Source organism: Hyalella azteca, unplaced genomic scaffold (assembly GCF_000764305.2).
Source record: "Hyalella azteca isolate HAZT.00-mixed unplaced genomic scaffold, Hazt_2.0.2 contig2887, whole genome shotgun sequence".
Lineage (NCBI taxonomy): Eukaryota > Metazoa > Arthropoda > Malacostraca > Amphipoda > Hyalellidae > Hyalella > Hyalella azteca.
Genome location: NW_025933145.1, coordinates 183,252 through 255,340, shown reverse-complemented (window position 1 = coordinate 255,340; position 72,089 = coordinate 183,252). Strand labels below are relative to the sequence as shown.

Sequence of the window (72,089 nt, the reverse complement as noted above, 5' to 3'; positions counted from 1 at the left end):
ATTATTTTGATGAGAAATCTTAGCAAAAAAGGTTTATGTTTTTACAAAGGAGTAGAAATAGCACGCTGAATACGATGTGCAAACATTTGACCGTCGTATTTATTTTTATCGTATTTTTATTGTATTTTTATCGTATTTATTTTTGATGATCGATGAATTTTATGATGAAGTTATCAACCATTATAAAATAACGAAAATAATCATGCTCTATTATCTATGTGAATGTTGTAACTCATAAAATATTTACATTTTGAGGCCATGGTTAATATGGGTCGCAGAATTGAGTTCAAATTGTCAACATAAGAAATTATGATTCATAAAACTTAGTGTAAGTCGAGCGTTAAGAGTTGATGATGTTTAAGTGCACTCGCGCCACGCAGAGGGCACGAGGGACTATTAAAGTAGAACCGGTGACGAATGTGAGGGAGAGTGAAGAGGGAGAGTGAAGAGGGGAAGGAGAGTTGCGTATAGAAGCAAGATGCTTTTACTTGAAATAAAAAGCATTTATAAGGGGAGTGATGGATAGAGAAATAAATAATGTGCTTACGTTCAGTTGCAGGAAATTGCAATCTATAGTTATAGTTTACCGAATAGTTAAATCACGAGTATGTTACTGCAGGTCGCAATGAAAGGGCTAGTTGTACAGAGCGTGTTTTTAATACGTTCAATGCACACTCACATGCAAAACACACATAATTGTTTTCAGTGCATGCATTTTTAATAAATAACTAATGCACAGATATCTTACGTCACACAAGAACTTCGTTCGTTCATGGAGCATCTCCAGCACGTACGTCTTTCAGTCGTTGCAGAATTTTTTGCCTCTCCGAGCCCTCAGTTGTTATTTGTACTCCCCGAGGGTCGGCGAAAAGTGCCGGCATTCATGCCCTGAACTCGGGAGTTTTCCCACTCATTGACAGTTTCCCATTATAGTCAAGCAGGATTTTTTTCTTGTGGAGATGCGGTGGGAGATCCAGAAACAGGACCGTGGTCGTCCGCTCCAGCGTGATCGGGGCACTGGATGCGCAAAGCAATTATGGAGGGTCACCAAATTTGTATTTCTTGTTAATTGAATCAAATTTAAGTCATAAGAACATAAAAAAAATTGTTGAAGTTACGTAGGTGATGAAAATAGAAAATAATTTACAATATAGTTATAGAAAAATGATTTACAGGTAATGAACATCCGAATTCGCTGTTTTCAAATGCGAATATACCTACCGTAGTAATATTAATGCGTATTACTACTTACCGTTGTAATACGCAGTGAACTGACCTGAGGCGTGTCAGTTTAAATTAAAAAACAAACGCAAAAATATATCGTCATTACCTACGTCAAGAAAAAAAACTGATACAGAACAACAATTTTCTGCATGTATTTGAAGACTAATAGTACAATATCTTTTCAGACATTATCAAACTTTAATTTCATACAAGTTTTCGGAAAGTAATGATACATTTTTTCAGGAATTTCCATGTTGTGCGATCTATGGAGTGGAGTGGAGTCGCAAAAAAATGCGATCTAATTTGAAGGAATATTCTAGTCAACTTTCTAATTGAAAATTGAATTTCATAATTTATTACCATATTAAAATTAATACAGTTTTTCGCGTCAAAACAGCATTTTCAAATGTTACGATAATGCAGCATAGCAAAGTTGTGAACAGAATTTAATTTAGTAGTGAATTTTTTTAAATTTGAAAGTGAAAGGATCATTTTCGATCTTATATTTGAGGCTAATGATAAAATAGGCCCATAGTGACGTTCAAAAAGTCATTAAGAATTATTTGCTATTCACGTTCAATCAATAAATTTTAGGAAAATTAACCAAATTGAAAATTATGATATAAAAGAACTGTGGTATTTTTCTAATAGTCGTCACAAATTTATGTTCTTTCACAGTCTTCATTATACGGTAATTTACATGTTTAACTGTAATTGAATTTTTACGAAACAATAATAATAAAATATTTATATATCCCCATTTCTAGGTGAGTGGCACGCTGAACAACACAGGTCATGGGGTGGTGTTCACCCTAGATGGGGAAGGACCTCCCTTGTGGACCAGGCCGGTGGGGCAGAAACAAGTAACCCAAATGCGAGGGTACGGAGGCCAGGATGGGGGAAAGAGGAGGAAGAGAGGCACGGGTGAGAAAGGAAAACAAAGAAAAGGAACCAAAACACATAGGAAGTCTAAGAAGAAGACGAAAAAACTTTCAAAAAAGTCGTCGACGACTCGGAAGCAAAGTTCACAAAGAGCGGAAAATGTTAGGTTTGACGGCAGGACGCGCGAGCAATTTAATGATCAAAGCTCTAATAACAAAACCAAGATCAAAATTAATAATAATTCATCTGTCAAAAAAATTTCTATGAATTTAAATGCCGTTAACGACGTAAAAATAAAAGTTGGTGCTCCTGATAATTCTCTAACTTCGATGTCCTCACAGAATGAAATACACGCAAAGTTAATACGGAAAAGAGATGTAGGCAGTAATTTATATGGCAATGCAATTTATTCCAATACCTGGAATATAGATTCCTTCGGAGGCTTCAGTAATTTCGCAGACCAAAATCAGAATTTGAAAAATTCTGCGTCAAGAATGGAAATGCATTATAATAGCACTACATATGGGAGCCAAGAAGACAGTTATGACATAGATGGTTCTGAAGGTATTATTGCAGATGTTGATCAAAATAATGACCTTATTGATGTTATGCACAAGAGAAAACTAACAGAATGGCACAACCAAAAAGAATACGAGGGCACTTCCAAATCTAAGCGTTATTACCATATAAATAAAGGTATAAAATCAAAGAAAAATATTGAAGATGACTCGATAAAAAACCTGAATAAATTTGATAAATTTGAAAATACCGAAAACACCACCTCGAACATAGCAGCTATTACAGCTGAGCATGATCGTAATCATGGCTACGATGATAGTAATGATATCAACGAGCCTAATCAAATGATGGCCGACGATGGTCAACTTTTCGGTGGGATGTCTGACTTCAGCTCGCCCAAGCAGGCGGTCCTTAACATCACTGGCGGTCCGCTGTCATATCGATACCAGGTGAGTGGCACCTAGAAATATGATAATAACATAGCATAGCATAACATAGCATAGCATAGCATAGCATAGCATAGCTTAGCATAGCATAGCATAGCATAGTATAGCATAGCATAGCATAGCATAGCATAGCATAGCATAGCAAAGCATAGCATCTTTGGCGTTGCAGAAATAGGCCTGTTTAGGCCTGTAGTCGATTCATGTAGTTTTCGTGACTTGTTCACAGATCTAAAACTGGCCTTTTGACAGGAAAGATTTATTGATACTTGAATTATGCACTGTACTTACTGCTTGTTAATAGGTTTATAAAGATCATTAGTTTTCTATTAGGTTATCTCGCTTCTTATCTATTTTTCTTTTTATTATTTGCTATAACGAACTAAATGATGAATACGGATGCTAGCATAGCATAGCATAGCAAAGCATAGCATAGCATAGCATAACATAGCATAGCATAGCATAGCATGGCATAGCATAGCATAGCAAAGCATAGCATAACATAGCATAGCATAGTAAAGCATAGCATAGCATAGCATTGCCTAGCGTAGCAAAGCATAGCATCTTTGGCGTTGCAGAAATATAGGCCTGTTTAGGCCTGTAGTCGATTCATGTAGTTTTCGTGACTTGTTCACAGATAACAAAGCCTTTGACAGGAAAGATTTATTGATACTTGAATTACGAACTGTACTGCCTGTTAATAGGTTTATAAAGATCATAAGTTTTCTATTAGGTTAGCTCGCTCTTTATCTATTTTTCTATTTATTATTTGCTATAATGAACTAAATGATGAATACGGATGCGATGTGATTTACAAGTTTTTTCTATTTCTTGTGTTTTTCTATTTCTTGTTCTATCAAAAGCTTCGCTGACTAGATTTGAATAGAAATAATATTATATGAAATAAAGTTTAAAATGTTCATGAGTCAGGATGCATATTGTGGTCATGTTGCTCAAAGCTATTGGAATTACTCAGAATGAGAAGGCAATACTGCTTGCCAATTTTCGTTTCATTGTCGATTAGTAATAAAATAAAAAATCGCCAAATCATCAATGAAATAATACAACGAGTAATTTATATATGGACAGGTTGCGCAAGTCCAACTGCACTTCGGCGACCAGGATGACAAAGGCTCCGAGCACACCATCAACGGAACGCGCTTCCCAGCAGAGGTGAGAGTCCAGTCCCAGTAAAAATTTACAGACGCGTCAGCTTCTGATTTGGATTACCAGAAGCTGGGGCGACTCTAAATTTTGTTAGGGTTAGGGCAAATATATACATTTAGAGAAATTTACACTCTACGTGTAAGTTGAGACAGGAATGAAACTGTCTTTGAAGCATAATGACAATATTCTAGATCGATGACAGATTTGGTAGTAAATATTGTTACTTTGATGAAATAACACAGTAATCTGTTAAGTCTAGACTAGCTTCTAGCAGAAAATATACGATGTACTAAAAACATAAAAAATGTGAATAAAAATTTAAAAAATAAAAATAGATTATAACATTAACTTTAAAAATCTAAAACATTCAAGAGTAGATGAAAAAATTAACGACAAATCTGTAGATGAAACACAATTGTGGCACAAACATAAGTTAAAGTTATTTTTGGCCTAAAAAAGTGATTTCCTGTGTCAAGTTCGCTCGATGCAGCATGTCAAGAACCTGCCATATTTTTCGTCATCCCTTCCATGTTATTCATCCTAAAAACGAGACTAAAATCAATGTATTACACTGCTGGTCTAGCAACCGTGATCGTTTAAAATGAACGATTAGGTGCTTGGCACCCGCCGATTTGTACAGCGATCGTAAATTAGACGTGGGTTATAATTGATTGCTATCAAACAATGCATATACGGCACGCATGGTAAAATGTCGAGTGAATGTAAAGTAGTTTTTGATAGTATGTTTTTTTTCAGCATGTAACTTACTTCAAACAACACATGGATTCATATGTGTCATCTATTTTTTTTCCAAAGTAATAGCATGTTTTTCATTTAATGGATGGCTAACATAAATTATTAAGTGATATTGAAATTATGACATGCACATGCAGTTCGCTAACTTTTTAATAATAAATAGGTAAAAAAACCGTCATAATATTTCAGTTAATATTAGCTTGATTGACCACGTTAGTTTGTCGCAAATAATGGTCATAACACTTGTGCGGCAACCCTGCTTTTCACATATGTCACTCTGATGCAATAAATATTTCTCATATTTAACATCCACATACATGTATCTATATTACTCAGGTCTCATGCGCCTACGAGTTGTACGCACTGGATATTTATTAAACTGTGTCTCCAGTTCTCATAAAATTATAATTGTTTTAAAGGAAAAATATAAGAAAATAAGCAGAAATCTTTTAAAATTATCATAATAGAATACTATAACAAATGCGGCTCTCTGTGACTAAGACAAAGCCTGCATCACAATTTGAAAACATCTCTGGACAAGCATTGTTTTCCTCGAACAAAGCTCTCCTTTCCGTAATGAACGAACACTTATGAGTCACCATAACAGTAAATATTTCTAAACGATCGTTTACTGTCGGATTTAGTGGCAGTATTCTTGAATGCTAATTTAAACATATCACGCAGCTTATTTATGCATCAGGGTTAGGGTCGTAATGCAGTTGTTGAACAGGTCATGTTGGTGGTTTTTTGATGTAATTTTATAGTAAATTATATGGCATTTGATAGTTTCCACAAATAAAGAAAACAGATCTTTTTTGGGAAGGTTTCTATGAGTAATTTTCTACAAAGCTGAATCTTTGTGAAGTATTTAGCGGAGAGAAGTTGTAATCTAATTCAAATTCACAGCGAATAGGTATAGTTTCGACAATAGTAGTTAGATCTCCTTTTTAATTTTTCACTGTGGTAGAATTCGGGACTTGAAAGCTTTAAATTACATTTTTTTACAATATCTACCGTAAAAAAGTAGGAATATTTCGCAGTACAAGCTGAATTAGCCAATCCGTTAATCACGGTGGATATGAATCCGGACTCATGGGCGGATATGCACTCAGCCTGCAAGGCTAGCGTGATGTACAGTCACGGTATGAAGTGCAGTGCAGCAATTACAGCGCATCAGTAAGGGTGTTTTGCGACCATACCGTGTGCAGCAAACAAGTCGTTACCCCCTGACGGCAGCGAAGCCGGGCTGTCTGATGGATGGTGGGTCGGGTCCTCGTAAAACTGCCGCTCAAACAACGCTGTGCGCAGAGATACTGGATCAGACCTGGACTCAGTCGCATTTCACTGAGAATTGATTCCAAAATTCAACGGTTTACGCGAATGAATCCTAGCTTATGAATTTACTATTAATTTATGAATGGCATCAGTTAATTATTTTTGAGACAATTTATTGAATTTTTTGATAATTATGCAATTCAAATTGATTGCATGATTCAAGTATATTTTTCTTACGCAAGACAAAATTGTTAACAATGAAATGGCTTACGCGACTGGAGCGAGCCCGACATCTTGAGTTCAAATGAAGGAAGAAGACGTGATTGTTTGATCACGAACTGAAACAAAGCTCAAAATACTGTTGAATGTTGATGTTATAATCTGATGACAGAGCCAGTAAAAGGAAACAATGCGCCAAAAGCCAGCATGTGGGATTTACACCAGAAGAAAATTGAATTTTTCCTGCCCAGCAAATTGTCACTAAAATCCTTTTTACATTTTTAGATCCATGGCATGGTAGAAATACTACGAGTGAAGCACAAACACATTTAAATTTTTTATAACTATGGCTTGGACTGTAAAAATATTTTTAACAAAACTAAACGAGGGGACAATGCAACCAAATGACATGATGTTATGTAAAGTGTATGATGTGATGTGATTATAAAGTATTATCTTTGCAGTATTTTTAGTATACACGAAAATTTAATAAACAAATAAACCTTCGTAAATAATTTCTAAAATAGCTTCATTCTTTTAATTTCGTGGAGAGTGAAGGTAAAAAGTTTTATCCGGCACTCAAAGCAATCGGAACGCCTTTGCGGCGTCTATTACAAATCGACTCCAAACATCTATCGGCCACGCAGGTGAAGTTAATTGCTATTGAAAACCTTTCGCAGAGCTTACCCTGAACACCGATGGGAAATTCAAATGACCCGTGAAAAGGATACCGGATCTCCTTTTAGAAGCATTCCACGTAAAGGAATTGGATTGCCTTGGTTAAGTGCTGCAATAGATTCCTTAATGACATGAAAAAGACGTAATCTAAAGCTCGTGTAGGAAAATAATCCCAGCCGTGTTCTGTAACCAATCGAAGGATTCTACCTTCTCATTTGGTTCGAATTCATTGAATGTTTGATTTTAAATTATATTCTCAATTTGTAGGAGCTTTATTTTACTCATAAGCTTTGCAAACTTTATCGTATGGTGATATATATTTATTCAGTTTCTTGCCTCGGCCTGATCAGCTACTGTTTTTTAGCGCATTTTCTCATTTATGGAAAAAATGCGCTATTGTGCTCGCCATGTCCGTCTGTCTGTCCGTCTGTCCGTCCGTCCGTGACCTCAAGTTTTCGTCGACGAGAAAATGCGCTCTCTGTCACTCACTGCAGTGAGAACTGAGTTAAATTTTTTTTAAACTCTACTTGCAGAATGTGAAATGACAATCGACAAATTATACACTAGTTATCAATAAAACTTTTGTGATGATGCACATACGAAGTAGTCCTATCGACATTAGATAGCGCTAATTATAATTCTTTAATTGTACGAACTAAAACCAACTTGTTTCATTTCCCCTTGTATTTTTATAGCACCTAGTTTAATCGCATTAAGGCTCTGACAGAACTAGGTAGTTGCGGAATTTCAAAGCTGAAGAATTTCGAATGGATTCACTATTAAGTTAAACAACAAATACCATGAATTTTTTCATTGTAATTTTCTTTACTCACTTTTTATTTAAATTTCATTGTATTCAACGATGTTTTATTGTTCAGGTCCAGATCCTGGCTTTCAACTCTCAGCTCTTCAGGAACTCGAGCGACGCGGCGGCGCGAGCGCACGGCGTAGTCGTCGTGTCCGTCTTGGTGCAGGTGAATGTATCTTATTTAATACGCCTTGCAATTCATGTCCGGTGTATTGGGCTTCGAAGCGCCTTTTTTGAAATTTTTTTCTAAATTTTTTAGAAAATTAAAAAAAATATATTTTAATTTTTTTTAGTTTTTTGAAAATTTTTTACAAAATTTACAATATTTAACATAGGATGAATTTGCAAATGATTGATTTGTAATCGCGTATTTTTCGAACACAGGCTAGTTTTTCTCAAAATTAAATTAGTTGGTAATATTGAATTGTGTTTATGAGGTAGCTAGTTCGAAATTATTGTGAAATTTTTCATTCATGGAACGAGGGTGATTTTAAAGGCATTGTTCAAAAAATTTTCACATATATTCTATTTGTTTTTATCTCAGTTGACGTTTTAGTCTTTTTTAAATTTCGCGATTTTCATAACTGAAGATGATTGTCAAGTACTGTGGGTAAAAATAAATTAATGTTCACCTTCATTCTATTTTTGAAGCCCAATCCAGAATCAACTTCAATATATACGAAACTCAGAATTTGTTTAGAGTCAAACATCCGCTACAACACTGTTGAGTCTTATCGCTTTAGTTTTTTGCCCAATAATAGTCTCAGTTTTTTGGTCCAATAATTAATATATAAATTTTTAAAAAGCCAAATAGCAGATGAATTATCTATGAAACTATTTGTAATAAAACTGAGACTGAAAAGCTGATCAGGACCTTAAATNGGACCTTAGAGAACATGATAAACTTTTAAATCCAGAATGCAACAAAAATGTCATCAGCTTGAAACTTAAATGAGCTTCAACGTGATGCGCAATAAGCAACGTAGAATCATTTAATTTTTAGTTCCCAAAAATGGTTTTGTTGTGTAAGATTGTCTTTTACCGTTCTTGCCTAGAGCTCATTTTTTGAATTAGGAATTTACCAAAGCAGACTCAATTTCCTCTGAAATTCAAGTTACAAATTCCTAAATGACATTCGATGAGATCTCTACGCTCTATTGAAACTCTCTTCAAAATTCAAAAGAAGAATAACATATTTTTCTTCGTACTGGTGAAGTGAAAAATGATGATCACGAATATTAATTTGGAATCTACGACTATTGAGACTTGAATATTAATGCAATATATTGTGGTTAAATTCAGTAAATAGCTTGGCACGAGCACAAGCTCCGTCAAAGCTCTCACCAATGCAGCTTAGCATCAAACGTTACCGCATTTCTCCTATAAAATTAAAGGCTTTTTGGGACTCTGTATTCATGAGTTGGGCTTCACGGCCATTGGTTGGTTCTGGTCGCTTTAGAGGCATCTATAGTTTTTATATAAAGGGTGTTGGAGCCTTTATTGAAACCCGAGCTGCGGGCGAGTTTTTGCGAAACTTCATATTTTATTAAGCGATAGTGAAGTGAAATGTGCGCAAGACGAACTGCAGACCGAGTAACAAAAATAAAAAAATAAATAAGAGACAGCTTAAAAATTTCGTTCGGTATTTTACGTGTACATTCAAAGGTGATGAAATTTCTCCATTGCTTGATTAATTGTTTCAGATAAAAAACGTTTTTAAAATCAAGAATTTTTTTTTGCCAAATTCTTATTATTCAGAAGATATACATGCAATTAAGTAGGATTAGAAACACGCAATAAAGCTAAAATTTCTCGTTGATCTGTTTTTATTTGCGTTTCTCATCTGACAAATCTGTTGTCAACATCCAACTCCATTAAAACAAATTTTATTTAACACGTTTAATTAAGTAGAGGGTAACCATTCTAGACCGGCATTAGCAGCCGTTCGAAAACCCAAGAATTCGTTCGAAAAACGGATTCGTAAGCAAACGGTTCGTGTACGGAGGTCATTCGTTACGCGCAAATGACCAGGTCACTTTGCTAAGATGTCGCCGGGTTGCGTTCCCAAGGAAAACCCACGGCTTTTGGCGCTCAGGAATTTTGTCGCAGTTAGGCCGCGCTGAACGAAAATGACGCTGAAATTATTTTTCTGACTTGGCCGGAACTTTCACGCAGGAAATTAAAACAAATGAGCTCTGGGTCGGAAGGAGAAGAAGGCTTGAAATTCAATTTACAACAAAGAAAAAGCAGCTTTCCTCAGCGTAGTTAGACATTTAAAAAAAATAAAATGTGCTAAAATCATGAATGACTGGTAAATCCAAATTTATTTGTTGAGACTCTGTTCTCAGTTCTTAAGACAAGTAGACTACATGGTGACTCAAACTTGTCCATCATCATTGAAATTTTATTCACTAAAAAATTCAGAGACCATAACAAGGTGTTGCAAGATTCAGAAGCTATGGAATAGTTACTGAGCATTACGGTTATTTTGACGTTAATAAAAAGTTAAATAAAGCCAACTTAACACTAAGGAAAGAATAATATATTTTCTGTGATTTACTCTCAAAATCAGATCATAATTAAGCCCTCAGAACAACTGTGCTCACCACAGTTCTCTATTTATTCAAAATTCAGGTAGCGAATAATTTAATCTGTCTTTGAATGGCGTGGATTCATCAATAATTGTTTTGATATAACAGAAATTGGCCTCTTCCCCAAGAGAAAAGATGTTTATATAATTTATCAGCTGAGTTAAAGAAGACAAGAAGTGAGAGGAGCCGACGTGTCTTAGAGTTTTTCTTGTTAGCCCGCGCCCAAAGAGCCGTCGCTGGCACGGGTTGTTGGCTCCTAACCGGCGGTTTTAACACGCACTAACCCCGTAAGTTCAGAGCCGTAACCCACTGAGCATTTCGCCGTAACCTCGGGTGTTTCACTATGCGCAGCGTCATTTGCATGTCGTTTTAGTGCTGGTTTAATTAAGAGCTCTTAAAGAGGCGACGTTACTTTGCCGTGTCTGCACTTCATTACGTCGAGAAATAGATGTCTCGAGCCAAATTATCTTACAAAGCAAGCCTATAAAATTCATGATAAATCTCAGGGGTTAGAGGCAAATGGAGGTGGAAGCCGCCTCGTTTGTGGCTGATCGCTTCATTGACGTTTATTAAAGAGTATTTCCATCCTCAGACCTTGATTAAGAAAAGCCGCTACACAACCTGTTTGTTTTCTGAATTTGAAAGCATTTAGCTTCTGACTTCATATTTTGCTACTTTATAAATTTAAAAATTTCAACCGCAGTTTTGGATGAAGGAAAATCGCCCAATTTCGTGGATATTGGGTAAAGATGAATGCATCTAAATTGTTAGCTTTTAATCACAAGATCAATGTAACGATTTTTTATCACACATTCGAAGAAGTACTATGTTCTGCCAGTTGGTTATATGAGTGTGACCAAAATTTAGGCGAAGAGAACTTATAGTGACTTTTCAATTATGAACTTTTGCATTAGTCCTTAGCAGTAATAACTAAAATGTAGCATCTATGGTGGTATCTATCAGGATCTTTTTTATACCTTAACTATGCATACGAATAAATAATTACCATCCATTCTCGCGATCGAAAAGACCGCAATGCGGATTCGTCATTGAAGTTCTTTATCTGTCAAAAAACAAATTTGACAATCAAATCTAATAACAGAGGGACTAGTACTAGAACGTATTAGAAGCAAATCAAATTATGTAACTGTATTTTTGGAACAATTTATTATTTAATTCACTATGAGGTGAATATTGAATTCAAATAAATTGAAAATTACCCAAGTGCTTTCAGAATTCAAGACCAACGCAATCTGGTGTTGAGATCCGAAAATACTTAACGAATTGAACATCGCAGGTTGGCACGGAGAACATCAACCCTGAATTGCGGATTTTGACGGACGCGATCGAGAAGATCCGCTTTGCCGGATCGTACACGTGGATCAGCTCGCTGTCGGTGCAGGGGCTGTTGCCCCCCACCGACTTCTATTTCACCTATGAAGGTTCGCTGACACAGCCCCCCTGCCACGAGACCGTCACGTGGCTTGTTCTTAACAAGCCCATCTATGCTACGCCGGCACAGGTCAGACCAGGGACTTATTTGCACGTGGTTAATCACAGTGTGCACTTGATTGGTGATTCGATTCATAACCTTTAGGGATTAAAATGGTATTAAGAAAGGGAAACATTCCATCACATCTTATTACTTCATGTAAGTGTCTCCGCCACAGGTCTCAGTTATCAATTCATTCATCAGACTAACGACGATTTGATACTGTTTAAGTACAAGGCAATTATGAATGGTTAAATAACACTGCAATTTAGGGTTTTTAAAACTTTTACTCATTTTGCATGCAATTTGGAAGCTAAAATTTTCCGGTGAACAATTCAACATTTTTTAAGTTGACCGCACCTAAATTTGGTAATAAAAATTCATTACATGATCTGCGTTACGCATCAGTTCACCAACATCAACTTTACAATGATGGAGCAGACTGCGTAATTACAATGAGCTCGTCTCCTGCCTCAACTTCGAAAAATTAGTGATTCTGTCGACGCAATTAATTAACAGTTCATCAATGCACAACATCGATAGCTCTAAAAAACTATTTCAAACTAAAATATCAGCGCTGTATGATGTTTTAAATTTCCCGTGAAAAATTCAAAATTTTTCAGCAGTTACAGAATTATTCTTGTTTAAAATAGAGCTCATGGTTATTTACATGAAATCACACTTGTCGATTTCCAGTAGAAATTACAAACAGCTAAAAAACGCACAATTCTCTACACACCAATGTTGAGCTTCGCCTTGCCTGATCTAAAACCACCAAGGTCTCTGTTCCATCCAATGCAATTTATCCTTAAGAACGTATACGTACGAAGCAGAGGAAGGCCTCTTCCGGCGCATTAGGTTAACAGCTTTGGTTTGGAATTTTCTGGTCGATTGAAAATTCATGCGAGTGCGCCTGGCGCTCGAGTCTGCGGACCGCCTGCATCTCACTGAAGCTTTTATATACCGTCTGTTGTATGAATAAACTGTCGTCATGTGAATCTTTTAACGTTCAGATACCGACTGAACCAAATGACTTTTTACAAAACTGTAAATAGATCTTTACAAAATCTTCAACATTAAATTCTCTTTTCGACATGACCATAGCTTAGTAAAAATTCTCCGCGCATAGTAAATTTAATGGTTAAATAAAAAATGGAGGAGTTACGAGAATTTATCAATTTCTTTTAAGCAAATCCGTTTGACATTTAAACTGTTTTCAACTGCAGTTGAAAACGCTGCGGAAGCTGCATCAAGGCACGGCGCGCTCACCCAAGGCTAAGATGGTTAACAATTTCCGACCGACGCAGCTGCTCTACCACCGACCCTTGAGAACCAATATAGACTTCACTGGCCCGAGATCTAAGAGCGGAGCAAGAAAGATTGCGGGGCATAACTCCGGCCAGAGAGGAGAGTGTCCCGGCATGACTCGTCAAATGTATTACACAGGTCAGTAAATAGACCATTTTGTGTGAATAGCTATCCTTACTTTATTTATTACCATTATTATTTGGCCAAACTCTTGCTTGATCATTTAAATTTGAAATGATCCAATGACTTCCAATTTGAAAATATGATACAATGATTGAAGCATAATAACAAAAACATAGTAAATTTTAGAATATACAACATAATGATTGGTAAAAGAAGAAATGCTTATAATTCAATAATTCAATACTCGTTAAGCGACTGTTCTTGAAAATATTCTTTGAATAATAAAATTTTTTGTCATACATTTTTTATGTTTTGAGTGGATCAATAATCTACGTGCATCGTCTCGCAGCACACAGCTGGCGGTAGAAATCGAAGCTTGAGTGCAGCGTGTTATGCATTTAATTATAGTATATCCTCTTCTTCGTCTGGGTAAGTAAACAGAAAAGCCAAAAGCTTGTGGTTACTTTGATAATAAAGCAGAAAAAGTATAAACACATTTACTAAAATCAAAAATATGATCAGTTGGTAATTAAGAAATATCTCAATCAAAGCTTGGATATTCGCACTTATTTGTATTCAAATTTAGATAAATACAAGATGTAATATATTTAATATCCCGTACAACTAAATATTAATCATTAAGGTAGAACACAAGTAAACCAGTTGTGAAAACATTAAATTGAGTAAATCAAAGTTCAATTCCTGACATAGCAAGAGCATGGTATGGTAACGGTGAGAAATATTCTATATTGCTAATTCCGACACTTTTCATAGACACAGGTATGTGAATTTCACTCATAGAGCGATGTAGCAAGTATGCCCATAGTAGAAATATTGTATGCCTTTAATTCGTCTTTTAACGTAAGATATTTCAAGCAATTGCTGAGTGTCCTGCATTGTATTAAATTGAATGTGATTTCGAACAAATTCCAAATTTTCCAAAGTTGAAATGTAAAATATAAATAGCTACGAATTACCGGGCTACATTTAAGATATTCCGTGTTTGAACATGTAATTTTTACTCGATTCTATTTTAAATCAAGTGAAGTAAAGGGAAACGTCTTACTCAGGACTCAATTAATTAGAAATCAAATTTATTGGTCGATACTGAAATGTTTTATTGAGTTTTGTGACTAAGGAAAAAATAGATAAAATGGCTTTTGTGTAAGCTCCAAATTCAATTTTCATCCGATACAAAGATATATAAAAAATCGGGATTTTTTCCAAAACTCAACAAGCTTACAAAGCTGCCTTCGAAATTTGGAAGATCCTTGATTTCATATCAACTCACGATTTCTTTTATGTATCTTACGGACGGATGGAAATTGGGCTTGAAACTCATACAAAGGGCATTACTTCTATTGTTTTAGTGATATATTGCGGCATGAGATCCATGTTTGTTATTGTTAATATTGTATATATTTACTTTATGAACCTATCGTTAGTGACTGGAGCATTGAATGCTGCATTTATAACTTAGAAAAAATGCAATTGGAAAAATTAATATGCGTATTATTTATTAATTCTGACGTTTTTTAATAATTAACTTAATCCACCTTCTTTCCGTTATGAAGAATATCAAGATTACTCATTATTATTCAATGAAAACCCCAACGTTATTATTTTTTTATATCATCTATTCGAAGGAAAAAATTGTTCAATCTAATAACAAACTATCCATTTTTTAGAAGACTATAGTGAACGAGTAAGTTAACTATGCATGTTGGAACAATATAAAATAACTCTATGGCTTAAAATTTTCATAATGCCTATAACAATGTAGGTAATTTACCTATTTAAGATTCTCTGGAGTCATCAAAATATTATTGGAAGTTGAACAAAAATACGTGTGCATGTCAGAATTAAAATCATATAAATTTTAAGTAAAATTTGGAGTGTCCTTGCTACAGGAAATGTCGATTGTGTCAACAAAGGAGCTGAGTTGTTGCTCAAGAATGCGTAATCACACTAAAGATTTTAATTAAGCTTTGATTAATAGTTTATTTGTTATAAATGTGATTAAATCTTGCTGTTTTCTTGATGTTTTCTTTCTTAGCATCTTTTTATGAATAGGAAACACATGCTATTATTATATAATATGAAGTGCTTGAAAACTTCAACATCTCATTAATCTGAAGACATGGCAGAAGATATCCAAAGGACTTTACAAATCTATATATTTGACATTTGATCTTCATTACCTTTATGTAACATGACATTAATGATATCATCAAATGATGAGCACTAGCTATATTGCGGAACACAAGAAATATTCTACTGCATATATATCATATATGACGTTGAAAAGAGATACTTAAATGTCAGGAGCATTTCCCGTAGACTTAACATTCCAGGTTTTGATGTGTAATTTAATAAACGATTTCAAAATTCACTTGTAGAATTATTCTATAAACGTTTATGTCTGTAAATTAAATGATGCTTTCAAAATATCATAAAAAATAAATATATTTCAAGGGGAATCAATTTCATCTGTTCAAAATTTTTATTAAAGAAATCTAATGATCTTATCCATCTAATCAATTTGTATTATCTCAATCCAGATTTTACTAACTTTTTCAAATCAAAGTTTTGATATTGAACCAAAATTTACGAATTGATCTAAAAAATCATTGCAGGTATTCAAAAATCAAAATTAAAATATTTTAACTATTCTGATCACACAATAGATAAATAAAATAAATAAAAATCAAATCAATAAATAAAATTTAAGTTCCCTCACAAATACCCAATCTCACGCAAGCGCCATGAATGTCATAGCCCGCACGATGATTACAACCACACTTTCATGGTCACTGCCTTGTTCAAAAATCGAAAAAAACTCATTTTATAAGTCTGGCTTTCTTGGTACAGTCATATGTTTTAAGTTAATATTATTCAATAGTCTTTATTTCAATAATGTTTTCTCTTGCCATGTCTTTGTATAACTCATTTTCCATCTGATGTGAGGGGCGCTTTTTCGTGTATCTCATATAGTAATCAAACAAGTCTTTCTGTAATTTCTGAGTGTTTTTTTCAATTTTTATCTCCGGCCGAATCAAATTAGGGTAGTTAGTGTCATTAAATATTTTGTTAAGTGAAATTATGCTGTTGTCACCTTTATCAGCGTTAATGATGCCCAATTACCCATCATTTGATTATTATAGTTGTTATTATGAATGTTTGATAACCAGTGATCGAAGTGGAGAATCAGTTTTCCGACATCTTGTTTCGCAATGTATACATAAAAATGTTACTACTTAATCGTCTATTCATTCTAAACCTTTGCATTTATTAGATGATGGCTGTCGCTTGCGCTGTTGTTGCTTCTTTGGTTTCATGTTTTTTCGAGAATAAAAGGATACAGATGTAGAATTTTTGTATCACGAATGATGAGGAAAACACTCATTTTAACGTATGCCAATACAAACATTTTACGACGAAAATAACTCCAATCTTACAGTTATTGGAAAAACTTACAAAATGTGTGCACTTTGAACGCAAAAGCAATTTTGTTGTTGTGTTGTTAAAACTTCCAAATGATTTGACTTGAATAAATCCTAAAACACCGAATATTATCCCAGTAATCTCTAGAATACTAATTTAAGATTCTGCTTACATTGCTAATGAAATAATATCCGATGTTCTGAAAAATAATATAAGTTGGGGATTTAACTTGTTGCAACGCAAATCACACTCAAGTGTATGAGAAAACTCTTCAAGATTTGTTTCTAATGATATTCCATTAATTTGACAATTTTCTTCTTCATAACAACGATCCAGGCGTGATTTGTTGAACACGTCGACTTCACAAGGACGAAAATTTTTTTTATACAAAGAAGAGATGTACTAGGGAGAATTGACGAGAAACAGGGAAGCCAAGCCATACTCTTTGATTGTCTAATTTTTTAATAATTCCTGCAAGCCAATTCGATCAAAAATTGTTGGTAAATCTTTTTGGCTTAAAATTATTTACTCAACGCATTTTATTTTTGCATATGATGATTTATTATGTATATTGAGAGGTTCAGAAGTCAGGAGCGGAAGCCAGCTGACAAACAGGCTGTTATGTCGCCACGATGACCCCTGCACAATATTATTGGCATGGCTGTTGGACGCGGTACCGTCGCTCTGAAGCTCTTTCAAGTTTTTTTTAATGCCTGTAGCTCAGAAATTCGTCTTCGTAAATATCCTGGAGATTCTCGTCAACCAAAAATAAACGGACAGCTACTGCCTGCTGCTAGAGAAATGACTATTTCCAAATTCTAATGCTATCGCTATGCCAGCATAAAATCATCATATTCCCAAACAAACATGATACTTTTATCTTTAATCTGGAAATAAACTTGGTTGTCGCGATTCCTTCCAATTCCACGGCTGGAAAATCTTGTGCGTGTCGCAAACTTTTGCCTGTGCAATGAATGCTAAACTTGCTTCCTGGCAAGAATTGCTTGGAAGTTTGCCATTAACTTTCGTACTGCTTCTCCGGTATTGTTTCAGCTATGTTTCTTCATAAAGAAAATTATGTCAAATAAAGATAGAGCGCTAATTGTGTGTGCAAGAGCATGGGATTGACTGAGAAAACGCGGGTGTCAATATTTATCCTTGGGAATTGATAAGAGTATCGGGAAATATTTATTTCAAACGATTGTCTCTTGCCTTACTTATGCAAGACTCGTGGATGACAATTAATAAATTATTATGAATGATTTCGAAAACTTTTTTGCGATCGTCTCGGGTACGCCGAGTTGTAATTGCATTAGTTCCATCATTATATTTAACAGCCTTACTACAGGGGAGCACCAAAACCTTTTCTTATTTTCTAAATAACGTGGTTTTTTCTCAATCGCATTTCTTAATAACAGTTTTATTAACTTGAAGTTAATGGCTAAAAAATTTAGACTGATGATGTAACCAGCGGCCACCAATATGACCGCCAAGATCACGGTTTTTGATCCGGTATTTAATGAATAATTCTTCGTGTGAAATATAAAAAATCTCACATATCTAATGAAATGAATTCATATTTTGTGTGACGATATTTAATTTGAAAATTTACCTACATAATAAATTATACTTTACTGGTTCTTAAAAATCGATTAATTCACTTTTTTCCGTCTCAAAACCCGCATAGGTTATTTTCTATAAATAAAATAACATTTCGGGAAAAATAAGCTTCTCATTTAAATGATTCATCAATTTCAAATGGTACATTAACAAAAATTGTGGAGCTCATTTCAATGTGGTTTAAACGCTTGGTTGCATTAACTGACTTTCAATCCTTTTAAGGCAGGCCGGTTTTAGCCCGAGAGAAACAGTAAGTCCTTAGAAAGGTTCTCATTTCTATAAGAAATGTGTTTTGGGGCCTCGCTTCGGAATACGGCCGTTTTGGTGTTTTTTACATTCGCGGATATGGAAATTTTAGAATATCCTCGGCAGTTTGGTTGCGTGGCTTGCACCGATGTTCTAAAATGATGGCCGTAACCTAATAACGGACGTTTCTTGAATGTTAGATGAGAACGCTCCTGCAGATTTTTTTGCTCAATTGTATTATTGTGCTTTACCTAAAAGCTGCCAAAATTTAATTTCATTCATTCGGATTGCACAATGATTTCTTGACATTTTTTGCGTTAAACTTTAGCTAGAATAAACTGTGAGCTGGAAAACAATTTTTTTACCAGCAAGTAACATTAATGTGGACCAGATTCTAAAGTATTAATTCACATAACCAATTTACCTAGACTTTCGAATTTTAGTTCCGCATGAATATTCCAGAAATTACATATCATTGATATGCAAGAAGCAGTAAGGTTGTCACCACTTGCCCTCTGACTACTACCACCACCACTACCACCACCACTCTCACCACCACCACTACCACCTCTACCACTACCACCACTACCACCACCACCACCACCACACAACATCACGCCACCACCACCGTCCACCATAGCGCCTGCTTTGCAATGCCAGACCTTCATTTCCATAAAGGTTTTTTCTGTTGAGTTTTACAGGCAGATGCAGATGAACAGCATCCGCTTCATTTTACTGTACTTCCGTTCGTCCCTTGCTCTGTCCGTTCTTTTCCTCTCGAAAAAATACTTCCAAACCTGCATCCTGGTGAATCAGAACCGAGGGTTTTAGTTTCTCAAATCGAGACTTTTTTCGGGAAAAAAAATGTACAAGATTATTCTACAATTAAGTGTCTACAAACACAAAAATCAAACGTGAAATTCCATCTAAAAATAACCTCACAGTTTTTTAATACAATATCGGTAATTTATAATATTACCTACTAATCGTTTAATGTCTGTACGCCACGCTCAATGTTTTATAGAAAGTACGCACGGTCGTTTTCGTATCACGTAAAAAAACGACGAAATACGGATTCAAACTGTTGTTTTTGTGCATGCGTTATTTTATTATCTTTAATCTCTTATTTAATTTACCTGTTGCCTGGTGTAAAATATGCTTGAAGAATCTTTATTACGAATGGAATCTGAATGCAAAACAAGGTGATAGTATTAATTAAAGCTCTAAAAGTAGGTAACGGCTCACTATAATATTCTAGTGAAGGAAAAACACACAGAGTCATCCAACAATATACATTTCTCGCGCTATTTAAAGCAAAAAATTTTGTTCTAAAACATCAAGAAGTCTTACAAGACACGGCCTACAAACACGACAAGACTGCGTGTAGAAGACACGCGTCCACTTGACATGTCACGCACACGTATCGTGTCACGCACACGTATGCTCTGGAGAGGAACATCGCGTGATAGGCCAACTCTCAGCTGATATGAGAAATCAAGTAAACATGGCATCGCGCCGCCTTAATTGACTTATCGTGTCATGAGAGAGAGCTACAGTAATACAAATAACATACCTGTCGTCTAAAATAATTTTCTGTAGTTGAGTGTGGTGCAGGAGCTAAGCCCAGCCATTGCGATGAGTAGCGACAGTCTAGGTGCGACGTTTGGGATATTGTTATGTTGATTACAATAAAATTTGCGAAAAAATTGTCAGCACATTTGTCGTTTCACAATAGAACATTTTTGAACGTCAAGTCTTAAGTCGAATGACGGCAAACAATTATTAAAATTAAAAAATGAGATTTACAATAATAATATTAGGAAACAAAACAATGAATTGAATTTTTTGGAGAAAAACGTGGTGAAAACCAATGCAAGATAACCGAAAATTATCATTGAGAGCCGGGGCCAGGTCAGGCAGTGACTTCTATTGTCTTATCTCTATAATTACGCGACAGTTTTAATACTAGTTAGCCAGAAACTGGAACAATTTTGTGTTTAAAATATACGCATTGAGATGAGAAAGAAATCAGGGGGAAAATAGAGCAAATTTTTTGCCTTATCAGACTCATTTCATTAGTTGCTTGCTAAAAAATATCTGTAAAAATTGGAGTAAAAATTCGTGAAATTAACCAATTTTATAACAATTTTTAAAAGTTTTTAATTCAAAGGGGATTTAATTTTAAAGAGTTCTTGCATCATTTTAGTGGCTAAATAGGTTCACTGGATAAATCTTATATAAATAACAAGAAACTCAACCACCAATCATAAAAATCGCATACAGTGTTATTTAAATTTGATTTATATGCCGCTCAACGTCCTCACTTTGCAACTCTGCATATTTACTTATATTCTTCGGTGAACACTCTAAAATCAGCCTGAGCCAAATTTTTACACTTACCACTCATTAATCCTGAACTTCAGCAACACAACTCAAGTGCATCGCAGAAAATATGCGTTTTGGCAGCATTTTTCCTTTTCATTTAATCGTCAGAAACATTGTAACTCATAAAATAAAAAATAACTTGCTAACTCTGAACAACCATCAGTCCTTTGACCCTTGTTTTGAGCACCCGGCTGTGACAGCCCTACTTGTTGTGGCGCCATCTCTTCCCCTCCAATTCTGCTTCACTCTTAGTCGAGTTAGTGAAAAAATTCGCTCTAAACTAAAATTTGCACACTCACTGAACGTAATTTCTTTTTTGGTATGTGATGGCGTACGACTTGGGAACGATGCAAGTGCAATAGACGCTAAACTTGAGATTTATTCACATGTTCTGGTTACAAGGAAGCAATCGTTGACCGTTGTCAAAGTTTGCAAATTATGGTAATTGTCGTAGTTTGATTAAGTTCTTTAATTTATTTTTAAGGCGACACACTTTGGTACTTCCTATTTTATCATATATGATATTAATCGATATGATAGGCAAAAATTATTTTGACTATTTGCAGAGTCCAGTTCAATTATTTTTTGTATCTGAATTATAATTAACATATGATTTTAATGTGTGGCCTTATAAACACGTCTAAGGAAATGGATTGCACAACATATTTTGGACATTCTTCTAAACGTTACAAGGTTCAAGCAATCGTTGACCGTTGTCAAGGTTTGCAAATTATGATATTTGTCGTAGTTTGATTCAGTTCTTTAATTTATTTTTAAGGAGACACATTTTGGTAGTTCCTATCTTACCATGAATGACATTTATCAATATGATAGGCGAAAATAATTTTGACTGTTTGCAGAGTACAGTTTTATTATTTTATGTATCTGAATTATTACATATATCAATATGATAGGCGAAAATAATTGACTTTTTGCAGAGTCCAGTTTCATTATTTTTGTATCTGAATTACACTCAACATATGATTTTAGTTTGTGGCCTTATGAACGCGTCTAAGGAAATGGATTCCACAACATATTCTGGAAATTCTTCTAAACGATTGCAAGGCTTCGTAATTAAACATTGGACATCAAAAAAGACATTCTACGATGACGAATGGTATCACGGATATGTAGAAGGTTGAGTACCACCAACCATGCTTGTTAGTGATGCCACGAAGCTCTGTGTTAATTGGTCGGGGCAGTTAAGCGGGGCAGCCTCTAATTGGTCAGTTTCAAGGCACGTTGCTAAAACACATTCACAGTTTATTGGACTGGCAAATCTCACTGACTTCATAACTGTCAAAATTTCCCGAGCTGCGTTTCTCGGCTGGCAACAATAAGCCAAATTTCTCCTGCACATTCGTCGCTTTAAATTGCTTGCGTTTCGTTTCTTCTAAAAAATATGCCTTAAAACGCCTTCAATATGAGGTGCTTCTTCCATATTTATTATTTTATTTTCTGTACTTCGGGAAATTTTGTTTGTTGTTTGTTTGTAAGACCATAATTGTTTGTTGTTGTTAAATTATGGTCCTAAAAATTTATTCTAAGTAACATGAACTTTTGAAGAAATGGAGAAATGGATGAATTTTCAAATTAGTGAAGTTCATTCTTATTTAAACAAAGAAATTAACAGTAAAAATCAGCATGCAGACTGCGTGGTCTTAATAAATTTGGAGGAGAAAATGGCAGAATATTAACACATAAACTCAGCTACTCCGCACACAGCAAATAATTGAGTAAATTTAAAAAACATTTCCTTTTTTAAACACTTCTTTTTACAACACTTCTCTTTAACTTCACTTCTTGTTTGTTTGTTTGTCTGTCTGCTACAAATTTTATAATCAAAATTTAACACACTTCTAATTTTTCTATCTATCTGAACTTTTGCACACTTGCGTAAAGTTGGAGACAATCCATGAATCAATTGACAAAATAAATAATTAAAAAAATTTTTAATATTAAAAAAATTGAAAAATAATTTTCTCTGCTACAAATCTTGCAATCAATATTTAACACACTTCTACCTGTCCAGACGATCTGAAATTTTGCACACTTTCGTAACGTCAGACACCATGAACAAATTGACAAAATAAATAATTTGAAACTTTAAATTTATTATATGAAACAAAAAAATTACAAATTAATTTTCTTCAATATTTGAAAATAAAATTTGAAATTCATTGTACATGTATAACATCGGAAACAATGAACAAATTGACAAAATAAATAATTTGAAACTTTAAATTCTTTATATGAAACATAAAAATTACAAATTAATTTTCTTCAATATTTGAAAAAAAAATTTGAAACATGTGTAACATCGGAAACACTGAATTTTTTAGAAGAGTTGTCTTTTAAAAGCAATTTTTAAACGCATATTATTAACTTCACTTCTTGTTTGTCTGTCTGCTACAAATCTTATTATCGCTATTTAACAAACTTTTACCTGTCCAATCGTTAAGAAATTTTGCACACTTGCGTTAAGTCACAGACAATGCATGAATCAATTGATAGAATGAAAAAGTAATGTAAACAATATTTAAAAATAAAATAAGTAATTCGTTGTACACGTGTAACATCGGAGACACCGGCCTCTTTAGAAGTGCGGTCTTCAAAAAGTACTTTTTAAACGCATATTATTAACTTCACTTCTTGTTTGTCTGTCTGCTACAAGTCTTATTATCGATATTTAACAAACTTTTACCTGTCCAATCGATATGAAATTTTGCACACTTGCGTTAAGTCAGAGACAATGCATGAATCAATTGATAGAATAAAAAAATAATGTAAACAATATTTAAAAATAAAATAATAAATTCGTTGTACACGTGTAACATCGGAGACACCGGCCACTTTAGAAATGCGGTCATCAAAAAGTACTTTTTAAACGCATATTATTACAGATGATTGCTGTCTGATAGGCAACACAGTTGAACGACTATTGCAATCTTAAACAAACATCCTAATACTTTATGGGTAGGTACACGCTGACTGTTAGACTATTTCAGTTCATACGACGGATGTAGCTTGTCTCCATGAATCCTTTATCTCGCATCTCAGAGAATAAGATGACATTGCTGTGATCATTCATATGAGAACTCAAGCAAATGCAGTGTAGGCTTCAAAGACGCCGTCATATGCTAGCGTCACTAGCAAAATTCCAAGCTAGCAAAAGTATGCAAACGAAAGCACTAAGAAATCCTTCCACTTTGTGCCATTTTCTGAATAAACAATGACGTTCAGAGTGCGACGTTACTTGGGGCTCGCGCTTCCCCTGGCATTACACGAGGAATCCCGGATGACGATGTCCCCCTTTGTTCTATATCTTCTTGCGTTCTATTTTGCATCGTCGAATACGTAGTTCAATCTCTAAGGCTCATACGAATTGCATATACGCATCTTTGGTAATTTTAATTCCTTTTGTTTACGTTTAAATATCCCTGTGTGGAAATCCGAGTTTGCATCGCTCAGTGTATGTATTGGCATGTATTTTCATGTATTTATTTTCGAAGCACTTAATTTGGCTAAAATTTTAGGAAATAATCTTTAAATATGCTTCTCTGTAAATAATGCTTTCCAGATTTCTTTCGAAACTCTCGCTTCTTTGAACAAATTTGCATCAACATAGTTTTAAATTTAAACACCTGTGTATAAATTTAAGTTAATTAAGATCTGATGATAACCAATATTTAATACTCTGATTGTTATCCATTTATGAAGCAGCTGATGTTCACCCACTTATAGATTCACATACTATTACCATGCATGAATTTATGAATAAGCTCATTCTCCGGACAATGAGTTTAATTTACCTGTTCAAATACTGCGATACTCATATCGAATCAAAGTTTAGTAGCGATTTGAATTACTCGAATTAAATGTTTTTGCGAAAAATGCAAGTACTTTTTTACCCTAGGTCTGCGAGGGTGGGAATTGGAAGAAACAAATTGTAGCCATTGTCGGGCATCTTCCCCGGAGCGCCTCTTTAGCCGGAGATATGTTGAGACCTCCATCTTGCATTTCGGGGTAGAAGTTACGCTGGCTTTAGGGTAATTCAGTTATTCATATGAGGTGAATTGAACGGAACTTATTTCTTAAAGAACAAATGATCATGCCCGTTGAAGAAGTTGAGTTATTTGCAGACTTTAAAAGACTTATACCGGCTTTGAGGATGTGGGTAAAGAGGCTTGAAAATAGCATCTGTGGGCCTTAAAAAAGGTTAATAGAATATCAATCCATTATTCTTAGTGCTTATGTTGAATATGATACTTTATGAGCAACATATTTTTCCATATTAATATACACAAATGAATCCGAGTAACGTGGATATTCGCTCCTACTCAGCAAGGGAATATAAAAAACGACGGTTATAACAAGAGTGTAACAATTAATTTAACATTAATTAATTAGTTTAAAAATTCCAATTAAACGTTTAAAATATTATTATGAAAAGGATCATATTGCACAATTTTTAAAAATAAAAATAATCACTTCTGGACGACATCGGAGTAAATATACAAAAACTATGAGAAAAATGTTATAAGAAACTTAAACATTAAAAAGAAAAGAATAGAAGTTTGCAGGAAGTGCAAGAGCAGCAGCCCGGCAAGACGAGCTATGCATTTCGAAAAAGAATTTTTTCGTTTGCAGTTGAGTTTTTTTTGGGCGCGTCTCGCACATCAAGAAAATAACTCAAACGCTGCGTATTTTGCGCCGCTCGTTTGAAGAAGAGAAAGAAGGATGCGTTCCACAAATGTGAGTCCCTCTGTTGGGTCTCAGCTCCATGCTTAATTTTTTACCTTTTTCTGGCGCACAGGTGCCACTATAACTTCAGGGTAAATACAGCTTCTTCCCCGCGACATATTTAACCGCGCTGTAAAATATATTAAAAAACGAATCTTAAATAAAATTCAGTTCTGCACTGAACGTTCATGAGCGGCTAATTAAGTAGTCGTAATTCCCAATAATCAAATTATACACGTTCGCCGGCCAAACCTTACATTTCATTGAAAATTTTCAACATTTAATGTTGCAGTAGTATTAATACGAGGAGAGTATTGTGAAAAAACTGTAGCATTGTGAAAAAAAAATTAGATGAAATAACGTCATATTACAGCCTTAATATAGCCTTTTATAAGAAACGGTTATTGTTTAAAGTTGATATTAAAACACATTAATGGCAAATGAGCAATTTTACTTGTCATTCATAGTTCAATTTTAGCAATAAAGCACAAGTTATTCACGAACACATAGTTTAAATTTCAGTAATTGATGTCTGAATAAACTCAGTTGATATAATTCAGCTTAACCAGTGTCAATGCCAACGGTGTGTGTAAAATGTACCACTTATAAAGAGTTAAGGTGGTTAAGGTGATGTTTCATAGTTTCCAGTAATAATATTTTAACGATTATTAAAGCCAAGATTATTTGCTTTGATTGATTATTAAGTTTAAAACGGAAGCACTTATCCAATGTTTTTATAGTCTCTAATGCCTGTACCACCGCAAGGAGGGAAGATTTCTGATCATTTCAGGGTAACTTGTTCTTTATTTCCGGGCAATAAAGTTAGGGGCTTGAAGTCGATGGGGAAATCATCGCAGACTAATTAACTTGCCCTATTTTTGGGGAAATGCCAGTCAGAGTTAGGGAACTTGAGGAGAAGGGGAGCATAAGAAGTAAAATTACTTCGGCAGCATAAAGAAATCTGGGGTAAAGAAGGATGAAAGACTAAAAAAATCAGAAGTAATTAAAATAAAACTGTATATTAAAAGGCTATGGCATAAATAAAATACATCTTAAAGAGTACTTTTTAAAGACTCTATTTTTCAGTGTTCCAATAATATTTTTTAACGATGCATAGATTTTCGGTGCCAAGTTGACAGGCGTCTCGCCATTTAGGCGCCGCATGGGGCGGCTGTACGACGCGGGCGCGGGTCGAGTGAAGCTGTTTAGCAGCGGCCGTTTTACGGCCAATAAAGGCCATCTTAACGGCTGTTTTAAAGTCGGCCGAGCCGTACCGGATAAAAGTTTCGCCTCCGCCAGCCCCATACCTTCATTAAGTCTTCAGCTAACCAGGTATGCTCACGATTAAAGACAAGTAACTTAACATGCAGATCAGTAGCATTTGCATATGACTAGAATGTGATTGAGGATCATTAATAAGTATGATTTTAAATAGTTATATGATATATTGCTTTTGTTATCAGTTCAAATAATAAATCTTAAAAAATTATGGATTCCATTATGGAGCCAAGTTCAGATATGAGACAATAGAGTGTTCGATAATCTGGATAAAGTTTCTTGATAAAAAATATCATGATAAAGTTTCTGAAACACGAGATTAAGATATAAAATCATAACAATGTACATTGTTCACCAGGACGTTCCAGTTCAAGAAGTGTCAGTATTTTTCTTATGTAACACTGAAGTAACATAAATCCTAAGACAGTGAAAAACGCTAGGCACGGCTAGTATACGAGGCTATAATCGAATATCTGTTTCTTCAAGAATTCTTTCCAAGAACTTTAAACAAATTCATTATCGAAGGTAAAATAGTAAAGAAATAATTCCCCCAGCAGCATCACGTGAGCAGAAATCCTAGTACAATGTGCAAAAAATTGAAAAACTGCCACACAAAATTTTTATTTCATGATCAAAGCATGCAACATAACTATGATCTTGAATGAACATTGCTACTTTACCTCAATTCTTCTGTATATGAGAAAAATGTTAAGAGAAAATCTCGTTGCGAAGCGGAACTGAGGCGGATCTCTGGGCGAGAACCGCTGGCTTCTTAAGGAAGCATTGCTAATGCAGCGCACCTTAGTGACTTGCAGCTCTGGAGCATGGAGCTGCAACGCGCCTTAGTGACTTGCAGCTCTGGAGCATGGAGCTGCAACGCACTGAATTCCTACAATGGGAACAGAAAATTCTGCACGAGGAACAGATTAGCCAGTACAATGAGCTGGTGCACATTCATATAATGTAAGATTTCGCTGAATTTTCGTTCCCTATCACATCTTCGATGGCAGTTTTCGTCAAGCTAATAAAAAACGAAACTGTTTTAATTGCAAAAATTCCTTAATTTTTGGGCAATCTGATTACAAGTTTATTTGGTGTTGCGACGCACTGGCTTCGAGATTACATCCTTCCCTTTAAGCTGTGCAATGACCTTTCAATTTGCTTATTTCGAATTTCTTTTATCTTACTGTCCTCCAGACGAAGAATTCAAGCAATGAACTGCTCTAAATTACGACTCACTGGTAGATTTTTTTCGTTTAAACTTCTGTTTAATTCTATGAGAATTCTATTTTACAAGTATAGGAAAAGCGCTACGTGATTTAGTATTTTTCACAGGAATTCTACAAGTAAATGTACTTGATTTTTTGTTTAAACTGCTGTTTACTTCTATGAGAATTCTCTTCTACAAGTATAAGGAAAAGCGCTACGTGATTTAGTATTTTTCACAGGAATTCTACAAGTAAATGTACTCCAGCTGCTTAAACTTCCGAAGAAGTGCTTTTATACCTGAAGGATGTGATTCATCGATGCAAACTAGAATTCTTACTTGATTTCACGTCATCATTTACTATTTTATTTCACAGGTTTCTTTTGTTTGTAAAAAAATTTCACATTTTGTACGAGAGCATTGAGTAAAAAATATAACTCAGTACTCACTGCTGTGAGTGACAGAGCGCGCATTTTCTCAAAATCGACGAAAACGGGAAGTCACGGACGGACGGACGGACATGACGAGCACAATAGCGCCTTTTTTCCATAAATGAGAAAATGTTCTAAAAATGGAGGAAAAGTACGAAAATGTATAATTAGAATTCATCGAATCTAATAAACGTTCAATTAATCTAATAAATTTTTCGTGCGTTGATGTTACGTAGAAAATCCGTTGAGAAGTAATGGGAACAAATGTGCTCTGTATTATTATCATCTCAAATTTCTTTCAACGTTTCGGGAAGTTAACCAATCGTCTACAAATCCAGCGTTTATTTTACAAAAATATAACTCAGTACTCACTGCAGTGAGTGACAGAGAGCTCATTTTCTCGTCGACGAAAACGTGAAGTCACGGACGGACAGACAGACAGACGGACGGACGAACGCAATAGTGCATTTTTCCCATAAATGAGAAAATGGGCTAAAAATGCGCTAAGAATTTCGGTGCATGTATTATTTATTTATTATGTCAATTATTTATGATGGCTGAGATCAAGACCTGGGTTATCCTAAATATTTTCAGAAAGGCCAATCTTTAACCTATTCAAAACTATAATCTAAATCACGACACATTCCAGAGTATTCTTAAAATCAACGAAAACGTGAAGTCACGGACAGACAGACGGACGGACAGACGGACATGGTGAGCACAATACTGCAGTGCATTTTTTCCATAAACGAGAAAATGCGCTAAAAAGAATGAGGCCCCGGGTACGGTTGTCCTGGTTTCGATGTTAGCCTCTTGAATTGTTGGATTTTATGGACGCAATCAGCGATCTGACTTGAGTATTTCAGTTCACGACTGTGATGCCGTCTATGAATATGCAAACTGCTTCTTGTAATATCCGACTGTTCTTTTATCCTTCCTGAATTGCCACAATCGAAATTGAACTCTGATTTTCTTTTATTCAAAATTTAAAGGACTGAAAATGTAATTCAAATTGGGTAATCTTAATAAGATGATTTATAATCCGAATTTGGCTCTACATGAAAAACAGGACCACATTCTTTCTATAATGCAGTCCGTAGCCCCAACAAATTTTATTAGCAGTTGTAGGAATGTGAGCGCCACGTACTGCGCTGCAGGTTCGAATCTTGCCTTACACTACTGATACTCACAATTCAAACTTATTTAAGTATAATTGAATCTTCAAGGCAGCTAATTAAGCTCCGGCGTCTCGGTATAATTTTCTAAAAATAATGAACTGGAACAACTGGGACGAGACGAGAAATTATCGGAAAAATATTTGGAAAAAGGGTAAAAATTTGTCTGGGAATAAACCGGGACAAGACTTGTGTCCCGGATTTCAAATCTTGTGTTCCGGTAATTATGAAACGATACGAGACACATAAATATAAAACGAGACGTGCCGTAACGGGACGACGAGACCCGTCTTAAATATTCAAGGCAAAACAAGATATTCCTTACTATACGAAAACACAACGAAATATTCCAAANCCTACGGAACAACTGATATCTAGAAGCGATTTTTAATCTACCGTCCGTTGAAAAGATCTGATCAAAAAGCCAGTCTAGTCGAGAAAAGTACAAGAATCGGCGACAGGCCTATCCAGGCCTATTCTTTAAATGCCGAAGATACTATACTATACTAGTATCGGTATTGACCCGGAATTCCCACGATGGGCTGAAAATTGAAAATTTTATTGCTAACCGGGACAAACCCTGTTGTCTCGAATCGACTCGAATGGAAAAATTACCAAACGCAATAGTCTAGGCAGTTTTTTTCTCATTAATGTATTTTCGTCATTTAATCTCAGGAATTCGTTGATGATTCAGTAAATTTTGAGGCAATTCAATTAAGCTGTGATGTTACCAACGCAACAAAATATTTTATCACCACTATCTCCTGAAATCTATACCATCATGCACCACCAGCAACATAAAAACACACCAATAAACATGCAAAAAACATAATCTACTGATACCGATGAAGTAGTTATGCAGAGGCACCATGATTTAACCCAAAGCTTTTAAAAGCAACACTAAGCTAGACACCACTTGGCTGCTTCTTACATCCTTATTACAGGAGGGACTGGGCCGGCCAGCTATCGGCCTAATGTTGCCATTGATAAAACTTTTTTGATTTTTAATGGTGGCGTCCAGCCCCACCGTCTGCTCACGAGCTTTTGCCGAAGTCCGCAAAATTTATCGCCAACTGGTAAAATTTTGAGTTTTTTACGAGTCGGTCAAGTTAGGAGATCGTGAGCGAAATTAGCAATGCTGGGACTCGGCCTCGGTCGTATTAATGGGCCACCGTAAGTATATATTCAGTACGTCAGCCATATTTCTTCTAGCACAAATTGATTCACGAAGCATTTTTGATGCAAGCTAGATAGTTTCACGGAAATTATTAGTTTACCTTACCTCAGAAACCGAATTTAATATCAATATGATTTTTTTGCCTCTTTTAAAACAAATTTACCGGTTTATTCTCACCATTGCTTGAAAAAATATTATAATAGAATATAATCATAATATAATATTCGATTATAATAGAAAATAATCAAACAAAATGATACGTAAATAACTTAACGACATGCACACTAAATGACATTAAACGATTATTTTGCGCATTACACGGAAGAAACGCTAAATTACATTGAAATTTCAGTGCACTATAGTGTATGCCGAGACACTCCGGTGGACTCTGCCTCACTCGTCGTAAAGATCTTGCAGAGGCGTTAAGTGCGTCGTACGTGTCTCTGCTCACGAGGTCTTCAAGAATCTATGCAGTGCAGGCTTAAGGCTCCATTTACTTCAGATCAAAATAAATAGCCGCTCCGCAGTCACACTCTCGACCACAAACTTTCCCTCTTAGCTTGGTGAACTTTCCAAACATTTTAATGGTTTCCACGCACTTTTTAAGTTGTAGACTCATTAAAATGGGAACTTAATGGACGATTTGTCAGTTTAAAAGAAATCATTTTGACCGCAAAATAAACGTATTGAATATAACAAATGAATATTAAAACGAGAAAATCTAGGGTAAGTAGGTAGAAACGAATACAGCTTTTCACTATTTTTGTAAACTGTTACAAAACAGTTATTGTAGAATCTTTGACTTCTGTGATGAGGATGCAAATCTACCTCGATAAAATAACTTTCAAATTCACTTAATCGGCTGAAAATTAAAATTTATCAATCGAATAAATGACAATAATACATCGCAGCAAACTGCTGCAGCATTAATTTCAATGAAATCTTTTACATACACAATAAATGTTCGCGAGTAGATGTAAATGTAAGTAGATTTAAATAAATGAAGATGCATAGATGTAACAGCATCAGTACAATTCATCAACCTGCACCTTGTGCATTGATCCTGCAATGTGCTGCGCTGTCCTGCATTTCCAGGTAAATATTTTCCGTTATATTTGCCGCTGATCCGCCAATAGGAACAAGGCAATTTATTGCCGCAAAGCAAATGGGATTCCAAATAAATGGGAATCATTTTCCCGGGCAAATTAAAGCATCGCTAAAAGAAATTCAAACAAAATCTGATGCAATTTTTGGGCAGTAAATCCAGCCTTGGGAATTGAAACGTCAGGTTCTGAAACTGAAATATTCATTGCAGATTGCAGTGTTTTTTTATTATCTTGCTGTCACACACTTGTATTCGTTTACATTGCATATCATTTTTATAGTATCGTTCACGTTTTGACACATGATTAAATCTTCTAACATTTCAGTGTTCTGCAGCGAAAAACATTCGAAGCTAAAAAAATCGTTTTCACAGTGTAACATCCATTTTTTTATGAAACAAGTGATAACAAATACGTAAAGACACCAATAATTTGATGGATTTTGGCCATGCTTAAACCGAAGAAACCTATTTTGAAAAATCCAGCGCTCTAATGACTGGTTTTAGCGCGTTTCTAAAGTTATTCTTCGACAGCCCGGTAAATGACATTCATTCGCACTCAACAAGAGTTTTCCTTCATAACAACAAATAATTTGAGTGAGTGATACCGCAAAAGAAGAACCTATTGCGTGAGCAATAGGTTCTTCTTTTGCCCTATATAAACGAATGTGGCATCTTTTTTGATCTTATATAACTAACATCTTATATAACTTACTATATACTTATACTTACTATATACTTATACTTACTATATACTTATAACTTATAACATCTTATATAACTTTTTTTGCCCTATGTAAACGAATTGGATTTTCGTTCGACATCGATTTTATAAATTTTTCAGGAAATTTCCATACCTAAACTAATTTTTTATAATGAAAACTAATTTAACTTTTGTCTTTTTAACGTGAATTAAATGAGCTAGCTACCTACGAATATCGGTATGAAAAATTATATTTTAACCTCTAATTGCTTGATCTTCACCGAAGTCACCGGTGCGACAAATACGAGTTCTATAATTACTATTTTAGACGTAAAAAGTCGACATTTTCGCGTAAGACATGTGTGCATTATTTTGTTCCATAGGCGAGAACATCAAAGTAACCTCTCAGTAACACCCCACACATTTTGATACTGAAAGAGCATCGCGCTCTCCATGGCTGCACTAATCGGCTTACTTTCATCCGCCTTCAAAGGCGTGTCAGCCGTTCAGTGCAGCTCCCTTCAACACAACGTCCAGGGCTGGCATCGCTATAAGAATATTTTCATATATAAACCGAACATGGATGTTATTTTTTGTAAATGGTAGCTGAAGAATCACAGTTCTATCAATCTGAAGGTCAATGCCTTATAATAAACCGAAATCCTTTTTAGTTATCTGTTGTGAATGACTGGTCTACTACCGTACTTAGATAGAGTTAACTCAAAAGTTTCTGAAAATACATTGGAATTATATCGTATCTGTGATCTCAATTAATACAAAATTTGACTTCACACTTTGGCAAATGACGAACGACGAAGCATTTTTCCTCCCTCATCACATAAATTAAGCGTTCTATTCTAGTGAACGATCTGTATAAGTGTAAATTAATTTAGAATTTGACTGTTATTATAAACCTGCTATGAAATAATACATGCATCTTGCCCTGGCTTACGTCGCGGTATCAGGACACTCTTATCAGAATATCATCGATAAGCACCGAACTCTACGCCACAGATGACTCGGGTTCACCGAACTGCTGGCTTTGTAGAAGCAATAAGTCGCGTACTTCTGAAAGCGCCAAGAGCCTCTAGACTTGCCTGTCAATAAAAGGCATTCTTCTGGAACACCACTCGGCTGACGTCGAGTGGTGACAGATGGAAGTGGTTTGAGTGCCAAGGATGAGCATGTGAAAAGTACTGTCAAATCAGAGGGTTTGGCAGATTTTTTTTAATCGATCGCAGATTGCTATTTACATATATCAGTCATTTACCAATAACAATCTACGAAATATGAACTGTAATATGTGCAAAAATTGCAAAGGCTGCATTTTAATAAATTCATGGTAGTTCAGTTCGAAGTATATTTTGACCATGATTTGTAATCCAAACCCCTAAAACCATATGCAGCAATCCTTAGCAAAGCGCTACAGAAATTTTTCAAAAATAGAAATCATTCGCGCTATGAACGAGCGTGACCTTGCATACCCAGCTTACAGAATTTTTATTTCGTCAACTAAAGACGAACAGGAAAAATATATATAGCATTAGGTGAGTGCCAGGTCAAGGGTCGCGTTGAGGCGTGAGGGATCATCAACTTTTGCTTCTCAGTCACTCGAGGCCAGGCTTTGCAATTAAAATAAGTAAGTTACAAATAAATGCGACACATAAATAACTTCTTTCCAGTCGGGATAAAAAACACTTGACAATAACATGAGTGACAGCTAACATTTAGACTTAACAATGTCAAAGAATAATATGTTCTCCATAGAGCATCGAAAACCTTGAAACTAAATGAGAAAAGCCAGTTAGTCGAGTCATGCACACAAGAGTTGTGACACCTCAAGGGCTCTTCTGACTGACGACCGGTTGTCTCTGCGCATCTCTATTCGTTCGGTAACATCGGGTCGTCGGAGGAGGCGCGGCATTTCCCTCAGGTGGTCTTAAGTTCAATCATGGATCAAAGTCTGACTCTAAGGCCAGTGTTTCCAAGTTCTTCTTATAATTTTGATTCCTTAATTAATTTTTAATTGACTTAACTAAAATTCTTCCATATTTAGGAAGGAAGCTCAAAATTGGCTACTGCTCTTTGTCCTCAATTATAGATTAGTAATAATAATAATTATTGATACCTACAGAGCACCAGTTTTATAGCCGCTGGATTGTGTAATCAAATTTAAATTAAGTAATTTAGTTATAAATTTTTTCAAAATGTAAATTTTAAATCGGTTCATATTATCAAGTTCACGACAAACAATGAAACATCAATCCTAAAATTTACGAAAACCTTCAGACTGCAGCAAGCTTCTATGCATGCACCAGATGGTGACGAAACACACGTCTGTCCGAACAGGTACATGAGTGACGTTCACAGCCCAAAAGAACTTTTCTTTATTGCTCCTAAATCATCACCATCTTGACATAACGAAACGTAACCAGCACGGAACACCAACAAGGTATCGTTATGTGTCGATAAAACGCCGACATCAGTGTAGAATCGTCGTGACAGATCCGACGTCGAGCCAATTGATTCCTAATTTGTGTGAGTGGAGCGAAATGGAGTCAATTCGTCGGTTGTAAACCGGGCATAGAATTGGGCGTCATTGGGTCGAGTGGCTAGCCGCTCTGGGCTGACCAAGAAAACTGCTTCAAGGTCCTCTGTAAACGCCGCTAAGAAGAGCGTCTCCCGATGCAATATGAATATGTTTATCCAGGGTTTTTCTTCTCCGTTATGGCGCCATTACTCATGTCCAGTAAAAAGTGCTATATATTTTTACTCGCTAAAAACCATTTATTTTGCGTGTACTCTGAATAAAGGGGGGTACTTAAGCACGGTGACATACGCACATAACGAAAAAATATGTCTCACTTAGGAATTGCCGTCGGTTGACTGCTATTATGTGAACTTTAGTAAATATGCCTTCTGTCTCTAACTCTGTGCGTCGGAAATATCGGTGTGAATGCGTGTTGAAGGAATACATGACGTAATGGTCTTAACTTGAGACGATAATGTGCAATAATGATGTTAGTGATAGACTTGTAAGCTAAAATTGACGAGGCCCTAATCTCAAATTTCCGATTCGATTAATTATGATGGGTAAGTGGGAATCATATGAATATACTCGTTCCAATAACTAACCGAAATTGAACCAATAAATCCAATAAATTAACGATGTCATTTCGAGTATTGGAAGCCAGATTCAGCCCTTGCTTAACAATGAAGCATTGGAACGAATTCATTTGAAAATTTACGGCATCATTTTATAATATTACGATGTTAATATCTCATGAAAGTATTCATAGGAACTGAAAATTTTTAAATGATCATCTTAACATTCCTGCGTTTGACAACATGATTTTCGTTTGAACTTCGCTATTCATATTACTTTAATACATCTGTAATTTTGAGTAACATTGTAATACAACGTAAAGCGGTTTTTAATCCCTCTCTCATCAAATTGATAATCAACGCACTTAAATTCTCCTGCAAGATGTTTTTCTCTTTCAATTTCAGCAATTCAAAACCTACAAATCTTTTTTAAGAATTGAATCCTTTGTGAGAAAAGAACGTTAAAAAGTATCTTTCGGATAACTCGGCATATTTTTTCCAAGCGTTCATCTCTCTTTGAAGCGATAAACTTTTTGGTGACAACTTTGGTCAGGAGAGATTTTTTGCTTCTTTCCTCAGATCGACAGAACTACACACAGTTTAAGAATTGAAATTTTCACGGCAGAAAATATCTTCAGCGTCAGACCGGCCTCATCTGCCCAAAGGAGACGTCCGGCTGCTCGTTATCGGATTTTTGTGCAGGAATGCGTGAACATTTTATAATGATCAGAAAAAGTGACAGAGGTATCTTTCGTATCAAGTCATATAACGATATAAACACTTAACATTTTTTGATAAAGCCGAGTAAAAGGCTTTGAAACAAGTGTTAATTATAGAAAATGGCATAAAAATACACACAACGAAAATCGGAATGCCAACAAGAGATTTTTCTTCTCATTTATTTATTTGTAGGTATCTTTATAGCTGCACCGAGTGACACTATTACTCCATTTAGAACACTAAAGTCTGATGAAATGAGGACTCATCGAAAATAAGTTACATCAGCGCATGCATAGCTCACAGAATATAGCAAACATTGTGCATAAAATTTACTGCATATGTTAATTCAATGTCAATTGAAATCACCATACTCGAAAAAGTTTTCATTCAATTTTCTGTTATAACATTCATGATTCTACATTTTTCATGATTCGAACATCTATATATTATTATTTGGTAAATGTCATTAGTAAATGATATCTGTTATGCAATTTAAAAATTGGGCTCTAAAATTTTCATAGATGTCAGCCGTTTTAGAAAGACATTTGCTGAAATAACTTTCATGACATTATGACATCATTAATTATCGAAAATCGTTTACCTCAATCAGTTTATTCAAATTTCAACTGCTCGGAAACAGTTGTCTGTTATTGTCCGTCCAAGATAACTCGTAGGACCTATGCGACTATGTGAACTTTAAGTTAATTTTTGTTTCCGATGAAATTTTGTATTGAAGTTTAGAAGTTATCACCAAAATACAATTCTGGTACGACTGAACTGACTCTTATTGATACTGTAGAATGGCCAAACTGACATCTAGGCCAAATATGCAGCCACTGCGCTGTTGAGAAGTGAATGTCTCAATAGATTTAGGTGACGCTGTGCGAAGCATTGAGGATGTTGTTACCGAAACTTTAAAAGCGAATAAATTTCTAGGTTCGGCAAATTTGCGGAGAAAATTTTCCTATTAATAATTATTAAAAGAAAACTACGACTCATGACTTCTGTCAGCCAAAATTTTTCAACAGTTTGAAATCGAGCGCAAAAAAAATATTACATATATTCATGCATTTGATCCTTAACCTACCCTAACAAAACTTAGAGTGGCGTAACTCTGTATTAGGTGCCGCTAATGATACGCGGTGAATAAAGCGTAGGTAATTCTGACTCTACTTTATACTATATTATTGAAAATATCTGTGTTGTGAAGTGGAGAAGAGACTGAGCTATGTTAAGCAATTATAGGCAGGATGCGAATTGACCGCAAATTCAGGTAAGAGAACCGTGAACCCGAGTGATAGTTTATAGTTTTGAATGGCGAGGGTATCGAAGGGCTGACTCTTGTAGAATTCGAAACTGTCGCGGTGTCCCGTGATAGGCTTTTGTGTGCGCGACGCCTTGCTTGTATATAAGCACGCTAAAATTGACGTCAAATGTTGCTCTACTGAGGTGACCGCCACGCGATTACGGTCGGCAGGGACGGTCATTGCGGGAGTGGTACCACTCTACGGGAGCGTTCTACGGTTCAACGTTTTCTGGTAAAGGTAGATGATTTTAAAGATGTTAAATGAACTATGATTTTGTTCAGATTACCTTTTTCGTGTACTAGAGATTTTTGTTAACGTAGGATGTGAAGTTGAATTTTTCAATTTAATATGAAATGTACCAGTGTTTCATTAGAACCCACTCTCCGTACGATTCTTGCCGTAACCTATTCATGTGAGGACTGACATACGAGCCAGTAAGAAACTCGGCAACCATCCTGAGAAACGATAAATAATAAATATCTGGAACCATAACGTAACGTAAAACTGAAAGAGAAATAACTCCGATTGTTCAACATAAATATATTAGGCTATAGAAAAACCCGCCACTAATCAGGGAAGTAGGTAAATGCTCAGTATGTCCGTTGTCCGCTTCGGTTCAGAGTTTGAATGGCAGTCTCTGGGCAGCTTTCTAGCTCGGTATGACTCGGCTCGGCCAGCTCTCCTCTTACTCTCATATCTCAGTCCACTGAGGCGTCGGATATGGGATTCTGACCAGAATCTGATCGGGTCGGAAAGAGGATTCTGACTCGATCGCGGGTGGCCAAGCAGACCCAGAATAACCCGAATAACTTACGTGAAATGACTAAGCGGTGGAAGCCTATGCGGTCCTAGAATTTTGTTCGGGTAGGAGTGATTAGACAAACTGGTTGAGGAAAATATGTCAGGGTTGCTGATGTATTTCAAATGATAGTAACAAAATGTTTCATTAATGACTATTTTATTGTAAATGAAATAATTTTTTACTTCTCACAAATGAAAAATTCATCTACTGTTTGTATAGTCCATCTACTGTTTGTAAGTACATTCAATGATAATATCAAACCGACGTTATATCCGGCTGTCTTGTCATGCGTGGCCAACGTCAACGTACGACTTTCGTAACTAAATAATTTAGCCAAACTCACCTAGATTTAGATTGTACTAATTTCATTTTGTGAAAGCCAGCATGTTAGTTATTTACGTTACTCACGAATTAGTTATGCTTGACATTCAAATAATACTGTGTCTCTAACATACAAAAACTGTATCTTGCATTCAGCTCATATTGTTGGTGTTGCTTAGATACGTGGAGTCTGCGTAGCATGTGGCGCGTGTATATACGGAGTCCGTACCTTTCCGCCGGTCTCTAGAGACTTTGTAATTCGGTTTACGGGCTTTACGGCCCCCGACCCAAACCGCCTCTCGAAAGTGACAACATGCGTAAAAAAAAGTTACCCTAAAACCGCCCCTAAATCCGTCGTCCTTGGCCATAACCTCGCCGTAAAATGCTGCAAAATTTGTCAAAGAAGAGGTCAGAACTTGGCCAAATTTGCCTTAAAACTTCGACTAAAACAACTCGTTCAAACTTGCGCCACAAGATCGCGCAAAACAACACCGAATTCCTCCAACTTCAATGGGCGGGCATGGCAGTAACTTTTTGGGTACGCAAAAAATGCCCGTATTTTCGTTACTAAATGTTTTGACATTGCTGTATTCAGGGCGCCCATTTTATATTCCGTACATATTTTATTTGCTATTGTATTCTATGATAGATATAATTAATTATGATTAATGTGATCTTTGTTTAGAGATACAGTTTTTGTCATGGATATGCCGGAAGAATCGGCTAACATAGATTTAATTGATTTGAAGTATCATTTGATTTCCCTTAAATTCATTACTCGATGTGTCCAAACCAAATCATTCCGAAATTTTTTTACTTAATTTGCTGTTTTCTTTTTCATGCGGGTTTAAGCTACACTATTTCTTCTGGAAAAAATTTATTACGAGCGGACATTCCTGTATATATTTACTGAAGACTTGTAAAGACTTACTGATATTACTGAAGACTTGTCGCAACTTACAGCTGGCTTCCAACTTTCCTAAATTTATTAAAATTTTTATAAATGAAATATGGCTGTCTGTTATCAGGGTCATAATTACTTGGCTCGAACGAAAATGATTCGGAACACATATATTTTGGTGTATTTTTAGGCGGTCAGCCTAAAATTCACATCATTAAGATGGAAAGATTATAATTATATTGGCTTGAGAGTAGAAACTAAAACGAAGTTTAATCGTTTCTGAATCTTCATGAATGTTGTTGAATCATGGGAATGCTTGAAAAATGAAAGAATTAAGTTGAATAGGTTTCAGTTTTTTTTGCTGTTAATCTGTGCAAACTCAATAACTAAAGAATTACTCGATTGAATCTTCTCGCGTATTGTTGGAGTGAATGAATTGAGAGAGTGTGCCGGGAAGCTCAGAAGCCATGCTTCCAGAGACTCGTCTTCTAAAACCAGATTTTCAAGTCAATTCTATTATTCAAATGGGAAAAATCCATCCCTCTGCGCCGGTCGTCGCTGCTGCATCCTAAAAAGCGAGGATACCAACAGCAGCAGATAAATTATTCACAGTTAATCGGATCAGAATTTTGCGAAATAAATGTGCGCGCGATGAGGTGAAACTGCGGCATCACAATGACGCTGTCGAAGCTCAAAGAGACTACGAATCCGATGTGTGCTGAGCTCATCAAAAGCGCGCATGTAATCCGTCGAAAAAAATTCAGTCTCGTTTTTTCATAAGTTTATTGCTATACCTGCAAACTTATTATTTTTTACTTTACTATGATGTATTTTCATTTAACTATGATTGATTACCACAGATTATCATCAAATCGCATTCGGTAAAATATAACAAGGCTTTCACACGAGTATTACTGTCAGGTATCGCATTTACTGTTTAAGAAAAAATGGCTCTTAGGATTCAAATACGGGACCAGATCAAGTGCCGAGTGACTTTCAGCTTATTTTCATCTCCCAGCTTAGAGAAAACAGCAAGTTGTAACGGTGCCAAGAGCAACATGCAGCAACATAAAATGGCGAGGCGGTAGATCACTTGAAGTTCCATACTTTTATTACTCAGTTTAACAATGCCATTGGAAATAGACCTATATAACCTGTCTCTATCTGCTAAGTTGACATACTTGAAGGGATATTTGTCAGGGTATGCAGGAAAGTTAGTAGAGCATTTGTCTGTTAACGATGCAAACTATGCAGTTGCGCTGGATCTTTTGAACAGAGAATTTTTGAATAAGAAAGCTATTGTAAGTGAACTATCGAACAAGCTGTTTTCTTTGAAATGTAAATTCAAGTCTTTAAGTACCCGCTATTCCGTGAAATCTCGACTCCCTCGTGCTGCTATAATATCGCGATCACATCTAAATAGTTTTTATAGCATTCTCCTGACGATCGTACTGATCCTGCACGTTAATTTCGTAGTCCCTCTGTGTTCTTACTGATCTCCACATGCAGCCATGCATTACTCAAGATGAATCCGAATGATAAGCAGATCGTTGCTTTGAACATGTATTCCTGGGGAGTTCCTTTGACAAGATTTTCATCAACGTTTCTCTGAAGATATTTTCAGCGATTTGCATGAAATAGTTTTGCTGTAGACTGATTTGAACAGATTTACTGCAGACTGATTGTAACAGATACACTACAGTTTCTTTAATTATTTTAACTGCGAGCTTCTTTGATTGAATTAACTGTAAGTTTGATTTGATAAATGCGATTTTCTGCGATTAGATTAACAGTTTTGTGAGTTTCCTTGACTATATACACAGTCGCACTGCTTTGATTAGATTTATCTACGAGTTTTCTCAATTTTATTTACTGCCGAATTTATTTGCTTAGGTTCACTGTGGATTTCTTCAATGAGACATTATCATGTATTGGTACTGTGTACGTATTGTTGTATCATGAAGTTAAGAAACTTTCATCTTTACATCTTCATTCTACATCTGGCCCAGTTGTTACAGTTCAGAGTACCAAGATTGGCGCAGAGAGGCGCGGGTTCGACCCCCAGCTCTGTGCGCCAGTTTCTGGTCAGAATCGGCAAGGAGGCCGGGCGGTTAAGCACAGCAGAATTGTATAGCAGTGAGTTAAGAGTTCGAAACCTCAAAATGCTGTGAATTTTCTGCGATGTTAAGAATCGGCGACAGACCTACGGCCTAATAAACGCTGAAACCGATATATTATTATATATTCTGTTCAAGCTGCGGTTTCTTAATTATTTCTAAACTTCCATTCTAGAATTTCCAATTGGGTTTATTACTAGTGTGATTCGGCAAGTTGCATTAATTTCATCGAACAAGTGAAAACAAATGATTAAATTACTATTATTAGTATTATTATTATTAAATTATTATTGTTATTATTACTTTTATTATTATATTACTATCTCATGTTATTTTGATTATTATTATTATCGATAATAATGGCTTCATTGTCTCTATTTTAAGGGGTCTTTAACTCATCTAAATAATTCCTAATTCCTTCCCAATAATTTCATGATCGTTTATTAAAATTATTACATTTTCTCTTGTAGCAAAANAAGGTCGCCCCCGTATTCGGGGAAGGTCTGGCCCTGTCTCTTATACACATCAGTTGCTAATTCTTTGAGCAATCTGGGATGGAAGCCGTCTGGTCCACATGACTTGTTGGGATTTAGAGCTACCAGGCGCTTGAGAACCTTTCTTCGTGTATTTCAAAACATGTTAACTTGGAGCCGACTGGGCGCTCCTCAATATCTGGAATACTGTTCAAGTCCTCATCTGTGAATACACAGCTGAAGAACTGAGTAAGAACGATTAAGAAAATATATAATCAAACGGCCTGTCATAATTAAATTAAGTATGACTCAGTCCTCAAAACCTTGTAACGGCCCTTATAATAGTAATTCTTCAGCTATTGCACATTAATTATGTTATCGACCCTCCTAGAATCTATTACCTAAATCTTGAATTGACAGTGCAGTAAAGTGCTTACCATATAATGTACATTTTCTGTGGGCTACTTTTTCTGCCGAAGAAAACATGAGAGGGGTAACTAAGCTCAAGTTGATCACTGCTCAAACCACAAATACGCTTATCGTATTTTTTACTCATAACTATCTCTGAAAATTTAATTCCCTAATTACACGTAATTATTTTGTCCTAAAAATTCAGCATATGTTTCCCATTATGAACAGTTACCTATGGAAGCAGATGTGTCATTAATTCCATCATCACAAAATCGCATGAACTATCTTACTATCACGATGAGTGAATTTACGGAAAACCTTTGAGAATTTAAGTTACATGTTCTGTCGATATGACAATAATTTAAAGGCTAAATAAATTTATTTATTTCAATGTGATCAAACATTACTCCAAAAATAATGATTTATTTCGAAAAAAATGTCTCTTTATGAGAAAGCGCCCGCTGCCGTGGCGGCGGGCGCTAGAAGCGCCATGTTTCCTAAACTCTATTTCCCACGAGTCTCCCCTCATGTGCAGGTGACAGACTTGACCCCTAAACCTGAGGACAACAACTTGCTTAAGGCACTAATATTTTAGTTTTACTTCAAATAGAAGAGAAATCCTCTTTCTCTTCTAAGTCTCATTGACCGAATCGACACTTCTCCGAACTCGCCTGCGGACTCAAACGCATAACCTAACTAAACCCTTGACTTAAAAGTCATAAGTCCTAAATACTGCTCGCATTTGCTTGAATTTTGGAATATAACAGAGGAAGTGTCTAAAAAAACTCTGCTTTGTCACTATGAATATAAGTATTTATTATCAATACGCTGCGATAGGAATTGTCAGAGCAACATGCAGCTAAAACCTGTAGGATAGTAAACATGAATATTTGGTACGGACTTTGTGTTGGCGCGGTCGTCCAATCTATGGTTGAATTAATACATTAATTAATGTATTATATTATTCAACCATGTATTAATTTTATAATTTATTAATTATTAATTTATTAATTCAACCATGGTCCAATCTGCACTGGAGAAACCGATATTTCGGTTTGCTGTCAGACTAATCGCTTCTGCAATTTCTACTTTGATTTACTCAGGAAAAATCCAATTTCTTATCGGAACAATTTCTTCTTCAATAATTGTCAAGTTAGTCTGTTTCAATTATTAAAACAAATTATATTAAATGATAGTTCAATATGTGCTTTTATTTGATAATGAAAAATCAAATTATTAGTCATATTTCGAAAAATTTTAGATAGAAATACAGTCAAAACACGTAACACGACAGTGCTCTCGAATTCCAAATAATTTGTATACCTTACAATATGATCGGAGAATCGGATATCAGCTTTCACCTTTAATATCAGCTTCCAGGATTATTATTTTAAATAATGAATGATTGATGAAATCGCGCGCCCAAACAATCAGCTGAAGGATGGAACGGAGGGCTGAAGGAGGGTGGAAGGGGTGGGGGTGAAGGCTTGCTTCCCAAATTAGCTGTGATCTCAGCCATATGAGGTGCGGCTCAACGGGCTACAAAACCGACGTGAATGCGGTGATGCTGCGCTTTATATCCTGCACGTTCACACAGGCACTGGAATACAGACACATACTGGAACGTTTTTGGCGAATTCTTGAAAATAATTAAATTAAAAAAGATTATGTTGAACCTGCGCACTTTTTTCAAAAGTGCCAAACACGTTTGAACATTTTGACCTGCTTGAAAGTGATTTATTTAGTTTCCAATAACGGTCGGAATAAGTTTTCGAATATTTTCTAAATGTTGAAAATTATTGAACGCAATATGAAGCTTTTGTTTAATTTAATCGTTTAAACATGAATATATAGGAGATATATTCTTTCCATTAAAATCTGATGCTGAAACGAGTACATTTCACAATTTGATCCTTGAAGTTGTCTCCTGTTAGCTACCACCTTGACAATCTCATTTACTGCGAAGTGCTTGACCTCTCAAGAATAGTTTAATGACATTTTCAATTCTTCGAGAATAGTTTAATAACCCCATCAATGCTACGATAATTGTTGAATGATCCGTCAATGCTACGAGAATATCTGAATAATCTTATTGCAGCCGCAGCATTTAGAAGCATGGTTGAACAAGTAGTTTTGTTCAACCATGTTTGTTCAACCAAAACCAGTAGTTTTGTTCAACAATAGTTCAACCATGTTTAGAAGGCTCATGTTCAGTACCAATTACTGAGAATTTTCTATGCAGAAGTAGACATGGCCTAGGTCGATCAAAATTCAATTTATTTATTTGTCTTATAATTGGTGTGACAGCATGGTAACCGAATTGTTTTGTGAGAATTTGACACTCCATTTTTTAATATCCTCTGAAATATTGCCTTAGTATGCGCTATTGAATTAAAAATTGTTCGTATATTTTATGTTGGGTCATTTGTTTATGGAAAGCGTTTGCGGTATTTTGGATAAAGAGAGAAAATTCGAATTTGTATTTAATCCAGCGACGCGTGAACGCAGTAAAGAACCGAGACGAAATGGGGCAAATAACTCATCACTGTTGTGAGAAAAGTTGAATAACCCATTATATCTTCGCTTTAGTTATTTGCAACACTTTTGATAAAAAAAAGACTGATAAAAAGGCTTAGAACTTTATTCGTTCCTTCATGGAAGATACTCTGTCATCATTCACATATGTATGTTGACCACACTAACTTTTACCAAAAAATAAAATATTCACGAAGGAATTACCTTCATTTGGCAATTCTAAAGTGCCTTCAATTTAACCGTATCACAGCTCAAACTTGTCTAAACATCTAAATCCTGCGCATATCAGAGCACTAACTAGATATCTTCAACTAGAACCGAAATTTGATATGTATTTACAAACAAAACTAAAGTTTAGGTGAGATGGCGAGAAGTCTCTTGCGTAGGTCATTTCTATGCACCGATGTTATGTGGTCAATATAGTTATTCTGGGAAATATATTCTACACCAAATTACCCAATGGCATGAATGATTCTTGAAACATGCGAAGAACAGAACAGAGATTAGTGAAGGCTGAAATTATGAACAATTATGAGAGCCTCTTTGTGCTCATTCATGCATAGAAAAGAACAAGGTGGTCCGTCTACGCAATCGTTTGAAAAGACACAGGTAAACTGGTTTCAAAGTCTAGTTGGCGTCCATTCTCTGAATTTTTAAATTGCTCCGCATCCGGAACTCTTTATTCGCATTTCCACTAGAAACTCCCATGCAAAATGAGAAAATTTTCGTCAGAGTGCTGTCAGTATTAACCGTTTCCACGCTTCAATTCTTGACAAAGATTCGTATCGCTTGCTTCGTGTCGAAATCATTCGTTAGGAGCCGAGAGTTGGTCGGGCCGTTCGAGGGTTGGATGGTCGCTTAGTCGTCGGGGGTGGTGGGTCATTCAAGATTCGTTGTTGACGGATCACTTTGTGGTGGTTGTCATGCACCTTCATATGATGAACACAGCAGAAGGCATCGCACCTTACGGTGAGTTCTTCTCTGGCAAGTCGTTAATAGTCCGTGAGTGTTCCGAGTATTTATCTATCATCAATAAAAAATTTGACGCATTAAATTTGATTTTCTCGTGGAGCGAATGAATGAGAAAAGATTATAGTCTTCTCAGAGATCGCTGTTGTCAACCTCGGGAGGTTATTTCTCATCTTGAATTCTGTTGGGTAGATCTTCGTAAGAGACCTAAGGCTCGAAGTCGTTGACATGGACTTGGGAGAGATTCTGTACCACAGAAGTAAATACAACAAAGTTCAATCGGATCAATTTAAGTGGTAGCCATATAAATGTATTTGTTAGGGCTTAGTCTTCTTGATAATGTCTAACATCGTTGCGTCAGACTACAGTTTGAATGTCTAACGTTGTACTTCGCTCATCAACCGGTTGAAACAAGTTGCATCTTGACATTTGTTGTATCGTTGAAAATTTCAACGAGTTGCAACACGGCTTGAAAGCCTTGTGAGCATCTTTTAAAATAGTCGTCTCAATCGTTCAGTTTTATCATCGTAAGGAAATCGAAAAAGTGGCGGTCGTAGCAGTGCCCTAAACACGAAGGATCGTCAATGTACTCCGCGGCTTCTATCATCTCTGCTATTCCAGAGCAGGGTTGTTGGGAAGTCGCACCGTATGCCGGAATTTCTGCATAAAAAGAAAACTTGTTCGTTCAAGAAGAAACACATTTCGATTTAAGAATAGAGGAATTCTTGAGCGTGAAATGAGCAGATCTCGAGAAACGATGTTGTCGACGTGTGCGCCACCGCAGCAACAATTCGTTATAGGAATAGTAAGGTGGAGGATGAAGTTGATCTAGTAGGTTGAAGAAAGGAAGGGGTCGGTCGGAGGAACGTAAGTAAATAAGGAAATCTGAAAGGCGGTCAATGAGGAAGCAAAGGAAAATGACAATGATGGAGGAAATGTGGCGGTGAAACAACTGAAAATTAATTGAGAAAATATGATTGGAAGGAGGAAATGAGTTTTTGCTGACATTTGCAGCTGATTAGTAATGTGTTAGATTTATGAAATTTTATCATAAGATTCGATCCCTGCATTAGACCATTTTCAAGGAAAAAATCTCATTTGTGATTAAATGCAACTGCATAACACTGTTTACCACACAACATCGGGCACAAAATGGCACAGGTTTAATGAGCACACCGCGTTAGATAAAAATGAGAAGACAACATATCCCCTGAAAGTAAATGTGTTAGACTTCACACAGTTACATAAGAAGAAGCTATCAACGAAATCGTTAAATCAAAATGGCCTTTCCTCGGTAGTCTCACTGAGGCTGATTAGTCGTCCAAAGACTAGAGGAAGGCACAAAAATACAATTCCAATATTAAACGAAAATTGATCACCAAGTTTTAGCACTTCAGTATTCTTAATGACACTGATGTCTAACCTAATGTTTCCATATTGATGATAAATTTCCATTTATTATTGGAATAATAAAACAACAAAGACGAGCAACTCTTGCAACCCTTCCATAAGAAGAAGGGTAAGACTTACGTCCTAAAAATCTTTCTCCGCCTACTGAAAGCAAAAATTACTGTACCTGCAAGCGGGCCATTAGATCTATGGCAGGTAACGCAGTAATATCGCAAAAATCCAGTAAACTATTTTAACAAGCAAGATTACTTCTAGCAACAATTACCTTACAAACTTCACGACACTTTTATGATGAGAATTAAGACATTCTCACTCAAATCATTATTTAATCATAGAAAGCCGATTAATGAGCAAACAATCAGACTCAAAACTTGAATCCCGATTTTAAAACAAATTCCAATCTTCCACACCGGCTCATGCAGTGAGAGGAATGTCAACTTACATTTGTACCATAAATATAAAACTACATAAATGTTTTCATTAATATAAAACGTGTAAACTTATGAAAATACAACACCTCTCTAACTAGAACTACATATACAATATATGAACATCTTGTCTGATGAGTAGACGTCATGCTCCATCACAACCGAGATTCAACAAGGATGGTGCGGACGACCTTGTCAACACAACGATAGTTTTATCTCAAAGCACGGAACAGAACATATTACTGACCGAGGCATATTCTATAGAGAAACATGCAAATTAATTACACACAAACACAGCGCAAGGGCTCATCGCCCAACCTTAATTAGGAACAAAATTGAAAATGTTACAAAAGCTGCGGTATTCACCAGAAGTAACGATGTTCAGTCGTTCTCTGTGCTAGGGCCGATGAACGGTAACTCACCAAAATTGAATAAATTGTAAACACGACGTCAGTTGCTAGCTCAAAAAGAAACATTTCTTTGCTTACTTGCGTAAGAAAGAATACCAAGCACTTGCTCAGATTTCTGTCCGTCCATTGATACGTCCTTTAGCGCTGTTGTTTGATAAGTATTTTCACTTTTATCCCTCATCAACATTTAAGAGGTTCATGAAAGAAAAGTGTTTAGTATACTATAGGTTAAATTAATGGCAATAAACAAAGTCCAGATCAGTGGTAATAACGGTCTTCAAAATCTCATTATTGCTTTCACGTGCGTTCAATCTTATTATCATACGTTGAAATAGATGAAAGAACTTGCAACTTTGAGTGCCAAAAAGTATGGCAAATCACATTGAGTCACACGTTCCGTAAGATGTTGGAGGGAAAAATAGGTTTTGCATGGCATTGGAAGAACAAGTTTGATGTGAATTATCAAAAGATTCGACTTGACAGCTACCGCTGACGATAGAATCAGTCATTTGGATACCGCAATTCATTGTGGATATTGCAACGCACGCGTCGTCACCACCAACCACGCCAGATGCCTCTGTCACGTAAGCAGCACTTCTCTCTACGGAGTTAGCTGCATCATTCAGTTGAACTTCACTCAAGGTATTGGGCACGTTAAATGACGACATATTATCCTCATTGGTTTGTCTTACTGAGTTGATTGAGTACGGAGAGTAGCGCGCTGTACCGCAACTTGAAACTGTTGTAGTATTACGATTTCTACGAAAGGCGTTTCTGGGTACAGTCGTTCGTGCCGTCTCTAGCTGGGTATATTGTTTTTCACCCGTCGGCTGCTGTTGGTGGGGGTAATTTGATGAATTCGTTGTCACCACGGGATAATAAAATGGATTTGTTTTCGTGTCCGTATAGGCATAGGACACAGATGTATTGTTAGGATAACTCAGAGCTGCTGAAACCTCACTACCACAAATCTGGACTCCACTTTCGCTAACAACGGACGGGTTAACTGACGTGTAATTGGCTGAGCTAGCAACGGCTCGTGAGGAACTCTGGTACTCGCCCAAAATTGCGTCTTGTCGCATGGGTGCTTCGTTAGAGGAGGGAGAGGTCGGGTATAGATAAGGATGGTACCGATTAGAGCCTCTGAGTTTGCTACTGCCCGGTTTGGATGTGGAGGCCTCGTCTGAAGGTATGGTAGGCTCGATATAATCTAAAGAAGGAGCAGTGCTTGCTACGTAAATTGCGCCGAAGCCGCAGTCTGTCAAGGGCAACGAAGAAGGAGAGGGAAGCGAATTGATGAAATCCTTACTGTCAGTCGAAGGAGAAAGCAATGACGAAAACGAATTAGGGGATGACGTCGAACAACACGAAGAAGAAGACGGGGACGCGTAGGATGGGGAGGTGATGGACGAAGGTGCAGGATACGTTGGGGAGGCTCTAGAAGAGTGGGGCATCGGTGGAAGACCAAGGACCAGGGAAGGAATTTGGGAAGGATCGTATTGTCGGTGATGCTTGCAGTTTTGGCGATGGCGCGAGTCTGTGAGACATTTCTCGAGACGCTCCTTCTCGACCTTAAGGCGTTCAACTTCGCCTTTCAGGCGTGCATTGAGGTCCATCACGCTCTCGGATTCCTGCTCAGTAAATATTTACTTTATACAATGACATATTTCATAAATCAGGTCATAAGATGACGTGTAACATTTGTTTGTGGCTAAATATCGTGATTTTCTTCTGAATCAGATCATTGATAAAAATGAACAAATTCTATTCTATTAACTTCAAAATCTTTGAAAAAGACTGTCTATACTTTGTATAATGAACAATCAACAGGAGCTTGCGTCTTCAAAATTGACTATTTCAGAATACAGTAAAATAAATCAGCATATAGTATAATTGTCTAAAAAAAATGCTCTCGTTGATGAAACATCAAAATGCAAGGATGAATTACACTGTGTTTGTCGCAAAGCAGAAAACATGAAGGAACAAATGGAACTACATGTGAAAGAATCTACATTAAAATAGTAGTATTGTATATAGAGTTTTGTCGTTGTTCTTGTAAGGGGCAAACATAAATAAAGTCGAACCTTGCGGATATTATTTAACTTATTTTATGCAAGACTTTATTTATTTTATGCAAGACTTTATACGGCCCCACAGATTTGACCATCGATATCTGTTCAACCTCCCATAAAAAATATTAATTGTTCAAAGTATCGAAATAGTGACACATTCGACCGACAAAGAGCGATTGTGGCACAAAAAAAAGGCCTTTTTGCCGGGTCATACTGGGTCGGTCAGGTTGACCAACACAACTAATTACATCGCAATTCGGACAGAAGCTCACTCATTTCTTTAAGTGTATCTTACACACAAAGAGATCTTTGGTGCGGTGGTGGCACCATCACACATGCCCGGCACTGCTGCCTGGCACTCCACCAAACCCGCCTTGGCACTCGTCTTGCATCCGTGTTAGGAGCTTATCTCCTTATTAATAATATCCTCCTTATTAATAATCCTCCTTATTACCTCCTTATTAATAACCTATCACAAGTCACATTCAGCATCAGTTGCTCTCGAAGCTGTCAGTTTTACAGTGCATGACGAGGCATACATTTTCAAAATATCGATGAATATTTTTCTTGGTGATTTTTTTAGTGGAAATACGAACGAGTCATTTTTCTCATTGCGTTGCAGTTTTAATGTCTTGTTTCTTCTTTATTTTGTCTTTCGGCCCTGTCTCCCATTGACATAATTGACGGGCTATTTTGTTACATAATTTGTAAGGTTGATCAAATACAAAAATTTCCAAAATTCGTTTCAGTCTAATGCAGCTTGCGTTTGTCTCTTCGAATTATATAAAAAATATTATTGATCCGTTTTTTAAGTTTTTAATTCAAATTATTTTAGCCCAGCTTACCGTCATCAGAATTTCTGTCATCTCTTTCTTCTTATTCCGACATTTGGTGGCCGCGAGTTTGTTTCGTTCTCTTCGTCGTCTCCTTCTTTCTTCGTCTTCTTGGGTCAACTGAAACAAAAATTAATTTCGTTTTTAGTATATGTGCAAAATATATTATTTTCTTTACGAACTGAACCTTTACGAAAGTTTTTGAGTCACTGAGAAAATATTAAAGAGAATATTAAAATATTATTAGAGAATATTATTTTTCCCCCAGAATATTAAAGGTTTGAAAATCATATAAATGTACCACTGTCGATATGAGATTAAGAATACCTGTTATTCTTTCTAAGCAGAATATGAATATCAGCATGACTATCGTTTTTTTCTATAATCATCCATATCAATTATTTTAATTGTTCAATGCAATAATCGCCGATTAAAAAACAGGCTTAATCGACTTATCGCAACATACATCATTGGTACATTGCATTCTGATCCGAAATAAAGACATAAGCCACATATGGTTTCTATGAACATTTGTATAAATTTTCATTGGTCCACGTAGTTTTTGGCACTTACCTTACAATTCAAGGCTATGCCGAGCGTACAATGTATTTTCGATAAGCTATGAGTGAATCCGACGTCAAACCGTTATGAATAAATTTCATAAATTTTTGAAAAAGCCCTCACTTCAAATTCGTGGGCAGTATTTATTTATTTACCTATTTCGAAATAAGCTTCTGTCGCCCAACAATTTCGTTGATACTGAAATTATCACCTTATAATCCGTAGATTTTGTCAATATTTCTACCTTTGTTTTACATCTAAATAATATATACATTGTTATATGTTAAGAATAAAAATATCTTCATTATATCTATTTTACCATTGCATATGCCTAAATTTTAAATCTTATAAGGGGCAGAAAAAACGATAAGCATGATAGTGATCATCCGTAAATCCGGCGATCAATTCTATACTTTATATCGTTGGTAAAGATTTTATTCAAATTAAGGCAATGTTGGAATTTTCGATTATATATCGAATTCGATATATAATTCGATTATATATCGATTATATATAATTGCCCGTCATTATATTTACTTCATATATATACATATTACTTCGATAAAAAGTATAATTTGAATAAAAAGATTTATTCACGAACAATCACTTTAACAAGCGCCTGAAATGTTATTAGTGAAATTTCTAAAAAGAAAGAGAAAATTTGCGAGTATAGAAGAAACTTACTTCAGTTTTCACGACCGCAGGGTCAGGCTTGAGGAGACTCTCAGGGCAGGTGCCAGTTTGGTGAAGCTTAGAGGTGATCTGGAGCTTGAGCCCTTCTTTGATCAGGGCTGATCTGGTGGCTTCTACGGTGCTTACGGGTGATGGTAGATCCCCCAACTGGGTGATATTACCCCCTGGTTGGGGGATGATAGCTCCCCCTTGTTGAAGTGGGGGAGAACACCCATCAGATGTAGGTGTAAGTAAGCTACTGCTAGCTGGGAACTGGGAGCTGAACGGGGCGGAGGCGTTGCGTAGACTTGTGTAGCCTAGTGACTCCCCGCCCCCGCTACCCAGAAGGTGGCCCCCTTCATCTGCAGCCCCCCAGCCCCCCAGTCCACCAATGTCGTCTCCAGGGGTTGAACAGTCCGGGGATAATAGCTCTGCAGTGCCGCTCTGTGTAATACAAATCAGAGTCACACAAAAAAGTCATACAAATCAGTGTCACACAAATCTCAGTCATTCAAAGTATTGTGCCACACACAGGAATGAGCTTCAGCTCGTGTGTGTCAATCAGTTCTTCCTAAAACTACATACTATCGGAACAGCAAGAAATAAATTGCACAAGACAGTACAAGTAAATGATAACAGTGAATTAAACAGAGTCGAGAGAACAGTTCGTAAAACGAGTTCAGATAATTAATTGCATTAATGAAGCGATTAAATTTAGATATCCCCAGTTAACCGACTTATAAAGAATACACGCTACAACACCACAAACATAAAATTTACTGCTCATGTCACACAATTATTAAACGCTGCTCGCTTGCTTAGTTATTAAGAGACTCGACTCATCAACTCATAAAAAGCAGCGTATACCAAAAATATATTTCCCGACACTTCCCCACACTATTACCAAGTTACTAAGCAGCACCAACCACCAGCACCAACAATATCAACAATAATGGTGATAGCAACGTACGGGGTAGTGCAGGTACAGGTGCGGCAGACTCGGATACCATAATTCTCGACATCTCCACACACTATTACCAAGTTACTAAGCAGCACCAACCACCACCACCAACATTACAACAACATCAACAATAATGGTGATAGCAACGTACAGGGTAGTGGTGGTACGGGTGGGGCAGACGCGTATACCATAATTCTCGACATTTCCAGACATTTTTACCAAGTTACTAAGCAGCACCAACATTACAACATCAACAATAATGGTGATAGCAACGTACGGGGTAGTGGGGGTACATATTTCTCGACATTTCCACACATTAATACCAAGTTACTAAGCAACACCAACCACCAGCACCAACATTCCAACAATATCAACAATAATGGTGATAGCAACGTACGGGGTAGTTCTAAGCAGCACCAACCTCCAGCACCAATGTTACAACAATATCAACAATAATGGTGATAGCAACGTGCGGGGTAGTGCGGTAACATATTTCTCGACATTTCCACACACTAATACCAAGTTACTAAGCATGACCAACCACCACCAACAACATTACAACAACATCAACCATATAATGGTGATAGCAACGTACGGGGTAGTGGGGGTACGGGTGCGGCAGGCGCGTATACCATAATTCTCGACATTTCCAGACATTTTTACCAAGTTACTAAGCAGCACCAACATTACAACATCAACAATAATTGTGATAGCAACGTACGGGGTAGTGCAGGTACGGGTGGGGCAGGCGCGGATACCATAATTCTCGACATTTCCAGACATTTTTACCAAGTTACTAACCAGCACCAACATTCCAACAACATCAACAATAATTGTGATAGCAACGTACGGGGTAGTGCAGGTACGGGTGGGGCAGGCGCGGATAACATAATTCTTGAACATCTCCACACATTAATACCAAGTCACTAAGCAGCACCAACCACCAGCACCAACATTACAACAATATCAACAATAATGGTGATAACAACGTACGGGGTAGTGGGGGTACGGGTGGGGCAGACGCGGGCTCGTGATGCTGATGATGGAGTTGAGGATCTCAGGCGTGCGCGGCGTCGTCGCGTCGCTCGCGCCCGCGCTCAAACCAACGTTCAGGAACATCGCTGCTGCAATAAATAGATATTAATTGCATTAAAAATACAAGCATTGGTAAAATATAGAAGATAAATAAATATAAATAAAATAAATTTAAACTGCGCTCAGACCAACGTTCAGGAACATTGCTGCTGCAATGAACAAATGTAAATTTCATTAAAAATACAAGCAACAGTTATTGGTAAAATATAGAAGATAAATAAATATAAATAAAATAAATTTAAACTGCGCTCAGACCAACGTTCAGGAACATCGCTGCTGCAACGAACAAATGTTAATTGCATTAAAAATACAAGCAACAGTTATTGTTACAATATAGAAAAATGAAAAAATAAGTTCATACAACAAAGTTCCGTTAACAATACCAACGGTGGAGAATATGATGGAATAAGCATATAGAACTGTGTTCTTGTTACAATGCTTTGCAGTTACGATACATACTCAATAATAGCATGTGGGATTAATAGCATGTGGAAAAGTAGGAATGAGTAATATAACTAGGCTTACTTATTGACATTAAATGTATACTCTGGTGCTAGAACAATACTGGAAAAAGTATGTTTTACTCTGCGTTAGCTTTAAAATGTTGAGAGACAACCATGAAAAATATATGATATATATGAAATATTATATATGAAGAAAATATTACTATTGCTCTTCGAAGTGTGTAGCAAATTAGTGAGATGTCAGGTCACTTAACCACATTTAAGGAAAATATGTTATCATAACCAAATCATTTGAATTTACATAATGTGCCTCACTACAATTCTGCCTAATTAAGTACCGATATACTCTAGCGTTGTTCATCGATCGTACGTTCACTGTTACATAAGCAAATAAGCACTTCTTTGTCTGATCAACATCATGTCCGTTTGAGACTCGCATACCAACAAAATCAAAGCTGAAGTAATTAGTAGGGAAATATTTAAAACTATATATATCAAGATTTTAATTTGTTCAGCATGGACGCTGATTTCTACTGTCGCCAACAGCCTGCGCTTTTCAGAAGCGCTAATTTTACCAACAATGTGCCGTATTGATCTAATGATTGAACAGTTTTTTATTGAATCACCTCCTTTGCAATGAAAATGTTCATTTAATTCGGTGAAGGATCCTGAATTTCATGATTCACTGTTAAAAGGCAAAGCACCACAGCAATCACTAATGCAATGGAACTGAAAAATGCTCCGTGAATTCTTTCACTCATATTTTTAATATTTCATATCAAAAATAAAAATACCTACATCATCATCTTACGATGGACATCGTATAAAAAACTGTTATTTATCTCCATGTCTTGCATTTAGAAGAACCATTCATGCAAAAGTAAACAGGCATATAAGTTTAAAGACACCCGACGAGTTCAAGGTCTGACTGCTCTCTGTGTCACCATTTACAATGACATCATTGAGCCTCAATACATTGCCAGTGTCTCCATGCGTTACCATTTATTGTGACATTGATTTGGCAGCACAAATTTGTTCACGAGTTTCCCACTCCGGCATAATGCCTTAATGATGTCTAACTGACATCGTTAAAGTCATCAGATGATTAATTTTCATTAATCAGATGATTAAGTAGAATTAATTAAAAAGATAAAATAATCGTCTGATTAATTAAACAGACGATTAAGTGAAAGTAATTACAAATATTGTCTAATCAATTAATCAGATTAGTAAGTAGAAAAATTTACTTCACAAATGGTTATTCTGGAATTCTTGTTGGCTCAATAAATTTCCCATGCTAATGAATCAAATTAGTTCAATTTTGCATTATTTCATGATGTTATGCGATTTACAAACACTTTTTCGAGCTTTTATCGATTGAATTCATTTAAATGCTGCTTTAATGATCATTGACGAAGCATTTTTATATCAATTTACCATCTGTGAATAAACCTTATGACTATGAGAGTTAATGCATAATATACTTCCAATCCCCACTTAGATATGTATTTGTTTTTTGAACAAATTAAAAAAATTCACAAAAATTAAACATGCCACTATGTAGTGAGTGCCTTTTCTTAATCCCATAAGTTTCTCACGCACTAACGGGAGACAGGAACCAATCAGCGAGCTTGGATTCCCAAGCCCCTTGGTAGCGATGACTTGCAATTTAAGTCAAGGCAAAATCACAAGCGTGTCCAAAAGAAACGGCTGGGAAGAAGATGCACTGCCGAGTGCCGTCGCGGAAGTACTGATTTTTTAGCCAGCTTGGTTTTCAAATGTAATTTGAAGACGGAAGAGAGCTGTGGCAAGCCTCCATGTAATGATGGGGGAACAAGGTAATGAGAATGTCGCAAGTGACAGGTTTAAATCCTTCAAAGTCCCTCACGTGTCGTTTTGAATAGTATGGGACTCAAGCGTTTTGACTTATTGCATCTTCTGCTTTTGATAGATTGAAATAATAAACAATATATTTTTATATTCCATGAAGTGCCTGTTATAAAATGGCAAATAAATTAAAATTACAAATCATAATTTGAAATTTTAATTTTGAAAGCAAGATCTCTTGCCATTCACAATAGTTACAATGAAAAAATTATTTATTACTTGCCAAGAGGGATCGTCCGTCACTAGGATATCCTTTTCACATTTTTTCGCTGACCTAAAGGCTGATAAAATTTACTAAAAACAATGCTCAATTTAAAATTCTTAAATATTTATTTTTAGCACTCGCTTACTCAAAGCAAAATTTAAAATTCGTCATATTTCTTTGGCAAAAACCTTTGCTAAAATTGAAAAAAATGCTGCTGGCATTGACGCTTATGGAGAGATATACCTCAGACATGAATTTATGAATATATTTTCAATGTTGCCAAAAATAAATGCTTTGAACTTAAAAACATGCCGTAAAAATTATAAGAAGACCATGAAACTTGACGCAAAATATAGCCATAAGCACTGATAGTTAATAACGCAAATCATGTTTTCATCATTGATATCAGGACTAATTCATCGCGTGACTTACAGAAAACTTCGTCGAGAAATAAGCCCTGGTGAGATTTCCAGTCGTCTTTTCACGCCAGTTGTNAGAAAGGTTCAGAGAAACGTTCAGTTTTTGCAAGATTTATATGATTTCAATGTACGTGAAAGGACAAAATTAACAACAACAAATTAGTTAATAAGACAAGATTAACAAAAATTAGCTGCATTTAAAAGTTTCAAGTTGTAGTAAAACTTTTATTTGAGTTTAACGTCCTCATTGCGTGTGAAAATCGACACAAACTAAATAATTTCATGGTTATCAAAATCACTAAATAATAAAATAAAAAAAGTAATTAAATATGATGTAGGAGCCGCAGGTTGAAATTCGATGATCAGGTAAAAACAACTCGTCAAAGTTTCTAAAACGCATTCGTGGCAGAAATAAGGTCTCGCTAAGTGCGGTGGAAGGATGAATTTCGTGCACAAAATGCAATAAGATTAAATAAAAAATGAGATTCGTATCGGTAAATTTTCCAAACATTAGCATCCAAATCACCGTGGATATACTAACATCAATCCGCATGAGAAGTTTTTGGAGTCAAAGTAAAAGTCAATTTGAAAATACGTAAACGACAAAACTTTGTTCGGAATCGGTGAAAAAATTAAAGAGTTTAAGAATAATGCAAAATATCGCTTTTTTTGGACGAAACACATAACAACAAAATTTAATTTGAGCTTTCACATCTTACTTCCGTTCTTTTATTCATAAGTTTTTCAATAATTACAAATCACACAATATTAAATAAAAAAATGAGATTCTTATTGGTAAATTTTTATAACATTAGCACTCAAAACACCGCGGAAATACTAACCGTAATCCACACGGAAAGTTTTTAGAGGCAAAATAAAAGTCGATATGAAAATATGTTAGCGACCAAACTTTGTTCGAAATCGGTGAAAAAATTAAAGTCTAAGAATAATGAAAAATATCATGTTTTGTCGGACACAATACAACAAAATATAATTTCGAAATTCAGCATATTACTTCCATTCTTTGATTCATACGTTTTTCGATAATTACAAATCACACAAATTGTGAGGACATACATTTTCGGGTTCAGCGAGCTCGGCTTCAGGAAAATCAAAGGCGCAATCCCTGAGAAGGTCTCGTAGGTATGTAGGTAGCACAGGTCCCTAGCACCTGCTAGGCAGGTAGGTAGCACAGGTCCCTAGCACCTGCTAGGCAGGTAGGTAGCGCAGGTCCCTGGCACCTGCTAGGCAGGTAGGTAGCGCAGGTCCCTGGCACCTGCTAGGCCAGGAAGGTAGCGCAGGTCCCTATAGCACCTGCTAGGCAGGTAGGTAGCGCAGGTCCCTAACACCTGCTAGGCAGGTAGGTAGTGCAGGTCCCTAGCACCTGCTAGGCAGGTAGGTAGCGCAGGTCCCTAGCACCTGCTAGGCAGGTAGGTAGTGCAGGTCCCTAGCACCTGCTAGGCAGGTAGGTAGCGCAGGTCGCTTGCACCTGCTAGGCAGGTAGGTAGCACAGGTCGCTCGCACCTGCAAATGAGGTTATGCGAGGCGCAACGACTTTAATCTAGAAATATTGACCTCATGTACAAAACAAATTGTACGGCGTATTCGCAAGAGGAAAGGCAATCGCCGTCTGCCTCGAGGCTACGGGTCTTCTGAACATACTCCGCGTAAAGTAGCACCATGAACAGTCAAACGCTGCTGCGGAAGCGGAATATTCCCAATCTTGAATATAATTTTGGTACATACTCACCAGATTTATGCATTATTATTTCAGTAGATCATTTATTAATGATCTACTGACATCAAGCGCACAACTTTTTTTCGTATTGCACTTTGGAGAACTTGGCCAGAGAATTGTTGTCCGGTCCTATTTCAATATAAGGGCTAATAAAGCAATATTATAAAGAAATGAATGCGCAATCTTTCTAAGTGTATATCCACTAATATATACACTAGATACACACTTCTTAATACGCGTTAAACTGCGATTTTTCGCCGTTGAGTGGCGAAGTGAAGAGATTGTCCTTGTCGGAGCAACTCCGACCCTTCCCGTATGACTTAATAACTGTACAAGGAACGAGGAAATAATTCAGACACCGTCCTTTACATCGTAACAGAGATAAAATGGTAAGTTTTTAATAACATGCATATATGCAATATATATTATAACATGCATTATTTCAAAGCGTATGCTTTTATTTCACCTCATATTCTGCTTTAGTAAGTCTTCACCGGCCACCGACAACAATGACTTAATGTTAAAGCGAAATAATTAAAATATCTTTAAATCATCAGGCAAAATATTTACGCGGTATTAATTAACCACTTTCACTTTTGACTATACACTTTGTTGTGTAATGACTTCACTTTTGACCACATGTTAATGTCTAATGAGAACATCTTAGAACCGTTGTTGTCTAATAACTATCTTAGAACCTATAAGACAGGCATGCTGATGCGCCGCAACTGTATAACAATGTTATTTCAAGTTATACAAAAACTATAGAATCTTAAATATTCAGCAATTTGCTCAATGAAATATGTCGGAATTCAAATCGTTGCTGCAATCTTAGCTCAGACCTTCCTCCTGACAGATTCAGGTAATTTCCTTCTAGTGAATTCTCCCCCATTGTATATCAACACACACGCTGCTGCACATGAAGCCGCAAAATCCTAAATAAATAAATAAATCAATCAATTTATAATAATATTTTAAAGTTCGAAAAATCGCAATCATTTTCGAAAATGCTTAAAGTGGTGTTTGACTGTACTCTGCATTACAACAGCAGGCCGAGTAGTTTTCGCCATGATTGTGATCGAATTAATTAAAAATTAACAATAAATTAGACCTTTGATCTGTATTACTATTTGCTTTTTATTGAAAAAAAACAATGGCTGTGAATCAAACATCCCACATGACGAGTATTTTGCTGCACAAGGCTTGCTGCCTCGAAAGGGGCGCAGTGACTTGATCATTCAAGGGCAAAATCGTCGATTGTTCTCCTCGAAATACTTTGTATTGTAAACAATCCATGTTATGGGACGCTTACGATACAAGGGAACATAAAGCGACATTCTATATAAGCCTTATTCGGGGCTTGTTCTGATCGCAGTTGACATGGTAAGCGTTTGGTATTGACAAATTTGAACGTTTTGACCATTCACTCCAAATAATTTTGTTAACGAACATTTTTAACGTAAACACTGTCGGTGTTTCTGAACAGCAGCCCAATCTAACCTACAATATCAGACAAAATCAGAACTAGTATAAGAACTTTTTTGTTTTATGTGCAGCTCATCCGCTACCCACAAAAGATTTCAGTTTCCCCATAAACGGACTCGAACTCCAAAACCAACTTGCTTCCCCCAGCCCCCGCCGCCATCAATTCGACACTAAACCAGCCCACTCTCCACCCACAAGCAGGTCGACGTGTCCAAGCAAACCCACTCTGCAGCCCACGTCCACTGCTTGTGATGGTGGGTTGGTGTGGTAATTACCTGCAGTATTAGCACAGAGATATGGCAAAAACTTTGCGCCGCGGAGCTCGTTAGTTGCGCGAGTATGATCGGAATTTGCACCCGGTCGCAGTTAAGAGATCTGCGCAATGGTGGCTTCCAGGATACGTTTCAATATATGACTTCTTGTCACGCAGACACACACTTGCATGTGTGTGATATTTTATACATGTCTGTGTTATTTTATACATGTGTGTGTTATTTTATACATGTGTGTGTTATTTTATACATGTGTGTGTTATTTTATAAAGGAATGAAGTTTTATCGAGACCAGTGACATGTTAATCTGGGAATGATTTATGCATTCAAACAAAGATTAATTTTTTCACGAATATTACGAATGTAGATCCGTGAATAATGCAAAAATACATTAGCAATAGAAGATTATTAAGCATATCAATAGCTTATTCAAATAATAGCATAATAATGAAAATAATTGAACATTTTTGTCTTGCAATTGAAAGTCTTAAACAAGTATGTCGAGCGCCGACCAACGCGCGAGTTGAATTCATTAAGCAGAGAATAATTACTGGCATCTAAGAATGAGAATACATTGTTCAAATTTGTTCTCAAGAACAGGCAAATTTTACGCTGCTTTTTGGCTGAAGTATTTCATTTGAGATTACCATGGCCCGTTCAAACTGACCCAGAGAATGTGCCAGACACTGCACCCATTTTCTTATTTGTTTTTCTCGACAGTGAGTGTTTTTTCTCCAGACTTCTTGGTGCTGGGTAAGCTCTACTCTTTTGTACAGCATTTAAAGGCCTTATAACTGCCAAGCCAATTATGTGAAGCCCTACAGTTAGGTAAAAATTTATTAGACCAATTAATTCAACACATTGATAACTGACAGTTAATTTTTGCTTCGAAGAAATATCAGGAAAGCGAAGCGTAAACAGATCATGATTTATCCATGTTTATCTATTTTATTGTTAGCCAGACATGAATTTCGTATCCATTTATAAGATTTCACAATTTCATGTCATGGCTCAATGATATTTTTTATTCGAGTCTCAAATTTTAAATAATAATAAACATAACTTTTGCCCATCAACAAACATTCTTAACAAATTGTATTAACATTTGGATTATTTGGCCACAGAGCATTTCATTTAAGGTAATTAATACTTTTAATTAATTATTTCTGGTAATATTTTAAAGCAAGTTATGGAAAAGAAAAAATTGCGTAATTAATCACGACATTTAATTGATAATTATTAGGTGGCGGAATGATAATTAATTTTTCCCAAAAACATTTACACTTCATTCAAAAATTTAATAATATTTAATTGAATAAACACACAAACATAATAAAATATCGAGTAAATACAGGTTTTAAAGCAGAACGTTTTTTTGACAGCAGGAATATATGTGCGTGTTAACAGAATGTTTTTAACTCCCGATGTTTATGGTGCCAATTTCACTTCATATAACCTATCGAACATTTTTAAATTAGCCCAACTTCTGCTCACACGTGTTAAATAAAAAACAACCACTTGCTTCAGCCCAACTTCTGATCACACGTGTTATGTAAAAAGAACATCTTCGGGCTTCAGATCACTACTGTTCACCAATGCCACGTTCAACTCAACTGCTCAACTCAAATTTTTCAAAAACCTTAATATTTGCTCAACTATTTAACTAAACATACTTCAGCACGTGTTCAGACATTTTAGTCGCGACACTCCTGTAGCTTCAAGGAGTCTTAAGCTTCATGGAGTCTTCTATCGTGCTACGTATTACATGCAAACCAAACAATTTTTAATATTACCACGTACACTCCAATTGCTCAAACGTGTACTAAGACACGTTAACTTAAGACACGTTAAGAACTTTTCTTTAACTACGAAGAATATTTAATGCCGTGTTTTTAATGCCGTGTACTAAGACACATTAACTTAAGACATGTTAAGAATTTTTGTTTAATTTCGGAGAATGTTCCACCATTCGTGTCTTTAATGCCGTGATGCGATGTAGCTAAGATAATAGACTAATATAGTTTGTGAGAAGATCATCATATTCTTTGCCCATATTTTTCATGCATGCATCATATAACGGTTATTCAACATGTCATCCACTCACTTCCATTTTAAAACATAAAATAGTTATCTGCTTATCTAAAATTGAGTACCCATCTTAATTATATTGAGCACCCATTTTTAAGCCATGTTCAAGTTTCCCGTATATATATAAATTAGCCTGTATATATTATAATATAAATTAATTAATGATGCGGTTTCATCTCAAGCTCGGCGCGAATTCTAAACACGAAGCGAGTTGAGGGACTCTGAACTAGAGTTACTCAGATAAGCTGTGTTGGTGTTGAAAAGTTTATCATTGAAAACCATTAAATGTTATAATGATAGACCTTGCGGCACCCCTATTTTGGCCAAGAAATTAACTCAATCGTCTTCATTGTTGAAAAGCTTAGACGACGAGTAATCATCATGCGAGTGGTCGTTGAACTGACACAAGCAATATGGTACACCAGAAATAATGAACATTTTAAGCCCTCTCAAAGTTTAAAATCAGAAGTATATCAAATCAGTAAGTCTGTTGCAACCGACTATTCTTATCAGGGAGATAGATATGTCTGCTATCTGATTTCCCGTCATAAACAATCGCAATCGACGGTAATTAACGTTCATCTAAACGTTGATACTAATAAGAAGTCCGGTGAGTTTTTTTTGCAACACCGAAAAATTGCAGTCAAGGCCAGCGAAGATTTGGATCTACCTCGTGAACTTTGATTTGTTTTTGCTACAAGAATGGCAGCCATTGAGTAATTCCAGTTATGTTAGGGGACTTAATGCTTAATTAAATTAACCTGGTTAATTATTACATTGTTTAATAAAAGCAAAATGGATTCATATAATGTCTCGGAGAAAAATGTTGGGTGACATAAATTGTGTAGATGCAGCTGCTGGATTGTGTATAGCATGAACTTTTTAAAATTGATCTGCCTCTAGGATTTGTTTGGTAAATTTACATCTAAAAGTTATTCTTTTCTGACTTGAATCTCATTTCGCTTGTAGTTTCTCTAATTCTTAATTTTAATTCATTTATTCATTAAAAATAAAACAATCAATAAACATCGTGGAAAAATGGCAAATAATAGTTTAGTTAGCAGAACTGTATGGCGTAGTCATAACGGATTTAATAGTATTTACAAAGGTAACTTAATAACGTGGATGAAGATAGAGTGCCGGTCGAACGTGCCGGCAAGCGGTCTGGGGCCATACTTTCAAAACTGGCTAAGTGAACGTAAGTACTTACGCTCTATTTTCTTGTCTATGATTGGTGGATTTTGCTCGAAAGACCGTTAATGATTGGCTGATGAACTTACGATCTCCTAACTTTTTCTGAAAGTATAGGCCCAGGTGTCCATACTTTCAAAACTCGTTAAGTGAACGTAAGTACTTACGCTCTATTTTGTTGTCTATGATTGGTGGATTTTGCTTGAAAGGCCGTCAATGATTGGCTGATGAACTTACGATCTCTTAACTTTTTCTGAAAGTATAGGCCCAGGTGTCCATTGAGAGTCACAAAACAGCTGCTAATTTGGAAGCGGCCGCCGCTCAAGCGCTTGCAGTTCAACAGAAGCTCTTCCATCAAATCCTCTTGTTTAGGCGCGACAGACGATATCGTCGTCGTGCAAAACTGGTTGCTGGTTCATTTGCTTGCAATTGTGATTTAATTGCAGTACAGATCGGGGCATGGATCGTTAACATTAATTAAGATATTCTTCAGAATAATAAATAAATATAAAGACATTGGGAATTTAAGCAAAAGATTCGCAGGCACTCATTGAACTAGAGATTATGTTGAAGAGATTCAGCAGATCTGGTTGTAGTTGAATCAAACTCACAGCATATTCTTGGACAAGTCTGAGCAATAATTATTTAGCAAAAATTACTGCGAGACTCGTTTATTTTATTCTTTTGTATTAGTTAGCGAGGGCACTTGATATGAAGGCCAGAAGAATTTGTTCAGTAGTCTGTATAGCTTTAATTGCCTAATTGATTTCGAAGAGAATAAACACTTAGTTTTGGACACTCAATACCGGTCAAAAACTTTATGAACACTATTTCATCCTTCCGGGTTCTACCAGATTTTGTTAAAGTCACGCAAAATGTATGATTATCTATGAGAGTCTCGAGTATGAGCACTCCCAAAAAATGCGTGAGCGTTCAATCATATGCGATTACCATGGTAATAGGCGCAATACACCATGTCAATACTATGCTACAATCACAACTACAATGTAAAATAAGTACGATCCACACAATGATTGAAGCAAGAAATATAAGCACGATGCACGACTCGAACCATCCTGACATATAAAAAGAAAACATACGGACAATCAGGGCGTACGTACGGTGGCTACACATGACGTGCTCGTAGTTGGTTTGGATACGAGCTACGGCCCGCGTTTCTGCATAATAAGCGAGTGTTTTTACACGTACGAGCACGTTACTTTCAGATGGATTATGAAGCGTTTTAGCAATAATTTAGGATAATTACTACCGTATCGGTAGTTTGTTTATCAACGGTCATCCAAGCACCTCAAGTTACGAGCTTGAATTCATTTACTACTGCTAAAATCTTGAGAAATTCAACTATTGGCATCATCTATTAAATTCAAAAGATATTTCAGAAAACCGCTAGCGTCATATCTTGACGTTTTGTCTGCAACAAAATGGCGCCGTTTTATATTGCATTTATGTATCGTGTATTGTGAACACTTGTGTAAACACTTGTATATTGTGTATTGGATGTAGTGTATTATGAGCTCTTGTGAGTATCACTCATCACTGTTCAACTTTCATGTGCTTGCTCTCTTTCTCATCTTCGCATTTCAGTTTCTCTTTACTATTTAAACCTTCATGGGCTTGCTCTTTTTCTCTCTTCTCATCTCATTTTCTCTTTAAAATTTCAACCTTCATGGGCTTGCTCTCTTTCTCTCTTCTCATCTCAGTTTCTCTTTAAAATTTCAACCTTCATGTGCTTGCTCTCTTTCTCTCTTCTCATCTCAGTTTCTCTTTAAAATTTAAACCTTCATGGGCTTGCTCTCTTTCTCTCATCTCATCTCAGTTTCTCTTTAAATTTTAAACCTTCATGTGCTTGCTCTCTTTCTCACATCCTTTTTTCCCATCCAAGTTTCTCTTTATAATTTAAGGACTCGGCAAACGTCTCCTATACAGTTGGCCTTCGTTTTTTTATTATTCTATTTTTGTTACTTTCTTGTATGTATGTTTTATTTTGGTAATAACCAGTTAATTTGAAATTAAAAAGATTTGAAAGGTTACTTAGACCTTAATTACTTACGTTACAGCGATGACGTATAAAAATATGTTTTTAAGATAAAGTTTTTTGGCCATCGACATGCCTGCAAACATTCGTTTCCTATAACATACAAGAAAAATGCTAGCATACCAGAAAAGTAATAATAATTATTACCCTTATTATTATTTGAATAATTATAGCATCGGATTAATTAGCACGCAAATCTACTGGCTTGGAAACAAATTGAGATCTGACTAGTCATTTATTATATTGTCATCAACAAAAATCGAACAAAAAAATGAAGTTTGAATATTTTTATAATTCTTCATGAAAGATCTATGAATGGTTCCTGAATACAATTCGTTTATATCTTCCATATATGCGACGCTTATTTTTGTACTTGGTGCTTCAAAGAAAACAACTGAAAACTTTACCATGCGGGAAATATGACATTAATTCTTATTAATATGAAATATTAACTCTTATGACAGCTTCGACGAACATTACTGAACTCAATTGATCCCTGGGTTTCAAACATAACATAGCATAACATAACATAGTGATGTCGGCGCTGAAGTGTAGGCCTGATGTGGCCTGTCGCCGATTCTTTTCCTTTTCGTGCCTTGTTCACAGAAGATCTAATATCGTGTTATTTGCCCGGATCTTTTCATGACTGGCGATAGTTTGACTGCATGGAACAACTGCATGGATGCTTTCGTTCATTCTAGTTTGCGAGATACTAATATTTACTACAGTTTTAGTGGAAATCTGTACGAACATCTAACTTATTTAACATCTTTTACATCCTTACGCTACAAGCTGCTGTATGAAGTAGGTACAACAGAGCCAATGTTGCGCGTATCATCGTTTTTTAGTTCGTTCCTTTGGTTTGCTTGCGGGAGAATATAGACATGAGTTGTTCTCGTATACATCCTTACGATACAAGCTGCAGTTGTTTGAAGGTGAAGTTTCATTCTAGTTTACGAGATAATAATATTTACTACATCTTGAATGGAACTCTGTACGAATATCTAACTTATCTAACATCTTTTACATCCTTACGATACAAGCTGCAGTATGAAGTAGGTACAACAGAGCCAATGTTGCGCGTATCATCGTTTTTTAGTTCGTTCCTTTGGTTTGCTTGCGGGAGAATATAGACATGAGTTGAATTGTAATGAGGCAGGTTTTGATGCCCTGTCAATCATTTGTCCTTTTGCTCTGTATATTTTGAGGGCTGAATTAGTTACAATCAACATGAGAATCCAATTAGATTTCACAATCTTCACTGACAGTCTTGTGTCTTAGTTGCATCAGGGTGGGTGTCGGGTTGCTTTGTGCTATGAAAACAGAAGAGAACTCAGAGTAAAAAAGCTATAGCACTGCTGTGAGAAATTGTTTTGCAAGCTAAAATTACTGCTATGAACATAATACTAAACATGTTTGTTGCTGAATGCCTCCTGCTTGTGAAAAACTATTACTCGAGTGATATATGTCGGCATATACAATTCGCTGGTATAATGCGAAGTTACTGATTGAATTCAATGACAAAGGTATTTAAATGAAAATTTCAATATTTTTAGTAAATATAAATTTCATAGTTAACTGATTCAATATGATAACTGGTATTAACTACCAGTAAAATGCAGTAACTTGACGGAACTTTTTTGAGAAGTGACAAAAAAAAGAAGTGAGTGAGAAGTAAAAAAAAATAATTAAATGTGACCTGCAAGTGAGAAGTGTTTTTGAAATCAGAAGTCATTGAAGTCGTAGGTGCCAACTAAAGAAAACTGTCTGTTTGCAAGCATGATTTAGATTTATGCAATTTTTGAACAATTTCTTAAAATACAAAGCAAAGTGTAGAGTTCTTTAATACTCAGTATGAAATATTATTGGCACAATTATAAACATTCAAATAGCAAAATTTGATAGCCCTGCACAGTCCTACAATTGCAAGTAAATAAAAATTTGAATTTTTGAATTTAATGTTCATTGTGGAGATGAATTAACATAAAATCATGCCAAAATCCCAAAAATATCTTTTCACTGAAGTCTCTTTATGAAACAACAGTTAAAGTCGATTAGTTGAGTAAGTCAACATTTAATTATTTGCCTCCCTCAAAATTCTCTATTAAAAGACATGTAGTAGTTGCCTAGCATATGTCACCTAGAAAATTCCTACCTCACCCAGTTACCTATATGTAAATATAGAAGTTTATTATATACAGTATACATAAATGAGAGGTTGCAGTGAATGATATCATTCAAATTATATTTTTTTTGATGGCCAATAATTGATATCAAATCGATTTTAATTAATAAGGAGCTATTTACTCTTCACTTCTATTTTTTTAGTAAAATTATCAGATTTTATCATATCTAGTGTGCATTTTTTACTATAAAGTTGATAAATAATACTGAATTACTGCCTACTTCAATTTGCTGTTTACGTTAAAGCATATGGTAATAAGTTTATAAATATAAAAAAGATATATATGAAAATTTAATGAAACATACGCCATGAATGCTTACGTATTCCTTGTACATGCTCAGGTATAAGGATTGTCTTGCTGAGTATAAACAATCCAATTATTCATTGTTGTTAGTAACAAACGCTAGTTGGTTCTTAGTTAGTCATTTCTTTAGAAATTTTATGAAATTTCACTGAAGAAATCTCATTACTGCAAAAGAAAGTAAAAACGTAGCGTGATCGTTCACTGCAAAAATTTCATATAAGTTTGGTTTAAAGGAATAGTTAACCGCCATTATCTTATTTATTTCGATTAAAACTTAAAAATTTATTCGTATTAAATGTGTAAACTTAATCTTTATCAATGATTAAGGTTTTAGAAGGCATGATTCGATCGGGTTGCGTTGTGGAGGGTTAACACGAAAACTTTCTTTCGCACGACCCTCTACCAAAGAGGGCAACTTGCAAAAACATGTATTAAATGCTAAAACAAACCTGTGTTATGCGAAGATCTTGCGAAGTATGTTCGAAGTTTTCCTATTTATAACTTGTAATAGAAATTTTTCTGAATAAAGCTTATTAACGAGGACCTTCAAAAAATTGAAATAGTTCACCCTGATCGCCGTGCGACCTCAGTTCGTAATGAATACAATATTGCTGCACCTCAGCGTTGTCTTCTCCTTTTCTTGAGATAATAAGCGTGAAATGAAGAATTAATATAAGAGTCGGCACTCAGCTCCAGCCACCTCACACTCATCGCACTGTTCACCATGCCACTGAAGTTGGCAGCTTCTTGAACTGCCGACAACGACGCAGCGTCGGCCACGGACGGTTCCGATCGTCGACGCAGCAACTCGCGTTATTTTTGGCTATGATGCAGTCGGTGCTGATTGGCTAGTGATGACGAGATCGTGCAATTGGCGCCTCCTCCGTTGTCTGCCAATCACAGAGCTTCATTCAATAACGAAAAAGCAAGATAACATAAAGAGGTGCAATGCAGCACAACCGCATGCGTGCCAACTGCCCTACCGACCTAAGCAACAGCAACAGACGCCGCGCTCATGTTGCTGATAAGATCCCTCCACCATCTGTTATCGCTTCAACAGGACAAGTGCAATTTGTTTACTTAATAATCTTTATGTATGCAGTTATTCGGTTTTTGTTGTTGTTTATCGTTATCCATTGAAATCAGTTATCCATAAAACACATAATACGATAGAACCAACTGTTGCCTCAGCAGCCATAACATCATCACTTTTTGCCGAAAAAGTAATCGATTTTTACAGCTTTTTATCCTTCTGTCACCTCAGTGGCAACTCATTCCTATATTGCATCCTCTGTAACAGCAGTCATCTATCTGTTTTTGCCAATGTATTCATCGAAATTTAGTCGTTCAACTCAGCGGGAACTCATTTATGTTGCCACCGCTGCAGCAACAGGCATCTGTTGCATCTGCCACGCCAAGTGTACAGGCATTAGTTTTCAAACTAAGCTTTATTCTTATCCGACTTTCTTAGTTTATCTTGTGTTTCACGCATTAAAAAATACGTACACAATTTACAATTATGATTATACATTTCCCTCAAGTGCCGTGCTAGGTCATTTGCATTATCGCTTCTCCCGACACCGGAAAAGATAAGAATGTTCTTGGAAATCGACGGCCTGGTAAATCGTTATCAGTCGAAGGAAATAAATATTGTCCATTATTCTGGCAACGTGAGGAGGAAAATTATATTTATGATTCAGGGGAAACTTACAAAGGCTTCACATTTTAAAAATAAAATAAGGATAAAATGTCTTTAGTTACACAAGATCAATGAAACTGAATCACATATGAACGTAAAATTAATATTTTATATCCGGGCGTTAATAAAGACCTTTTTTGAAAGAAACTTAACATTACCCTATAGGGCCTTGGCAAAACTACATAAAATACTTTGAGAGGGCGTTAATAAAGACCTTTTTGAAAGAAACTTAACATTACCCTATCTTGGCAAAAACATATAAAATATTTTGAGATGACTGAATTTTCTTATCAGATTACCTCGTTGCTGATTAGAAAGTGTCACACTAAAGGAATGTTTTCGATGCAGCATGACTGTATATCATATCTCCATGCAACAATAAGAATATGTTAATGAAGTTTACGTCGTATGTCATGTCGAGCTTTTTCAAATTACTTCTGGTTTCGCTCATTGTTTTAAACTTAATTTATCTGATGGCATGAGGTAGTATTACAGTTATTACCAGAGGCAGATTACGCAAGATCAGGAAGTATTGCGTAAATGCACTATACGCAGAGCGTCGTAACGCAAAGTTATGTAATTTTGTTCAATGTTGTTGACTTCTACATATAATGCTGTACAAATATAAAGAAGCTGGTTATTGAAGTTAAGCACCATTTTTTCCGTTTATTCGGTTGTTATTCTGTGATAGATTGATTAGGTTTATACATTAATGTTATTTAATTTTATTTATTTGATATTTATAAAGTGTACAGTAAATTCAACGTATGAGACCCAGGCAGAAGGCTATTAAATATCTTTAACCATACACTTGTACGCTATATAATTCATGTGGGTCTATACACACACACATATACACACACCATGGCACGTACATCTACACATACGCACAAACACCCGCGCCACACACACACACTGGCACACACACAAACAAACACACTCACACAGCCTCGAGTACGGTTGTGTCAGAGGTCAGGCGCGGGCGAGTGCTGCTCGC

At 36.0% G+C, this 72,089-nt stretch overlaps 3 protein-coding genes across 5 annotated transcripts; 2 read left to right on the top strand and 1 right to left on the bottom strand.

The window, feature by feature from the left end:
* Window positions 1-2,006: 2,006 nt before the first annotated feature.
* Window positions 2,007-2,965, top strand: LOC125179591 (the record flags this gene model as incomplete). The annotated part of the gene is given in 2 exon segments (XM_047885721.1): window positions 2,007-2,922; window positions 2,961-2,965. Coding segments are annotated over 2 exon segments (921 nt in total), but the record flags the coding sequence as incomplete, so codon positions are not given.
* On the top strand, window positions 2,934-14,609 carry LOC108677063 (carbonic anhydrase-related protein 10). The gene is made up of 6 exons (XM_018165218.2): window positions 2,934-3,074; window positions 4,158-4,241; window positions 8,042-8,137; window positions 11,860-12,084; window positions 13,281-13,500; window positions 13,835-14,609. Exons 1-6 carry the CDS (start codon window positions 2,970-2,972, stop codon window positions 13,849-13,851), a joined length of 747 nt encoding a protein of 248 aa, XP_018020707.1. The 5' UTR covers window positions 2,934-2,969; the 3' UTR covers window positions 13,852-14,609.
* A 31,169-nt stretch (window positions 14,610-45,778) lies between these two features.
* Window positions 45,779-70,141, bottom strand: LOC108677043 (activating transcription factor 3). Of its 3 annotated transcripts, XM_047885724.1 has the most exons (6): window positions 69,843-70,141; window positions 54,998-55,128; window positions 53,056-53,487; window positions 51,823-51,930; window positions 50,215-50,536; window positions 45,779-47,317 (listed from the first exon to the last, which is right to left on the bottom strand). In XM_047885724.1, exons 2-6 carry the CDS (start codon window positions 55,121-55,123, stop codon window positions 47,163-47,165), a joined length of 1,143 nt encoding a protein of 380 aa, XP_047741680.1. In that variant the 5' UTR covers window positions 55,124-55,128; window positions 69,843-70,141; the 3' UTR covers window positions 45,779-47,162. The 3 variants fall into 3 exon arrangements, with proteins under 3 accessions (XP_047741680.1, XP_047741678.1, XP_047741679.1); XM_047885722.1 differs by lacking the exon at window positions 45,779-47,317 and having other exon boundaries at window positions 47,323-50,536; XM_047885723.1 differs by lacking the exon at window positions 45,779-47,317 and having other exon boundaries at window positions 47,323-50,536; window positions 54,998-55,125.
* Window positions 70,142-72,089: the final 1,948 nt, after the last annotated feature.

Bases quoted from the DNA above. Each gene is read 5' to 3' on its own strand.
- LOC108677043 (XM_047885722.1), bottom strand. From the start codon at position 55,123: ATGTTCCTGAACGTTGGTTTGAGCGCGGGCGCGAGCGACGCGACGACG. The intron at 51,931-53,055 runs GTAAGTTTCTTC...TTTTTGTTTCAG, and splicing joins CTGCGGTCGTGAAAACTGAA to TTGACCCAAGAAGACGAAGA. The intron at 50,537-51,822 runs GTAAGCTGGGCT...TTTACTGAGCAG, and splicing joins TGACAGAAATTCTGATGACG to GAATCCGAGAGCGTGATGGA.
- LOC108677063 (XM_018165218.2), top strand. From the start codon at position 2,970: ATGATGGCCGACGATGGTCAACTTTTCGGTGGGATGTCTGACTTCAGC. The intron at 3,075-4,157 runs GTGAGTGGCACC...ATATATGGACAG, and splicing joins CGCTGTCATATCGATACCAG to GTTGCGCAAGTCCAACTGCA. The intron at 12,085-13,280 runs GTCAGACCAGGG...TTTCAACTGCAG, and splicing joins TCTATGCTACGCCGGCACAG to TTGAAAACGCTGCGGAAGCT.